Here is a 60,948-nt window from a genome sequence, read left to right as displayed (position 1 = left end):
AAACTCCTCAATCTGACATGAATAAATATAGGCATAGAAAAATACTAGAAGCATACCGACAGGATGTCCTGCTGCTCCTCCCTGGTAAAACTTTTTTTTTTTTAATAGAACTAGATACTGTACTGGTGTATTTATATATACACTCTATGAGAATTAATAGTGAGTCCTAATTTGCATATTTTTCATTTAAATGTGATAAACATCAATACACGGTTCTCTTTGTGGCTTAAAATAAATGCTTAGGTTTTACCCACTTCAGTTATGAGCTCAGAGTTGTTTTATTTAGAGCACAGGGTTTACTGGTATACATACAAAGTTAGGTATATACAATTCATGACAGTTTTTCCAATGAACTTGCCTTTGGTGGAGAGGCTTCAATCGGTTTAAACTCTGAATGAAAGGACACGGGGCAAAGAGCACGACTTAAGGGCGTTACAATTTAGGGCACCACCGACTCTCGTCTGATGGCGATTGAACATTTCACAGCTGATATCAGTACATTCTGTGGAAACTAAATTTGCACTAACAAATTACAGACAGCAGAGGGGCTGTTTGGGCTTTGGAGAGCTGCTGTTTCTGCGTTCCAAACAGCCCCCCCGTTTTTTTGTTGTGTTTTTTTTTTGTTTGTTTGTTTTTTTTTGTTGCTGCTCAGTAGGCAAAAGACGAACCCTGCTTTTGAAACGTCCCTCTCGACTCCGCCCCCGTCTTAACCCGAGCTCACGTTAAATTATTGCAACTCCCTCATCGCCTGTTCTGTGACAAGATCAGAAAAATAAAGGCAAGTTTAACAGGTGCAGTAACAGACCATTTCATGCAATGTTCCAAGTTTTGTCATGTATACAAAGGCATTTTGTCTCATAGGCTTAGTGTTACACACCTCGGGTTAATGGGTTGAAAGTTTGTTGGAATCTCTTTTCTTGACACATAAAACATTGTGGACAAATAAGTTTAATAATTGTAATATAAACCAAAATGAAACGGTAGAAATGTGTTTTCACTGACTCCACTGAAGTTAGGTGGTGACACCAGCATTCCAATATATTAACATGATCCAAAGCTAGCCATGTGAAGGGGGTAAATGTCATGTCTACTGTACAGATGTGTCAAGTGGTAAGGTGCACAACTGCCTGGAGAAGGTTTAAGAGACAAATTGTAGCTTTCATCTTTTTTTTTTTTAAATTACTTTTTGTTTCATCCCCTCTTTGTTTCTCTGGCAAAGGGGAAAAAATAAAAACAAAGTATATTGCTTAAAAAAAAAAGTTTTTTTTTTCTCCTCCATATTGACATGAAACATTTCATTCACTGCTTCTCGGATTTGTCTTGTTAGACAGAGCGTTACATTTTCAGAGATACATACAGAAAGATGCTGTGAATTCATTAGATCAAACAATCAGCAATGGAAAGTGACAGTGACTAATTCCTGGGACCATTTATTGGAGACTGTCTGTCTGTCTGGACTTGATCTCCGTTATCAACCAGCAGGTGGCACTATGCAAGCACGGATGTATTGCCCGAGTGAAGGGGAGGGGCTGAGAGATTAGTCTGGTCACAGTTACAGCAGTCAGTCCAGGAACCGTGGCCTCAGAGGGTTTTTAGCCTCTGTGACGGAGGGTCTGCAAACATGCTCTCCACTTATCCCTCCCTCCCACCCCCTGCTTCCTTTGTCTTTTGTCGGTGACATTTAACAATAACATTATAACACAAAGGGATTGATCATTTGCTCCTGCCAGATGTGCTGGAGCCCCCTGCTCCACCCTCCAGCTTGTCAGCTATTTCAGATGTGTCTAGCTTTTCAGAGCCCTCGCCTTTCTCGGACCTCTCCTCCCCCTCCACCAGCTCGGACCTCTCTGACCTGGCATCTGCGTCCCCCTCTGACTTCTCCTTCCTCTCTGAGCGGTCGGGGTCCATGGACGAGGTGCTAGGTTTGTCCCACTTGGCCAGGTCGTCATGCTCAGCAATGCTTATGGAGATACTTGAGGTCCATGCCTTCAGGTCCTCCTGCAGAAGACAATTGAAGATATTTCTGAGGTCTGGAAAGGAAAGGGAGGCTATTACGCAAGACTGATGGGTTCCCATAAACCTGGAAGGTTTAGTGAGCTTTCTTTCAAAAATGTTCTGTACCCGACTATTTTGTAACTGGGAACAACTGGCAGGTGATTGAGGCTTGGGTCCAGAAACTGAGGAAACAGTAAACATGACAAACTACAAACCTAAATCCTTTAACCATTCACCCACATTTACATCCGGATAAAGGCTACTCTAAACCACACCACAAAATGTAATTCTCTTCAATGCCTCATTTGTTTTGAAATCCCTGAGGAAAGTTATAGATTTGATGGGACAATAGCGGCGACAGTGTTGGGAGTTTGCGCCTCGCTCAACCTGTCTCTGTCATTGTGTCCTTGGGCAAGACTTGCTTTGGGGTCCTCTGGACTTGATAAAAATGCTTTCCAAGTACAGGCCATTTATCATTTGTCATGTGCAGATGTTCTAAGAGACTCCAAGACAACTGGGCAACCTATGACATAGTGCAGTACCTAGCATAAAAACTTTCCCCCCTACAGCTGGAGACCATTTTAATTTTAACAGGAAAAACTCGTACAATGAGGTAGCCTGATCACTGCCTTCCTACACAATTCCACTCAAGTGGGATTTTGCCCATTGGGCCTGATTTCTCAAGATGAATTTCATCCAGGCCAATCAGCAAACAGAAGGAGGAGTTGTGAATGACGATGTCAATTTTTTTTGCATCGTTTTAGAATTGTAGTTTATATATGGTTGTATTCAGCACCACAGAGAGAAAACTTCCGGGAAGCTTGATAACGTAGCTTCCTTCACGATCGTGCTGGTACGTCATGGCCACATGTTAGTGATTCAGTAAACTCAAATCCAATCATTTCAAACTTCAATAGCGCCCAATTGTTACTCAATAGACCCTCTGGACAAAGCAAACTGTAGCACCATGAGCTGGCTTTCACCAGCCTATCAAAGAGATGCTCAGCCATTGAAGAGAAGCTCAGGAATTGAAAACAACCTTCCTCCGCTTTCAAGTCCAAACAAGTCTATCCTCCTTCCAAAAGACTGAATCCAGAAGTTGAGCTTTTTGTGTAGTTGAAGCCAACTACCCGCCATCACTCAGCCTTCTACATGTTCTATGTAGAATAGAACATTCTACATAGAACATGAGAATGTTCTCTGTAGAGAGAATGTTTTTCTCTTTTGAGTTAGAGAGAAAAACATTCATCCAGGCCAATCATGAGGGTTCTCTTCAATAAGAGAGAAAAACAAATTATTTGTAATAAAGTCAATCATCCAGATAGATTTTATTACATCCAGTGTTTCTTATTTTACACCAAACATCTGCTCTAGGTCAGCGTACATCTAAAACATATCTAAACTATATAATATGGATGTATCAAAGGTTCTTACCTCATCTTTAGCATGGAATACAAAGTTGGTTCCATCATTTACTCTTCGATAAGAAAAGACAAAAAGAGTTCATGTCAGTTTCATATATATTTCGCTATGTATTTTTAAAGCTGCGTTTCAGATTAATGATAATATTGTGCTTTAAATAAAGTTTGAAATGTTAACTTTCAGTTTTATAGAGACAATAACTTCTGATACTATGAAATAGGTCTTACTGAAGTATGAAGACATTTTTCTTCTTCTTGTAGCCCATTGAAGGATCAAACTTGCAGTCACTCATGTCAACAGAAGGCTCCCCGTTGTATGTTGCAGTCAGATTCTTAGCATCCTTGTAGAAAGTCAACTTTCCCTCCTTCAGCACACAGTATACGTTCGCCCATGATTTGCTGCAAAAATCATGAACAATGCATGAAATTATTTTTAAAGGTTCAAACTCAATGTCTGTTTGGAGAGCATGAGCTAGCTGGAAAAAAAAGACAGTTCTCAAATTACCAGGCTTTGTTTCTGTAAAACAGATGAATCGTATTCACAGACGTGAATGTGAAGCAAAGAGTTTTCCCACCTGTACAATGTGGTTCACAGTGAAAGATCAGTGATAGACTTAAGTTATCTCCAGTTTAAAACAGTAATGAGTGGGAGTCCAGAGAACTCCTAAAACTGCTGTAATCTTGTAATTACAGTGGAGCCCCTCATTTATGCGGTTCAATATTTGCAGATTTTTCTGTGGAACCTTTCTCTACATTATTTGCAAAAAATTTACCTATTCATTTATTTTTATTTGTTTTTTTGTAGAATTTATTCTAAAATATTAAACTGAAAATGCAGTTTGGGAAGTTAAAATACCTAGGCATAATTTCTACAAGACACAATAGGGTTTTGGTGTTTGCAAAGCAGCCAACCCAGGAGCAGCATTTATTTTCCTTGGCACTGATTGGTTGTGCCCCCAAAGGAGGATATAAGGAAGACCAAGGAGGTTAGCTTCTGTGGGAGTGCTAAGGCCCTTTCTACTGTGACAAATAGATTATTAGTAATAGATAGTATTATTATTACCAATAGATTAGTACTGCGACAAATAATGCCTAGTAAGGTACAGTTGGTGTTTGAACGATTAAAATAGGCAGCTATATGCGTTTCCCGAGGGGGTCTCAACTATTTACTAACTTTAGCTATTCATGGTTGGCTGTGTTCCTTAACCCCCATGAATACTGGGGGTTCACTGTAATTATAGGAGGCAAGCTTGCTTAGAGGAAGTGTGCTGTTGATTAACAGAAGCAAAGCATCACTGCTTTGATTCGTTCAAATGCCCAAAGATTAACAGAATATAATGTTTTTTTTTGTTTTGTTTTGTCAAACAGTCATTGTTGATCTAGTAGTTTAGATGGTTGCACCTGTTAGGGCTCCTCTGCTGAGCTTCAAGGTCAGTGCTGGTGGCCTTTTTACGGTAGAGGAAGCCTTCATTTTGGGCAGTGTGTGATGGAGGCTGAGGTGTGGTTGGGGCACCAGTTGCCGGGGCCGAACGAGAACGACGAGTTGTCTCAGGCTCTTTTGGACGGGGCCGCCTCCTAGGCTTGGGACGGTCTCGGGCGCGGGGGCGTCCATCAAAACGAGTCACAGGTGCTGAGAGGCTGCTAGGAGGACGATAAGGCTCGCCACGTGCCTGAGAGAGCCAATTAAAAGAAAAATAGATACACCAAATTACGAGAAGCAATGACCCAACAAGTCGTTGCTTAAAAACGCGTGCATGCCAACATACATGTGCCGCCTCTCTTTCCTGGACTTGTTCTACAATTTCCGCCATCGTAGATCTCTTCTCCCTGTAGGAACACAATTATTGTAGAATCTCAGTTTTTTTGGATTCAGTCAAACAGTGCTGGAATTTACAGCCTGCAGTCGCACAAGTTTGCGTACCCTGAGCGTTTGTCAGAGCCGTCCTTCACAGAGCCCTCCATGTCACTGGAGTCCTGTCTCTGTATCCTCTGCTTGTTGCTTCCCTCTTGTTCACTGGACGACTGCCGCTCTACGCGCCTTCTGTAGCGTTCCTGCCGCACTATTAGCGGCAGCTCATTCAGCCTGGCCTGGATTTCCTGTTCACTAGAGGTCTGTCTTCCCAGCTTGTACTCCCTTTCCCGCCTCAGATGATCCATCTGTGGATCCGAGCGACTGCCCCGGGGATCCCTCTGGAGACGGCCATGGAGAAGCTCCAGTCCTGATTCTGGTCCCACCATGTCTGCCATTGGGATGTCTCCGAACTGTTCTCGCTGCAGTCTGCTGGCCTCTAAGAGAGGATTTATAGCTTTGTGGATGTGGTTGATCCTGGGCTGCATGAAGTCAGCTTTCAGGTGCTGCCATGCGTATGCCATTTTAGGGTCCATGATGCCTCCACTCTGGGCCAGAAAACCAGAGCTGCCCAGACTTCCGCTGCTGTAATGATTTTGTGCCAAAAGCCCCGAGCTTCCCATTCCACCACTGCCCTGGTAATTCTGCGGTAGGTATCCTGAACTCCCCAAATTAGGCTGTTGTGCCAAATACCCAGTACTACCCAGATTAGGCTGTTGTGCCAAATACCCAGAACTACCCAGATTAGGCTGTTGTGCCAAATATCCAGAACTCCCCAGATTAGGCTGCTGTGCCAAATACCCAGAACTACCCAAATTCGACTGTTGAGCCAAATACCCAGAGCTCCCCAGATTAGGCTGCTGTGCCAAATATCCGGAGCTTCCCATATTAGATTGCTGTCCAAGATATCCCGAACTTCCCAAATTCTGTGGTTGGGCCAAGTATCCAGAACTTCCCATATTTTGTTGAGGCAAAAAGCTAGGGCTTACCATACCGCCACTGCTTGGCTGCTGAGCTATGTTCCCTGAACTGCCTAACTTACCAGCACCTAGATGATTTTGCAAACTACCCAAACACCCTGTGGTCACTCCAAAGTATCCAGAACTCTCTGCACTACCAGGAGTTTGGTGGTTTATTCCATGGTAAGTACAGCTGTCTGCCCCTCCACTCTGGGATGCTGATAAGCCAGAGTCACTTCCAGCTCCAGGCACCTGTTGGTTCATCCCAAGGTATGAGTTGTGTCCTGCTTTTCCAGCAGACTGTTGCTCCAGTCCATGGTAGCCTGAACCGTTAATAACTGGATTATAGCTGGCGAGTGTTGTAGACAATCTCTGGGTTGCAGAGCTGGTACCCAGGTCAAAACTGGTCTGGAAGGGTTTGGGTTCTATTTGAGCCTGTATTGTCTGCCTCAAGTAAGAAGAGGTAGCACTGGTTGAAGGGACACTGGGAGTCAGACATGATAACGGGAACATTCGTCGACTGGAGAGTGGGGTTGTCTTTTTTTCCTCCTCTTTTTTCTTCTCGGCCTATAGAAACAAACATATATGTTGTGATGCTCCAATCAAGTGTCTGTATGACAACCGTGACGTAGAGGTGCATCTCATTAAAGTAGAAAATCATTTAAAATCCGATTTAATTCAGTAATTCAAATCAAAAGGCTGAACAGATATGTTGTAAAGGTTTACTGCTATTTCTGAATGATTAGTGCTAAAAACGAAAACCCAAAATTCTGCCCATCAGGAAATAGAAACTTTACAACAATGTCAATAATTTTCAAAGCAAAAATATTCTTGTCCATCCCTCTAAAACCCCTTTATCCTCCTTCCTGACATTTTATTGTTTTCTGTGTTTATTGGTTGTCTTCAAATTTGGGTTGTCGTTCCTTTAATTGAATTAAGTCAGCAAGGCAATACGGGGAATATTTTGCTATTCTGACAAGCAAAATATTGTGTACCAGGTGTATGCTGGTGACGGAGGTGGGAGTTTGCCCTGCCACTGGTGGGCTGCCGCTGTTGTTGTGTCCTTGGAAAAGACACTTCACCTACGTTGCCTGCTGGTGGTGGTCAGAAGGGCAAATGGCGCAGAATAGCAGCCTCATTTCTGATGTCATAGCAACATGTCAAGTGTTTTGCCCATAGCTGTAGTTTTTGATATGATTGTCTTGGGTTAAATTCCTGGTCTCTGGCCATCCTCCCTATTTCTTGTCCAATAAAGACCACGAGCCTGGCCAGGTGAAAACCAGCCCCTTCTTTGTACAGAGGGTCTGGACTCTCGGCGATTGAGAAACAATTGTTTCCTGGAGACATTGACGCTGTTAAAGGTTTCAATTTTACACAATCACTATGTAATGTCCATGACGTATGACGCAGATCCTGTATGATGAGGTTGTATTAACCAAATTTTGGGTTTTCATCAGCTGTAAGCTATAAATTTACAGAAATGAATTCTGAAATAAATATTTCTGTATGCAATGGAGGTTCACTTTTAAATTAAACCACTGAAACAAACTGTTTTGTGATTTTGTCATTCACTGAGACGCACCTGTTTGCGTTTTTAGCTTGTTGTTCTAAACACAAATCAATGTAGCATGGAAGGCCGACTGAGTGAGGGTTCATGAAATGCGTTCATCACACGATGCGTTCAATGATGCAACTGCTGGTATGTGCAAATGTCTGCTAAGCAAACACAGCATCCTGTGGTCATTGTTCTTTTTTTTTTTTAGCAGCGTTAAACTGTGGCTACAGCAGATACGATTAAACTTTCATCTACAGTAAAGCTTACTGCGGAAAGCTGGCGGAGGGAGCTGAAGCGTTCTTTCCAGGTTACAGCGGCCTTGCGGAAGGCCTCGTGGCGAAGTATGAGCTGCTCAACCTCATCTGTTTGGGCCTGGGCCTCTTCTCCCTCTTGCTGCTTGGAGCTCATCAGTGGCTCCTTGGCTTTCAGCCAGGCTTCTGCCTTTACTGTCTCCTGGGCAAACTGGAAGTGTTCTTGCTCTGGAAGTGACCGTACACAAACAGCACACTTACCTTACATAATCATGTTATGTTTTATAATTAATGCCCACTCAACTGTAAAGCTGGTATTTACATGTTTGAGTGTGTGTGCGCATTTCGATTCCAATATGGATCGTAGCTCAAATAATAGTCCTAAAGCTAAAGTAATGTTTGAACATTTGATTTATACATACTAGTGCCTCCTTGTTTATGGTCTTAGTCCATTTTCTATTGCAGCTATGCATCTGTGTACTTACTGCGTAGTAACCTTTCCTGGTGTTTGTCCCATTTTTCAACCAGATCCTTCTGCTTTGTGAGTAGACTGTCCAACTTCTCTTGTATCTGTTGCGACATGTTTAGGTAGTTTAGACAGAATCATGACTTTTTGCAATGCTGTTTTATGTGTGCCAGTAAAGGCGCGTGGTTTGCCTTCCCAACCTCCTCTGACGCTGGGTTGCCTGCAGCTATCAAAATCTTGCCGAGGTCTGCACACTGTTGGATGGTCTTGCTGCGGCCGTCTACTTTGGCTTTTAGATCCTGGTGATGTTTCATCATCACTTCCAGAGCCGTCAGATCCCTGTAAACAAACAGGTCAGATTGTTCAGAAAAGACTGACTGTATACTGGAAGTTAATAATAATAGAAGCTGTGGAAGGTAAAGGATTAAATATGTGCTAAATGGCTCATGATGAAACCTAGCGACCAGCGATTTCTATTATTTTGCAACTCCAACGAGTTAAAAAGGGGTTTAAATACGGCTAAAAAATTTAACTTCCATAAAGAATTCATGATAGGTTCATGTGAGACAACCTCTTGCCAAAAATACCAGGCAGCATTATCTTAGGCCTGTAGGTTTATCAAGTCTGATACATAGACATTATTATATTTTTGATGGCTATACGTTGTCCTTTAAGATGATTATTTTTCTGAGTGAAATATGTAGTAGAAACAGAACATGTACAACATTTCTGGTCAGAGTTCATGTCTTAGAAAAAAAATTATTCCAGTGTAAGAAACCTCTAAACCTATTTAAAAATAACTTTATTTTGCATCCTTTTTTACTTTCATATCTATTAGTCTAATCAGACGTTCTCAGTACATATTTCACACAGAAAAACCCTTGGCTGTGCACCACCTCCAACCTTCATTTCCTATGGCACATGTGAACTGGACCTGGTTTGGGAAAGAGACTGCAGCGGGAATTTCTTAGCTTTGTATTATGTCATGATAAAATGAACAGAGCACTAAACTAGGTCAAGGTTGCCTAATTTCACACAGAACGTAAAGGTGTTCCGGTCCACTGCGTCCACACAAGAACCCAGAGTTATTTGGTGCAACCCGATGCTCATGCGCTTTCAACAACTTCAACACAAACTAGCGGCAGCGAAGAAACAATGTCTCACCTTGGCTCATCCCATCTTATTTGGCCCATGATGCCTTCCATCCACATTAGGTTTTCACGCACCACCGAGAAGAACTGCACCTTGTCAGTTACGGAGGTCACCTGGATGCGACTGGCCTCGCAGGAGCTCAGCAGTTCCTTCCAAGCGTCCATTACTTCCTGCTCTTTCACCATGATGGCCTCTGCCTTTTCGCCAGCATAGATGGTCCTGAGCTGGGCAGCGTTCTCCTGGAGTTGCCTCACCTTTCGAAGACACGGGAGAGACGTGAAAAGTCGTGCCGCTGTTCAATCAAAAGACGCTTTTTTAAATCCTGCAATAACTGATCTGCAGAGAGAAGTTTTATCGCTTGCCTGTGCAACCAGCAGTTGAAGGGCATGCTCAAAGGAGTGCATGAGTCTCTGCAGGGTGGCTGGATTGGTAATGTTGGCCTGGCACGCCCTCACCTCTGGCAGCTGCTTCATCTTCCCTGTGATCTGAGCCAAGACCTACAGCACGGGAAAGCGCCGTCATCACGAGCGCTTTAAAAGTAGAGCCCTCGCCCCACGCTCAGACCGTCTACCTGACATGCAGGAGAAGGACGAGTCATGGTACATGTCATTTGTTTTGACTCTACCTCTTTGCAGTCGGTGAAGAACTTGTGCAGCTGTTGGGATGCGGCCAGCATCTGCCTGCGCGTCTCCATGAGCTCCAGGAGGTCGGCCCATGACTCATTCAGGCCGTCCTTCCACTCGGCGATGGTGGCTGCATCCGAGTGGCCGCAGTCGATCATCTCGTTCACCATTTTGTTCACCTGCTCCATGCGCTGCTCGCCGACGCTGTTGGTTTCTGAGGCAAACTTGGTGAACCTCTCTTGAAGCACCTGAAGCACACACACAAACACACACACACCCCATAAGGACCAAAAACATCTTGGTACATAATAAAATGTAAAAAGCTGCACAAAATGCTGGCAGTCACTGCTGAACCAGTTAGTGCGAAACGTTGAACTCATGGAGACCGATTGGGACAAAATGTTGATGGAAAAGAAGGAAATGAGTGAGAAAAATGTGGGTTAATAATTCCTATCATATAACACCACCTTCCTAAAATAAATTGTTGTTCTTCTTTGCCAAAAGTGGGGTTTTTTTTGCCTAAATTTTGGCAAAAATAAGGTGGTAATTTTTACTCTTTTTCTTGCTAAAATCTGTTTTGTGGAGTCTGTTCATCAAAATTAAATGTATTGGATGGAGTAGTTGTATTGATTTGTTGACATATAAAATGCATCCCTCTGTTCATAATTATGATCCAAACACAAAACTTTAGATGTGTTTGTTGTAAAAAATTTTAATTTTAAATGCTGTTCGTTGGTTTATAGTCAAGCCCAAAATTATTCAAACTACAAAAAGATTCATTTGACATATTCATGTTGGCAGATTTAGATTTAAATTATCATTTAACTTACAGGCATATCTCAAGAGAGAAAGTGATAGAAAGAGTATTTATATTCCAAATGTACCTGTTTTTATATCCGTTTTAACAACAAATACCGTGTTGAAAAATATCTATACCTTCCTCAATAATCAATATTACATTCCCTATAGCCTCACACTCTTCCTATAATTGCTGAGAAGCTTTTGCATGTCTCCACTGATATTTAGATGATTTATCTTTCACTATGAGCTCTGTCATGTGATGGACAGGCGACCTGTCCAGGGTGTGTCCTACCTCTAGCAGAATGACTGCTGGAGACATGCAGCAGCCACTGCTGTGAACACCGGATCTCCTCCATAAATATTTCAACAGGACAAAGTAAAACTGCACTTTGCACACATTCCTCTGACATGGCTGAGGAGCATGAGGGAGTTCCTACTGGAGTCCTGACCAGAAGACATAGTGAGGCATTTTTCTGAAATCATTTCAGTTTTTAATCCTTGCTGTTTCTGAATACTCATGAGTGAATGAGTGAAATTAAGAAAACAATAAACATTTTCACTGAATATTCACAAACTCAGTTAAGCACAAGTCAAAGTCAAAATGAAATGGCGGTGTTGTTTTTGTTCCTCTTTTCTATTTTTGTGCCCTCAGATCGCTGCACATATTCTATCCTCAGATATATTTCCTGGGGTAAAGCAGACACTGGAACCATGCTGATGAACTTACCGTCACTTCCTCAAGGTCGTGGCCCAGCTCAGTGGAACTCGCCACGACCTCACGCTCAGTGATCCATTTCTCTAACTCCTCAACTTCCTTGTTGAGCTGGTAGAGCCAGTACTGCTGCTCCAGTTTGGTTTTTCTGTGCTCCACCATGTCTTTCAGGGACACATACAGTCGGTCGATGTGGGACTGCTGCTTAGTAATCTGCTCACTGTGGAAAGGAAAGAAAACAACAATGACGCAGCCACAAACAAACAAATAATCGACCCGAATGTGCCATAAAGAAGCATTTGCCTCCTCCTCACACAATTCTTGCTTTTCCTTTTTTTGTGTGTGAAACACTGAAATGTTTTGGATCATCAAATACATTTTCAGACAAAATGAGACCCAAAACCAAGTGATTCATCATTCCACATTATGTGGCAAGAATTACCGTCAAGTGTTTGAGGTAACTGTCAAAGAGCCTTACGTCACTGAAAAAAAATTCTTTTGGCCCACTTGTATTGAAAGTTTGCAAAGATGAACAGCCATTTTGAGATCATGCTACAGAATCTTAATTCGATTTAAATTAGAATCTGCTTTTTCTTTTCTTTTTAAAGTTGTCTAGACTTGGGCTTGTAGTTGTGCCTGGGCGTGGTGAAGGAAATTGAAAAAACAAAACACTGTGTATAATTCAGTGATGTTATAATTTCTATTATTATATGTAAATGTTGTTGCTGTAGTTTCTTGGTTTTTGTTGTTTCCTGCAGGTTTAGAGGCAGACTTCTAGGGAGTTGAGACTTGTGTTCTCTCTGTGCTTCTTTCTCTCCTCTATTCCTATATCATGTTCATTATATTTAAAATAAACCCAAAGCAATTTCTAATTATGTGTCACATATAAATGAAGTGCAACAAAATAAAACTAAATAAACAAACAAATGGATAACTGTTTATTTTTCTATTTTAAGTGAGGTAAATAGATTTTCAGGTAGGGCCAAATTGATATGGATAGCTTTGTTTCAGCTATCATCAAAAATGATTTGGATTTCTTTTGTCTTGTTTTTGTTATTAAATGTATATGATGATCTGAAACATTTAAGTGAATCAAAAAAAAAAAAAATCACAAAAGAAATCTGTAAGGAGTTCAAATACTTGGCCACAGCCTGCATGAGTCCTAAGCAAACCTCTCTGGGTGTCCCAGTTCCAGTAAATGCTGGCATTGCTGGGAGAGCATGCCTACGGTCTCTGCATACGTTTCCACTGTTTGCTCCAGAGCCAGGTGAGCCTTCAGCAGCTGCAGGGTGCTCGCCTCATCCTGTAAAAGGTCACCGTAATGTCAAACTACAACAGACGTAGCATGATCGCTGCGATGCCCACTTGTGCGAGCGAACACTTGTTCGACCGTACCGTGCCTTTCTCTTCATTGGCGACGTGGAGCTTCTGCCCCGACAGCCAGGACTCCACCTTAGCGGCCTCGCTGTAGTACTGCTGAGACTGCAGGGCGGCGTCCAGCATCACGGAGCGCCTCTCCGTCTCCAGCTGCAGCACTTCCCACAGCTGGCGCACGTGCCCTGCTCCCTCACGCACAAAGTCCACCTCTGGAGTTCTTAGCGAGGCAATGATGGCGGCCCGATCCAAGACCTCCTCAATCCGAGCCCGCCGCCCTGTCAGCTCTCTCTGGAGCGTCTGCAGGACCAATCACAGACGAGCTCTTAGGGTGAGAATGTCTACCTGTCAGGTAGCCGTAGCCTAGGTTAGCCATGAGACGTACCTGGTGTTTTTTGACATGCTGCTGCACACTCTGGAGGTTATTCCCATAATCCTTACACGATGCTAAAGGAAGCCTTTCTTGGATCCACATCTTAAATAAAGATAAGGGCATCGTTTAGGTTTTTATTTTTTTTTAAATGAACATTTAAGAATTTCAGCCACAATATGAAATATGAATGCTACCAGTTTTTTTTTTTTTTTTACTTTTTTGTAGCATGTTTTTTTAGACTCACTATAAGAATAAATGTCACATTAATTTTGGGCTTTTGATGAAAACTTGGATACAACAAACAGTTTCAATGATTGTTCAAAACACAAACTGAGTGCTGAGGTTTGAATTTATCATAAAATTTCTCTGATTCACACACACTAAAACATCTGAAGGTTGTTATAATTTGAAAATGAAAGTTCAAGAGGAAAATTGTTTTGGTTTTAACTCAGAATTGGAATTTTAACCAGCTGATTTAAGAGACATTGTTTTTTTTTTAGATTCTGATTGCTCATCAATCTTAAATTGGGAGTTGTTTTAACTTAATATTGTGATTTAAACCAAATATTTATATCACAATATGTGAGAAAACTGTTCTCAGCTTCTTTCTTATTTTTACTCACATTATAAAGTTAAAACAAGAACTTATTTTAAGAAAGAAGAAATTAAATTCTTGGTTCAACTTGCATGTACCAAATATCTGATGATGCATTTTATTAAATGTCACAAGAAATTCTGCTCAGAAATGATTAATATGAACAAGGTTTGAACAATAAGATATGGTCCTCAAATGTTGCAGAAATAACAGTTGTTTTAAAATTATTTTTTGTCTTTAAAGACTCAAGCAGATGAAAGTAATACACTTCTCCCTCACAGTCCAACACAGGATACAAAAACCTGCTGCACAGCACCCTGGGAAATAGTTCTCATTTTTCTTCTTTCGTTGTCTTTTAAGCTCTAACGTAAAAAAACTTTATTTTCTCAACTCTTGGATACAAAACGAAATTAGTAAAAAGTTAGCACAACTCACTACTGTAAGATATTCTTGACTTACAGAGGAGAAGTTAAGAGACAACTAATGCAGTCAAAAATACACACTCAAATACATGTAAACATTAATCCCCAATTATTTGGATGTTTCAAAACCTTCATGGGCTTTTAAGGGTTATACAAGCAAACACTTTAAAAGGTTTACATTTAGCATGTTTGCTCTCATGAATATGAAGAACATATGCTGATCATCAGAAAGTGTAAAACACCGGGAGGACAATAAGCAAGTGTAGTGACTTAACACCCGCAATGCAACTTATCAAATGTGAATCAGAATGTTTCTACATCTATATTTAGCACATTTAAAAGGCAGGTGCAAACTACAGAAGCAAATCTTTCAGTGTCAAGTGATTCAATTCAACTCCAATTTTTAGGGTCACATTTCAAGTCATAAACAATTTTTGATTCAGAAACAATTGGAATGTGGAGCTCAGAGGAGGAGCGCCGCCTCGAAGGTGGCGGAGCTCCTCTGCCACCTGTAGTGCTTTAAGTACCTACTTAAAGCACTTTCTTAAATCCTCATAGGATGGTCCATATCACTTTTTCAATTCAATTCAATTCAATTCAATTCAATTCAATTCAATTCAAAATTATTTTACTAATCCCAAAGGGAAATTAAATGTTGTTATAACTCATTATTTAAGTTTTTCCAGAGATTTGCTGTAGGGGTTGATGTTATCTACAAGGAATGCCTGCACAATGCCGAGGTTCTTAAAGAAATATTCAAAATAAATAAAAAATTGTGCACCTACTTCTTGTTTAAAAAATTATTTGAAGTTTCTCATTCTCTGTAAAATTGTATCCTGAAAAAATAGTAGCTGAAATGCCTTATTAAAAGCCCAAATTAAGATGGCATTCATGTCCAGGATGAGTGGATGTAGCTTCTGACTAAAACCATAACGAGCAAAGCTGTGTCTTATTGCCAGCAGCTGAGTGATAGATTTTCATCAAGCAAGAGGAAACTCACAATTTCATCTTCCAGATCCTGGGCAACCTGGTGCATTTCCTTGGAAGCCAGCAGGATGCGGCGCCGCTCCTTCAGAGGCTCGATAAGGCGAACGATGCGGGTCTCCACCTCACCTGACTGCTCACCGCCCTCCTTGTCGCCCGCCACCAGGCCTCGCTGGGGAAGGCTAAGGCCCTGCAGGCCTCCCAGCTCCCCCATGTCCTTGTAGAAGTCCCCAATCTGAGACTCCATCGCCTGCAGAAGGGAAGAGTAAGGTCATATTGCAGCCACTGTGTGTGAAAAGTGGACAGACCGCATCAGCTTTTTTCCTGTCAGAACATATCAGGGTTACGTAATAGTTTGCTTCACTTGAAGAATAAAAAAGCACATGAGGCATTTTTTTTAATGCCACTGAACATTATGTTTGGGAACATGCCACCACGGAGCAAACTGAAATGTTTCAGACGGAGCTGTACAGTGCCTTGAGAACTACTCATACCTGTTGAACAAGCGCATAACTGTAACGTAGCACAAAATTATAGATACTGTTGCAAAATCTGATCTGCGTTTCTATTCAGACGCCCAAAAATAAATACTTTGCAGAGCCCACTGTCGCTGCTTGTGCTGCTTCAGCCTCAGCTTCTACCAGTGTTGCACATCTAAAGGCCGAAAGGTTTGTCTTTTCTTTGTGAAATACCACAGCCTTAGTCAAGTTTCACCACAGATTTTCAATTGAATTTAGATCAAAACACTGACTTGGCCGTTCTACCATATCAATATGATTCCATCCAAACCATTCCACTGTAGCCCTGGATGTATGTTAAGGGTCGTTGTCCCAACTCATTTGTCCTTCTCTGACTAATGCTCTCCTTTCAGCTTAGGTGGACGGTCATGTCTGTCCATCTGCTTCCCATTTTTAGATGATGGACTGAACAGAGCTCTGTGAGATGTTCAATTGGAAAATATTTTTAGAACCTCACTACCACAGGTGACTTCTGAATGCAGTTGGTTGCATTGGAATTTAATGAGCCACACTTTTCAAATTTAAACATTTAAAGAAAATTATTAAAATTATCATTCATCCTTTGTCTTTCATGCCACAGTAAGTACGCCTTTATGTTGGCCTATAGCTTAAAATTCAAACTAAGCACACGGACGTTTGTAGCTGCTCGTCGTAATGTGATGAAATGAGTGAAAGTTGGCAAGTACATTTTAGTAAGCCTGTGTGCACAGACAGCAGTCTGAGTGAGACACTGTCACATTCATTAAATTAGAATGTATGTCCTGATGAGGCTCGTTAGTCTGATTAAAAGTACTTTTGAAAATCACAGCCTTTAAAGTTGCAGCATGTAAATTTTATTACAATTTTTTGTTTTGTTAAAATTATCATAATGTTGTGAAACTATTAGACAGATAAAATGTGACCGCTGTTCCCAGTTCCAACTGCAGAAATGCACTCAGCCAGAAGCAACCAATCAGAGACAGGAGGACCATCTTAGTGCTGTCAATCACCCTCTTGTGCACGTTACTTAGGTTATCCTATCCACTTCCCTCGCTCTCAGCTGGTTCATCACAATGTAACCTGACAGAAATGCTAACACTAGTCAGCATGGGTACAGATGATGGCGGATAAACAGCCTGTGTGTAGTTTATCTACAGGGTGGGCCATAAGTTTCCATAAAAAGGAGAATATAAAATTTCCTTTATATTTCAGATACTCAAGAAAATGCGTTTGACAAAAGATGCTCTTATTTCAAACGCAAAGAATTGAAAAAGAATTGAAATTATACTAATGGCTGGATTGGGAAGCAGTCGCACGGTTGCATGAACCTTTAACAGAAAACATGGAACGAGCATCACACATGACACTGTGGCAAAACTTATTTGCAAGTTTCAGAAAACTGGAAAGGTTGCAGATCAGCCATAAAATGGTCCAAGATGTGCAGAGATTACACAGAGTCCCACAAAAATAAAAACAATTGTCCAATATAAAATGTTTTGGTTTTTCTATGTATGGAAACTTATGCCACCGTGTAAATATTGTGCTTCACATAGGGTTAGAGCTCCTAATATAAACTGACTTTTTAATAACACTTCAATTTATTGAATGGGACTGCATTTAATTTTAAAGTAAAATTAAATTTAAAATTAATTGAATTTAACTTAATACATGGAGGATGTCAGTTGCCTTTTTGACAAGCTGCTGCTGAGGAGAAGGCTTTGTTGCTGCTCATTAATAGACTTATAGGTGCTGCAAATGTCTCCTCGGCGCGACTCAGTAAGACGTTGGCGCTTGCCTGGAATTTCTGGAGCTGCTCATTGAAGGTGGGAAGTTGGTGTGCATGTTCCAGCTGGGGGGGCTGCTGCTCCAGGTGGGAGAGCTGGCTGTCCAGGTCCGAGTAGCTCTTCACCGCTGGCTCGGGTTTGTTGTTCTCAAAGAGCTGGCGGGCCTTGGCCTTGGTGGTGGTCTCCAGGTCCGACCAGCACTCTCTGATCTCCTCCAGTTTCTGCTGCACGACCGGACGTAGCTCCGGCTTCTCCTGGATCAGCTCCTGACCCTCCTGAATGGAGAACGTCAAAATGAACAAGCAGTTATTAAAATGCATTCCAGCCTGGACGAAAGCAGTTGCATTATTTTACTGTGAGCCATAACGTGTTGAGTTTATAAAACATTATCGGAGGGAAAGGACTGCTTTGGCTGACTGATTCCTCCTCACTCTGCACACAGACAGTCTTTAATGTCAGGCTTTGCTTCGAGGGAAGGTTCTTATGCTCTGTAGTGATTGTTGCCCCAATTTGTACCACTCCAGAAATTCATGAACAGCACAACTCGTTTACTGTCACGCATTTTATATGTCAAATCCAGCTTACAATCACGTTCAATAAATACCATAAATATCATTTTTAAAATACTGGAATTGATCATTTTTTGGCTACCAAAGGAATTCAGCCCACTTTCCCAGGATGCAACAGTGCCTACTGAGAGAAAAAGTATCCACATCCCTTGAAATTTTTCACATTTTGTCAGGTTCCAACCTCCAACTTTAATTTATTTTATTGGGACAACTGGGGAAACCCAAATGGAAATACAAAAACGCACAAAAAGTGAATTTTGCATAATAGGTGGCTTTTAATTTCGGGGTATCAGAGTGAAGGGTGTTGATTTCAAATACCACATTTGACTGATTCTTACAAAAATGATTGAAAACCACATGTTTACTTCCACTTTCATGGCGACTGTGGGTAGCGTAGTCTTCTTGTGATCGGAAGGTTGTAGGTTCAATTCCAGCTTCCTCCTGCCACATGTTGATAAGCCGCTGGGCAAGGCACTTACCCACAAATTGCCCACCGATATGTGTATTGGTGTGACTCTAGTAAACCGCTTTGATTGGTCAAAATAATTGCAAAAGCGCTACATAAGTTCAGTTCATTTACTTCATAATCATGACTTTATGTAATTTGTGGATGCATGAATATTTCTCACATAACAAAGCAAAAACCTGTGGATTTTTGTTACTGTATCACAGGATCCTACCTACCAGGAACAACCTGAGCGAATAACAGATGATGCCAGAAATGGAGTGGGTGCCTAAAATAGCTGGGCATAACAGATCTCCATCCTGAGGCGGGAGGCCCCCCTACATGCTCACAAGCAGGTGTAGAAAAATAAAGCATCATTTGGCCTTGAGCTGACCTAAAAATCATCCATGGTATTTCTAACAAACCCCTGTTATATCCTCCCATTGTTCCTCTCCGCTCCCTTTTCCTCCCCGAAACATCAGGCTCTGTGAATAATGTGATTTGGATGAGATGATAGAAGCTTGTGGAATTGACTTTTGAGGGAAGGAAGCCCTGTGTGCGCTCCAGTGTGCAGTGTAACGTCAAATAAAAAGCGCATTTTCTCTATGTTAAAAGATGGCGGGAGTTACATGCAATGAAACACGCGCCCCGACAGCCGCTTCGCTCTGTAATCTCTCGCGCACTTGAACCTGAGGTATATCCTATGGCTTTCATAATGCAGTGCTGCATTCCCTCTCTTGGCACAGGCTCTCTGCTTAACTGCTGCTAGCACTCACACTCTCAAACATCCCTCTCTTGCTCCTATCTTTCCTCAGCCTCGCTTTCCCTCCCATAATGCAGAGCCAGCAGAAAGCAAGCGTCTCCTTCGCTCTCTCCTCCGTCTCTCGGCTTTACGGACACGCGAGGTGAGGCAGAAGGAGAAGGAATAAGAGAGGGGAGGAGGAGAGGAGAGAAAGAGCGAGGGAGGGTGCGGGAAGGAAGCAGACTAGAGGAAGAAGTCGAGCAAAAGGCGAAAGAATCAAAGGTTTATAGAACAGGAATGAGACTGTTATAGTGCTGCACTCCCAGGGAACAGTGTGATCCAATGGGCATTTGTGAAACGAATCTTCAAGGCCCTTATGGCAAACATAGTGGGATATTTTAAAGGCCAGCACACATAAATCACGGTCTCATGGCAGCAGCGTGCAGCCAAATTCTGCTGGCTTTCTTGCAATGCTGACGCAGCATAGCTGAACAGTAGGTGGGATGAAAGGGCTTATTTTATACAAACAACAATGACTGCCCACCAAACATACCCGTTTGCGCTGTTATCAGCACATTTACAGCGTTTCACTTAGTAATTTTCTCTCTTGCGACGTGTTTAAACATGTCTTTCAAAATCGAATGGGACCAAAATATTCTAATATACGTTTCACTATGCACTTTTTTAATCAATGTTTGATTTTACTGCATTAGTTTTTGAGCTGGGTAGCAGTCATCCTAGGAGAAATTCAACCCCAATTCTGCTCAGACTTTGAGATCTTGAAGGTTTCCAGTGGACTTTTATTTCAGTTTTCCACAAAATATTACTTACAAATTATTTTATCAAGATTAATAAAATAAAAAACCATTTGGCTTTGTTACTTAAACCCAAGTTAAGCAGAGACTTTGACGCAGTGGCTTAACTGGAGGTGAATCCTCAACTAATACTTGGTGTGAACCATGTTGGAGGGTTGGAGTTACCTCCAATGCTCTGGACCTCAAAGCAAGAGAATGACAGATGCAAGTTTGCAGTTGGTAGGAAGTGAAATGCCCCAAATCGTGCAGTTGGCGTCACACTGCTTCCTGTACTTTACCATGTATGTTGGGATACCTAAAAACCTGAGTAAGGAAGGACCAAACTTTAAGAAATAAGGTCCTTTCACTGAAACAGCCATGACTGATTGTGATGCAACCCTGTAGCATATTGTGTGCTTATTGGGATTGAGGACAAGACATTACAATCTGCTCCCTCATTAGGAAGGATTAAATTACTTTGGCAGTGAAGTCAACGTCTCTATTCTGTTCTTTTCTGTTCCAAATGACAACCTGGAGATGAAAGTCCAGGGTGCCCAAGTTCAGCCCTAGAAAACGACTATCCACCAACGTTTAGATGGATCCCTTCAACAAAACACCTCTGAGTATCCTGCCAATGCAATATATTCCCAGATCAACATGTCTAATACTGGACTATATTGGACAACAAGTTCACATCAGAGGCAGAATACATAAGTTTTTTGTTTTTTTTCAAGTGTTGCTCTTTGTTCATTTTTGTTATGTTATGTTTATAAAGATTCCTGTTTCATTTCCTAAAAGAAATGTCTTAGTTGAATCAAATAGAAATTAAATATGACACAAGTATAATATAATGTACGGCCTTGTTTGTGAATAAATGATTTCACTGAGCAAAAACATCTGATATTAAAGGCTTATTTATTTGTGGTCTACTTAACATTTTCCTTAACAATAATAATTAAATACTGATTTCAATAGTTTTATTTACATTACTTAGCCACCTAAATCGTTTTTTTAAGATACAAAAATAGATTTATGTGGTTGTATTGTGAAACTCGGAAAATTATTCTGGGTTTAGGAACTTTACACCAGAACGATTGAGAATGACAATAAAGACACAGTTAAATACTTACATTCACTTGAAATTTGAAATGAAACTAATTTTGTTCACGTTCTATTTCTGATACATATTTGCAAAATTGTAAGGAGCCAGTCTGTTTTGTAACACTTTTGTAGTGTTTCTGTGCTCATCTGCTGCCTTTTTGTAATTTCCATCTTGTCTTCGCTGTTGACCATTTTCAGAAGAAAAACAAAACAAAACAAAATCAAAGCTCATAAAAAATGTCAAAAAATATGTGAAGCACAAACATATAATAGGTTCAAATATGATCTGTGAATCTGAGCTACGGATTTACGCCTTTCCTGGATCAGTAAGTCAGAGTTCATGCAACAGAACTAGCAATAAGTAGGAAGGTGGAAAACAACTTGCTTATTAAAAAGAAATAAATGAAATGAATTTATTGAATACAGTTATTACACCAAAGCATTTTGGAGTCACAGGATGAAGAACGGGGTCCAAACTAAACACCCAAGGAAGAAGCTACTCTCCATTTAGAGACAAACACTGACAGTAAGCAGACGTGTCTTATACCTGCTGCAGGACACAAAAGCTCTGAACTGATTTATGATTAAATGATATGTGAATGCCTTCCGGGAGACACTTCAGTTATGAATCTTAGGATGTTCTAAATTTGAACATAAATAAAAGTAACATGTAAAAGAAGGAAGGAGGCAGTTTTTTCCTGATTGGAATAAACATTTTGAAGTAGCTCAGCCAGAGTTCCTACTTTTGATTGTGATAGAGAATCTGTGGAAGAAGCTAAAGATTAGGATGATGGCAAGGAGGCGTTAAACAAGTGACTTAAAGACTCTGCATCAGATACTTCATAATTTGTAGTTAGTCTTAGAAGTTAACAACAAAATCTTTTGCCAAGAAAAAAACGGTGAGTCATTTTTGTTGTGAGCATCAATCAGCTGTCTGCAGTAGTTCAGAGAGACAATTCAACAGTCAGTTCAACTCAAAACTCTTCTGACGGAAGGTGACCTAACAATAATTCCAAGGAATGACACAAATTTTATAGAAAAGTCAGTGCAAAACTCAAACTTATCCACAGTTTGTTACATAATAACCATAAACATAGCAGAAATCCATATGTCCTGTGTTAGGCCCCAAAGGTTTGGTGGAGAACATTAGTGAACAAACAGCATCATGAAAACTAAGGAACACAGCTGACAGCTCAGGGAGGACGAAGTTACACAGCTACCTGTAAGAGGTCATCTAGAAATGGACAGAATATGGCAAAGACTAGCAGGAAGAACGCCATTTTAAAGGAAAACCTTAAAAGGACCGGTTCAAAGGTCACCACAAGCCGGGGCGTGCTGTGGTGGCGCAGGGGGTTAGCATGCCCCACGTTTGCAAGCCTTAGTCCTCGACGCGGACGTCGCGGGTTCAACTCCCGGTCCTGACGACCTTTGCTGCATGTTCTCCCCTCGCCCTCCTTCCTGTCTGCCTACTGTTGCAAACATACGAGCCACTAGCGCCGCAAAAACTCTTCGGAGAAAAAAAAAAGATCACCACAATCCATGTAGGACACAGAAAAACATGTGGATGAGGCTGCTCTGATCAAATGGCACCATTTTTCAGCTCCTCTAGGTTTCTATGGTGTCCAGCAAGCCCAAAGCAAGTCTCGAATTTGACTAAAGGATTTCAGGATCTAGATACGTATGGCAAAAGAAACCGATGTGCTGAAATATTTGTAATTCCAAACTTTACATTTACATCTACTATGTAAATCCTTCCATTCACCCTTTTTGTTCTTTTGTTTTCAACCAATTCCTTATTTAAAGCCCGACTGCAATGCAACATATCTGCAGTGAATCTCGGTGCTTACACTTCCAGAACTTCAACATGACAACTTGTAGGACTTTCGAAGATGCTGTGTGTGTGATGGAAAACAAAAGCTATCATAAGGAAGTACTGCTGGCTCACATAAATCTGAATGTACCATTCCCACAGCAAAACATAGAAGCTGCAAACGATTTAAGACTAGAGTGGAAGCTCACCGTCCAGCAGAACCAAAACCATATAGCATAAAGTCATAGCTACAACTGAATGACCCCACAATGATGTATTAGAATGACCCAGTCAAAGTCCAGACTTAAATCCATTTAAGACTTGATAAATGAATCACAATGAAAGGTGGTTCTACAAATAACTAACTCAGAGAGGTAAATACAAATGCATGCCACAATTTTCAGATACTCTGGCTTTCCTCCTGTTCTCTTTTTGACCATTTTCTATTTGCAGCAAAAATAAAGACCACTAGGTCAGAAATCTTTTAAAAGAAGAACGTAAAATCAAGGAATAGAAGACGTATTGTATTCTTCAATTTCTTTTTAAGATATTGAAGTATCTGAAGAAGCTTCTTCTATAAATGTATTTATTTACTCAGTTGCCAAATTTTGAGATTTCATGTGTGAGTGTGTGATTTCATAATTACAGTACATACACAGAAGGCACAGAAATGTGGTTTTTAGTAGCACATGAATAATATCGATGCGCTTAAAGAGAAATGGGACTTCCTGTTGAAAGTTATATTTTATTCACATGACATTTTATTAGTTAATCTATAGCTAATAAACAGAATTTGCTCAAGCTCCATCCTTGTTTATGTGTTAAAGTGCTGAGCTTGGAGCTCGTGCCGAGGCTTGGCACAAGGTCAACTGTGAGTCTTCTCACTGTAACAGAGAAGCACCCACAGATCCTCCACATGCACGAGTCGGCCTGGAGCTGCGCGGCTGGCTTCATGTGCTGAGTAAGTGCTGCGAGAGAACAGAGGCGCAGGCCGCAACGGGAACGCTCCAAGAGGACGATGAGTTCTCTGAACACAACAGGAAGCGGCGTCCTCCTCTCGCCGTCTCTTGGGTAGCGACAGAGACGGATGGCTGGATTAGGTAAGGCTAGCAGGGCCTGAGTGACATGATGGGCTCCGTAGCTATCTGTTTGGACACGACACAGGGAAACTCACGGCAGCCGGCACAGGAGAGACAGACTATGAGGCAGCCATCTTCTGCACTCAGTGTAAGGCCTCACTTTAGGTTCCTGGTTTATTTATTTTTTTCTATTTTGCATCAAAAAGTTTATCCAAATGTGCTAATGAATAAGCAATAAAATTGCATCATTTTTCACTTTGTTTATATCTGCAACTGAAACAGGATGAAATATGTAATATGATCAAATGAAATCAAATAGGTAAAAAAAAAAAAAAAAACAAAGTACAAAAGTGGAATAACAGTAGCTGCGTTTCTATTACAAATGTGCACAAATCTCTGTCAATATTTTGCTAATATCGAAAAACCCCCCACAATTTTGCAATTACGCTGTTCCGTTGAATAAGAAATGAAATGAAAATCACACTTGAATAATCTAGTTTATGTGATAAGCTGTTAAAAATCATGGCAGCGATGGATGTATAACAACTACATGAGATATAATCAGGATTCAGTCCTGTAACTAGCATTCCTCATCTATCAGCCATCAGTGGAGCGTCGGCATCTTGGCCAGGCATTGGAACGACCCCTTACAATTGGGAGCGGCTACGTATGCTGCGTTTTGAGGAAATTAGAATTTACAATTTTACAGAAGACTCATGGATTCAACATGTTCAAATGGCACAGAACTTTCAATGAACTGTGCAACGCTTTGAGAGCCGGCTGCTCATCGTCCGAAAAGCATCCTCCAAACCATCATCCTCCTACTACCTCCTGTCATCTTCTTCTTCGTTTTCACCAGTAGTAACATCCAGCTTCTGATCACATGATTTGTATGATGTGAATAAAATATTTCCATTGCAGTTTTGCGAATTACATCTATTTTGATTTGACTGAAAAACCACCTCATCCTAGCGCAAGATATGAGTTTTTTTTTGTTTTTTTTTTCCAATAAAGACAATTTATTTTTGTAATTTCATTTCGTGCTATTTTATGGCTAATGGTAACACAGTTATTATAAATTATGACAACCTTGATTCTTAAAACACAAGTTTCACGATGGACTGTTTTGAAAGAAAAGTCCATCATGTTGGACATCCAAATTATTGGACATCAACAATTTGTAAACACCAATTCCTTTAATTATTTAGTCTTCACTTGGTTCGAAAATGATTTAAGTACTGGCTCAAGTTTGCAAAAATATGCAGCAGATTCCATAGTTTCATGATCTATTAAACAAAGCTGAACCCATAAAAGGGAAAATCTACTTTTGTGGAAAAGCTATGTATACACCACAAAGAATTTTAAAGTAGCAGCTAGATGCTGTTAGTAAAATTCAGCTGGTTGTTTGATCATCAGCAGGTGTAACTCCCTCAATAGAGGCAGGAGAATTTGGTACTTTGCTTGACTAGAGGTTACAGGTGGGTGTTAACACAACGCCGTCAGCAATGGTCTAAGCAAATGAATTGATGCTGTACTTTCATGTTGGAACGCTAATGAGGTTACACCCAAAATACTGAATTCCATCATTTTACTGTGAAAAGGATTTTTTTCACAACTGTAAATGAAAATGTTTTCCCCCAGTAGTTGGCGTCCCGCAAGATTGACCCCAAGGTTAAACTGTGCAATGCTCAAATAAATTTCATTAAACCCAAAAGTAGGCTTTCAGACTCCACGAGTCAGTTAACATGTAAAATGTTAAAGTCTTGACGGTACAATTAGAAAAAATTAAATATTAAAACTCATTTAAAGGGATGAAAGAAGAAAGAAGCTTCAGTCTAGAAAAGAATATGTTGAAGTTGCTTCTGGTTGAATCACAATATCCATTGGGAAGATGGGCCTAAAGCAGCAGTATCACTCAGCCACAACGGTTAAAACTAAACAGAGTATAGCAGTAACAACGCTACAAACCAGCTGTCGAGAATGGTGGGTATCAGGATAATATGCGAGTACAACCAAGGGTTTGATCCCAAACACAGCAACAAACACACACAATGGCTGAATAAGAAAAGCATCAGGGTTTTGTAATGGCCCAGTTAAAGCACAGCCCTGTGCTGGGTCTTAGACATGAAGCTATTTGGACTTATGGACCATGGCTAAAGCAGTGCTGAAATAAGAATCTGGTAAATAAATGTAGTTTGTGTTTTCCTGGATAAATCAACAATTTCCAGTCACAGTAAGATGAGTGTGGTATAAATCCTACCATGTCGATTCAAGTGCAGAAGATCTCAATTTTCCCCAAATGTTCAGAAAAATATCACAAGGAGATGATTTTTTTCTTCTTTGTTAAAAAAAGACCAGAATTGCAGATGCTATGGCAAATTAACTTTTATCGAAATAAACGTCTAATTAGTGTGCATTTGTTTTGTTCAGGTTTGGGCCACCCCAATGGGGATTTTTACCCCATGAAAGACAAAGAATTTGTTTTGTCAAACCAATAAACGAGGAATATGTGTAAAACAGTCCAATTGTTCCTGTGTTCCCCTGAACATTTCAAACGGTAACAGTTGAAGAGAGATTGTATCCCCTGCTCTGAACTGCAGCTCACAAAACTCTGAAAATACAAATGAGTAGGCCTGCCTGTATTCCAACACTTACTGAAGAACTGAAGACACAAAGCAAATTTAAGCCTTTTTTTGTCCCAAAACTAAGAAGAACACATTACACATATGGACAACCAAAGCTTTTCCACATTAGATAATAAACTTTAGTAGTGTTGACTCCAAGGCTGTGGTTATAATTAGTTTCCCTGGTATCTAATGAATATTTTATTACACAGCTTACTACCACAATGGTGTGCAAAAATCTATAAAGTCTAATCAATTTTTTAATGTATTCAAAGGAAATAAATAAGTAAGACAAGAGGAAATATCAACAAACACTCTTATGATATTATAATGGATGTAAATACATTGCATGTTGGTCAAAGTCTACAAACATTTTCTGCGTTTTCAAGAAGGAAAAGGTTTCTGTGTGACATTTTACAAATACTCGTGTGTTGCTAGGGCTTTGGAAAGCAGAACATCACTTCTTGATTTATCCAGATTTCAGTCATTTTTAAAGATCAGTCAAAGATTGTACTATGTATATTGTTGATTTACAACAATAAGTCTTTAATACAAGAGTCTTGATTACCAGCATCAAGTTCTACTAAGGTTTAAAATGGATGTGGTTTAAATCTAACAGTTTCCACCCTACTGCTCTCTGGTTGTGCAGGAGTGACTGACGTTTTCTCCAGCTGTAGAGAGCAAAGAGCAACACAGATTTTGCTGCACACTGACGCTAAGCTGGCTGAAAGATGGCTTCCAAGATGGACAAATAGAATAAATTTGAAATATTTATGAAAAGAAATCCAGACATTCATGGTGTGAGCAGAGACAACCACACAACCAGCAAATATCAATTTGTTAAGCTTGAAATTTCTCTACAACGAGCAGAACGGCAAAAAACATTCAGCTGGAAAAGTGACTGAAACAACCACTTAGCATGTGTTGAGTCTATACTTTTGTACCATTATAGCTCCAATGACCAGTATGACCAGTATGTGCTTTTATTTCAGCTGCAGCTGGAAGATTGCTGTCTTGTTCTGCTTTAAATAAAAATCTGTACTGGTCCTGAGCTGCAGATGTCATACCATGTTCAGAAACTCTGATATATTTTTAAACAACAAGCTCAACTTGTAATCTAAGGAAACTGAAATGATGACAACAGATCTCATTTGAGGCCCATGTGGACTTCAATTCATTGGTGCTGGACAGCATGGAGGGTATCCTGCAAGGTGGGTTGTAGCAAAGCATGATGGCAATGCAGGATCAAAAACCAAACAAGACAGAGCAATAAATGCTTCACACCGAGTTACACCAGATGCTGTAGCACACGTTGTGTTTCTGCTGTAAAGTTAGAGCTTTCTCATTTTGATTCTCTCCAGCCTGCCAGTCCAAGTCTGATTAGTGCAAAAAGGCCTAAAAGAAGCACAAAGATCTGACTAAACGTGAAAGCAAAAATGACACCACTGTTCTTTCTATGTAACCTTGAGAGTGTAACAGGACGTTCCTGAGCATGGTGAACATAGAACAGCTGAGTGATGACACCTCACTCAGCTTCACCTTTTCACTTCCAACTTTCACCACACCCACCGCAAACTCGTGTGCTCCCCTTTAGCGTGTGCAGCCTTTCTGCTCCCCCCCTCTTGGTCACCTCCACTCACCTGTTCTATCTTGGCCAGCCATTCCTTATTGCGGGCCAGCTCTGCCATAAAGGCCTGGTGCTTCAGCCACTTCCTGTGTAGCTTTTGAGCCTCATCACGGGCCGTGTCTCGGGCCATAAGCATCTTCTTTTCCACCTGCTGTCCCAAACGCTCAGCTAGGGGAGACAAAAATAGCCACCATCAGGAGTCCAACGTTCCAGTCAGCCCTTCTTCCCCTTTCCCACAGGACGTCCTGCCTGGCTCCTCTACGCAAGAGCCACCCGCTCTGCTCTGTACGGGCCTAGTTACCTGTGCTGTCACCACCCACACCAACCCCCCACCAGACACCCCTTTCTGGAAAAAAAAAAGAAAAAAAAGAAAAATCAAGATGAGCACCTCAGCAGTGGTACCAATGGAAGTACTCAAGCCCTTCCTTAGGGTTGCCCCTGGGTCCTCATGCCCTACCCCTTCATGGATCTTGCGGTCCTGATGCTGCAGTGCCTGCTAGCCAGTCTCTGAGAAGGCAAAAACAACCAGCAGGAAAAAAAAAAAAAAAAAGGAAATGCACCAGCGACAACACTGGTACAGAATGCCACACACACATCCGAGATTCCTCGTACGCTTCGGTGCTATTTTCAAGCTCCGGAAGTCAGTTACAATCCAGCCAGCAGCCAGGGTGCAGATGTAGCATAGCCACAGAAGAAATCCTTCAGCTGGGGTAAAAAAAAAAAAAAAACCCTGACCATCCACCACTTGCCAGTCCCGGTCAATCTGTAGTCCTGTCTAATGATGCTGTAGAGAGGAGGAGGAGGAAGAGTTGGAGTGGGAGGAGCAGGGTGAGTGGGATGCAGAGGCAGTGCAGAAGAGACAGGATAGCATAAGCCATCCGCTCTTGAAATGCATTATCCTCACCTCTGCTAAGGTGCACAAGCAGGCTGGTCTGTGGCAGCAAACTATTTCCCCTCCTGCGATCTGCTTCCTTCATTCCCTGAATGGCTGAGCCGCAGATGCTGCATGCTGCTGCAGTACTTGCTACTCAGCTACGCTCCTGTGTGCGTGTGTTCGGGTGTGCTAGCCTATGTGTGTGTGTGCGTGCGTGTGTGTTCAATCACAATCAGCACTGCAGTGCCGGAGCAGAGTGAGAAGGAGGGGAAAGAGGGGGAGGCAGAGAGAGGAGAGGGGGACGGGGAGACTGGGCGAGGAAATGGAGAAAAGGGTAGTACCAAAGCAGGAAAAAAGAAGGGGAGAGCAAGTCAGAAGAGGGAAAACATGGAAGAGCTACAAGGAGATGGAGGGTGGGACGGTGAGGGTTAGTGAAACAGAGAGAGGAAGAGAGAGCCTGCGTCATCCCTTACTGTCACTGGGGACATTTCTCTGCACTAGAAATGACTGCACTCGGAGCTGGATGAGAATTGGGAAAGAAAGAGGGGGAGGTGTCGCTTCTGAAACAGCTGAATGAAAGGGAAGGAGCACAAGTGCGTCCGTGGTCCAAGATGTAGCTGGCTTTATTCGGATCACTAATCACTCGCCTGCTTTAAGAAACCCTGCATGCGTTTCTTCTGCTGTCAGCATGTTGCTTGGAACAGAAGGGGTACGCGTTATACTCTGCTCTGAGGCTAATACAGCTTCCTATGAAATCAATTCTATTCAATAGGACACTCACATGTTGTTAACAAAAATAAGAATTCAAACGTGACTTTCGTTTAGGCCTGCATTGATGTTGCAGTATTTTTATATACTTTGTTTTTTTTAATACCAGTTATAGAACAAAGACAAATCATTATAGCAAACTAGGGATTAAAGTTTTATGAGGTTAAAGTGGAGCACCGTCCTGAAGCACCAAGTTTTGCTGTTAAGTCTGGCTTTATCTGTGTTCTTTTCTGTTGGAGATTAATAGATTTTCTGTTACTTATCAACCTCGCTAATCTCACCTTGCAATTCACAACACAGTGTTTCAAGCAAGATGAACATCAATGTTTTTGATGTGGAATACGAACAATACATACAAAAGAACCCTGACAAATTATATGACTTCCCCAATGAAATGCCTATTAAACATAAAAAGTGCTGCAGGTGTCTTGAAAGATTTGGTCAGTTTAAATTTAGCACATAATTATGGAATTACTATCGGATAATTCCAAGTTTGTCATGTACTGCGGTTTTAAGGTTGGGCCACAATGCAGAGAATTTATTAATAATAACTGAAAAACTTATAAAAACTGAAGCAGGCAACAGCAGGGTAAATCATCAAGAATAACGGAGATACTGCAGGATCAAAGAGATTAATAAGGAGTCTGTTATGTATGAAATTAACCAAAAAGCTAAACTACTGGCAGAGAAGTGGAAGTATCAAAGAAATCAGACTAGCTAATCAGTGTGTTTAGCTAGTCTAAGCTTCTACGCTGACTAGCTTCTTCTATTCAGCGTAGAAGAAGCTGAGATGTATATGTGTGCGAGATTGTGCTTGTGTCTCTAAGGCAGGGGTCACCAAACTCCGTCCACGAGGGCCGGCATCCTGCACGTTTTAGTTCTCTCCTTGGTGGCACCAACAACCTTTTCAGCATGTCAATGTTCTTCTTAGGCCTTCTAACGAGCCATCGTCTCACTCAGGTGCGTTAAACCAAGGAGTGAACTAAAACATGCAGGAGGCCGGCCCTCGAGGACCGAGTTTGGGGACCCCTGCTCTAAGGTTTCTCCATGAGAATGCTCTATAGTGGGCGTGGGAACCCACAGACTCACCCTCCAGGACATGAGGATGACACGAGAAAGACCGGAGGCACAGGCACACACTCTGCACTCCCAGTTCCAGGTATCATCGCCCCAGAGGGGCAACTAGTTCCTGGTCCGAAGAGATGGCTTCCTTCTTTCTGGGGTGGAGAAGGGCAGGCAGCTCCTTTTCCCTCTCCCACACAAAAACTCAGACACTGGGTCATATCCAACAAGCACCAAAACATTGAACACATGCCCCCAGGCACAGATACCATAAACTTCCCACCCCTAGGAGAGCTTTAACCTTAAAAAGCCAATGAGGCTACATCCGCAAGCGCCGCACACAACACAGCCCACACTCCAAGCACCCCCTGCCGCATCCCACTACCCATCACACAGCATGCTGCAACGGCAAGGCAATGGCCCTGCAATGACCAAACATCCTGTGGTCTTGGCCTTTACGATCTTCCCACTATGAACCTTGATTGCCTACAGAGGTTCAAGTGCCACAACAGCAGCTACGATCAACATGCAGGGGCTCATCTTCACAGACAGAGTGTCACTGGAGAGACTACACAGTGTACAAGTACCTTTCCCTGGGTAAATCTGAGTTCATTATGCCTCCTAAATGTACACCAGATGGTCCCTCAACACTTGGTATGTTTCCATGTACACTAAGACACACTGAAGTACACAATAAATACCTTCTATCGATTCTCACTCATATGGAAATGGACTCTGTTGAGAGTAGACCACCTGTCCATAAACCCTTTGCTGGGTGAGCTAGTTTACAAGATATCATCCTGGTGTACACCACCCAGCACCTTATTAAGGGTGTGTGAGTGTCTGTTTCCAGCAAGCAATCATTTCTTAATAGTTGAGGGTCCAGAGCCTTTGTGCGAAGCAAAGGGTATAATAAGAGTTGGTTTTTACCAGTATAACTCATTCTCCATTTTTCTTTACATTTACACCAGAATAGAACAACTTGAATTATTCTCCTAAGATTCAATTCCTGCTACCTTTCCACCTGGTCTCCTGGACACCTAGTATGTCCACCTTCCTTCTCTGGTCTCCCTTTACATTCAGCCTTGCTACAGTCTCGTGGCATTGTTAGAAATGCCCAACCAGGATCTTGCTATGGTCTGCTTCCAACTATGAAAGTTGGTTGATGCCAGCTGCAGAAACTTTCTCTGGTATTGGTGACCTTATACTCCTCTGCAATGCTGTTCAAAATGTTGCTGGTTGTTGTTCTCATTGTACAGATCTGCACTGCTGAGTCTATTAGGAAAACCCAATAGGAATACCCAGCCATTTTGAAAGGCATCAACTAATTCTCCATGGTCCCCACTGTTATTCTGGGAACATCATAGACAAGCAGTGTTCCAAGGATATTGTTGGATTAAGCTTTTTCCGGGGAAACACATTTTATCAACTTTATGAAATACTAAAGAAACTTCAGCAACCTCAAATTTAGTGTCTTACTCACATGCAAGCAAGAACCTAGGCAAAAAAAAAAAGGTAAATCCTTTGCAAGTCCTAGAAAGTTTCAAATTTGTAATCGCTCCAAAACTTTTAAGCTAGTTTTTAGTTCACTGACTTGTAATGTACAAGGGCAGGTGCAGAATATTTTTGTGCTATCACTGCATTTGACCCACAAGAGCACAATCACATCACCAATGCGTATCATGCGCAGAAAGCCAGCGCAAACCTGAACCACACAAATACAGGCCACGTACGTAATGTGCGGATTAGATCTGCTTTTTTAAATACACAAATTATACTAAATAATAAAACAGGAAAGAAAAGCCTACCCATGTGATCCTCGGGAGGTGGATGACGGAGATCCCAAGGTTCATGTGATGTGTCTGAGACTTCCAGACAAAAAGGAGGTGAAGCCACAATGTTTGGTTGATTTCTACTCTTTTGGCAAAGTTTCAGCTAGAATTAACCGTTAACCCTCCAGCCGATCCTCAAGAAGAGCTGGCAGATGTCATGTTCGACCAACCGGGTGACCCGTTAGCTCTTCAGTTAGCGAAACCACAAAAAAAAAAAAAAAAAGCTGTTAAACTTGGCGACCCTGCCAGAACCGCGCACACGATAAAAAGCTCAGGCGGGTTCACCCGACCCATTTTACAACTTCGGAAGGGTTCAAACTCCGGTTTTTCATTTTTAGCTTACAGAAAACGCACCAAGCCGTCAAATACACAAAAGTAACCTGACTAATAGCATTTAGGTTTAGGACTGACACGCGCCCGCCACGTGCCCGCCCCACAGACTCACATAGTTACAAGATGTTTTGACAGGAAATACTTTTGTTTTCTACACAATTTTGTTAATAGTAAAGAGGGTTAGATAATACAAAAAATGTAATATATATATATATATTTTTTTTCTAAAAAGAACATCTCCAGGGACAGTCGTACAGCTCTACCGGGTAACGTATAACGTAACATGTCGTACATTAGCAAACACATGCATTCATTTCACAAATTTGACCTGCGAAAAACTGAAACATTACTTTTTTTCCATCTTAAAAAATAAATCTTATCTGGTTCTTGTTGGCATTGTTCTCATGAGAACTTCTTGTGATGGTGTGCATGCGTGTGTGAGTGTGTGTGAATGAAATGTAGTCTGATAATATATATATATATATATATATATATATATATATATATATATATATATATATATATATATATATATATATATATATATATAAACATTTTTTTTTTTGAAATCCTTTTAAACAAGTGTAAAAAGCCTTCAAATAAGTTATTTTATTGCAGCAACATCACACAAGAACTTTTTGACAAAATCCAATACGTAACTTGAATACATTTATTTTGTTGGCGGAATAAAATGTCTTTAAATAACTGTGTTTATTAAATAGAATCATATTAGTATTGGTTTGAATGTAGTTTTTTTTGTCAACTTTAATTTTGTGCAAACAAAATGACAAAAATAAAAAATAAAAAAACCCATCCCAAACATCATTTAGAGCAGGTCCATCTTTTCTACATAGCATGTATTCCATCATCAGTTTGGTGTCAGAGGTTCATCCACCCATTTTGCTTGACCAAAGGTTTTTACAGTTTTGTATGATTAGCACTATATTCCCTTCATGTTACAGCTGATTGCTGTCAAAACCCAACACAACCTGCTTACACCATCTACAGGGGGAAGTGAGTATTTTCTCTGTCACTTATGTATTCACTTTAAATCCCTCAGTATATCAGGTATCATAAATGATATTTAAATTTTATGAGCTTCAAAAAGTTTTAATATGGTTTGCATGCATTTTTATGTAGCAATTTTTTTTTTTACCTTTGACTAAATTATGTTGGATCTGACCTACCTTTTACCACTTAACTACAGGGAAAAAAATAAAAAAATAATTCATTAGTTTAGACTTTTGATATTAATTGACGTCTTTCAAAATTATTTAAATGTATCCACCCATATTTATAGCAAATTATGGAAAATAACAGCAAATCCTTGCCCTGTTCAGATCAGAAACATTCTTGTCAAATTATACTTATGTCTGATTAAATTCTTTAAGAACATATCGTGGTCCAAGCAAGCCTGAGGTTCATTCTTATCTCCCCTTTACCATTTTTGTATGTTGATGAGACAAAACATAAACAAAATTAAAATACTCATAAGAATGACTAAGAGAGGGCCCATTACGTCAGAGCCTAACCTGGAACGATTCTGATGTTTGTGAGGTGTGGACCTTACAGAGTAAGCCAATATAATAACTGTAAGCACTAAGTGGACAGCCAAGGCAGCAAAAATTATGTCAGACATATTTTCATTTCTTATGTTAAGAGTCACTGAATTCATGTTTAGAGATGTTTACATAAGAAAAATCCTTTAAGGAACAACATTTAACATGAAAAACAATCCAAAAAGTTTTAAAGAGGATGTTAAATAAGAATGTTTCGCTGTTATTGTGATTTTTAATTAGTGTCTTGCCGTTTTATATGTCAAGCGTGGTGTGCTATCTGTTTTCCACTAGAGGGCAGCATTTCTAGAAATAAAATGAAAATAAAGAGAAGCTCAGATACAAACAGGCAAACGAAAAAAAACATTTCTCTTGAAAGGACACAGAAGCTGGTGAGAGTAGATGAAACATTCAGGAGAATCCTGTATGTTAGAGACTTGATATTGGAGTGGAGATTCACCTTCTAGGATACCGACCTAAAAGATAGTCAGAGTCACAATGGGGCGGTTTAGCAAGGTCATCCCCCAGTGAAAGTGCAGTTCTCGATCAAAGGGACCGAGGACTTAGAATCTTGAGACGACTTAAAAATGTATGTTGTACATCCTATTTGACTAAACTTGAGATATTTTGCAAAGAGAAACATATAGAAATGTGTATTGGCTAAATGCCACAAGAACACATCAAAGCAAGAAAAATAGTTAACTGTAGTGTTAAAATTTCCACACAAATATTAGAGTTATGATAAACTCAATTTTTCAGTCTCATTCATGTTTCATGCATCACATATTTTCAATGATTTAAAGCACTTGTGGATGTTAGATGTTGACCAACCTGTTCCTTGCTACTACTACTCACCGAATGTCCCTTTGGATAGTTTTAATCTTACTGATTCTATCTGTGTTTGAGTTATTACCTTATAATGTTACCCATTTTAATTATTTGGATGAATTTTAGGTCACATCATGAGCTTTCAATCGTGGTCATCCTAGCCATACAACTTTAAAGTAATAACATGTAGCAAAATCAGAAACAGAGGACTTTGAGTCCCATGCCAATCTTCATCTAGAAAATAAAGATGTGTAAAGCTGATTTTGTATGACAAATTGATTTTGCTGTCATCTTAACAGTTAGAATTGTCTTTCACTCATTTTTATATGTGTTTAGAGGGTTAGAGTTAGCATTCGTCAATTTTTATTTGTCTAGTAAAGGTCAAAGGTAAAGGTAATTTTATTTATATAGCACATTTTCAGCAACATGGCAATACAAAGTGCTTTACAGGAATTAAAAGGAAATACAAACAAAACAACAAACCAAAGAAAAGAGCAAAAGCAGAAAAAGCTAGTAAAGTTAATCCAAAGTAAATAATCTAGATACTCCTATTCAGGGTTGGTAGATATGTATAAGTAAGTATCCTCTGGTCTAATTAATTTTCTTGGTTGGGAGAATAGAAGTCTAAAAAGTGGTTGTGAAGGTAGTTTTTCTGGGTTCCAAGTTCTAATCCTTGTTCTGGGTTGGTAGATAAGTATAAGTAAGTAAGTAAGTGTCCTCTGGTCTAATTAATTTTCTGAGTTGGGAGAATAGGAGTCTAGTGCTAGCTTGTGCTAGTTTTGTAAAAGTGTTTTGTAATTTAACATTAGCTTCCACAAATTTTAATATGTTTAGTTGTTCAACGTTTGCGGAGCTAAACGTTAGAAAATTAGTGGTTAGTGAACCTAACTTTTTGGTTAGCTACACCTACCACTGGCAAATGTTTCAGTTTTTTAGTCGTAGAAAATGTCCCCTTCAGCTGCTACTGGCCTGAGGGAAAACAGGGTTATGACCTGCTGACCTGAAGAACAAAGCTGCAATTATCGGCAGCCATGTAATAACAAAAAGAACTTTCCTCACTCTCAAACAGACGGCTCATTGTAGTGGACATTTGTCTCAATCTGTGCACGATTTCTTTTGCTGACTTTAGCTACATTGTGACCCCTCGCTTCATCAATACTTTTAAAACATGTCAAACATCTCCTGTTTGCTTGACTTAACACTTCGCACACAGATTCTTTAAATAGACTGTTGTAAACCTTCGCGACCCATTTAACCATGAGGTTGCTGCGATGCTTTGTAACATCTTAAGTGGTCAGAAGGCATTATTTTAACTGCCTGTGGTTGTGTGGGAACTGGCCCACTGACAGTTAACCTTGACCACATGTTCCAGCACACCAAACGGGCCCTTTAATGATAACCTGGTGTAATGACTGTCTTCTTCAGAAGGAATGCTCCATGAAAACACAGCACTCGCCTTTTTTGCGCATTTTTCTTCAATGCGAAAAGCTGCATGTCCCAATGCTGAACCAACTCAAATTGGAATGAAATGAACAGCTGAGTCTCTGCACTTTTCCTTTCTTCAATAAATGTTCTTTATTTACTGCAATGCATGACTTTTCTGCTGTGATCTCTTTGCACATAGCAGCCAAATAAAAATGAGTGATTCATATCATGATTCAAGTATTTAAGACAGGGGAGGAAATGTACTGACATTCCTCTGGGGAGGAAACTGTTAGACATGTCATGACATCAGTGCTGACAGATTTGCATGGTTTTGCTACACAATATAAATCACTGAGAGCATAGGTTATAGTAATGTTCTGCTTATGGCTAAATTAGAGACTGCAGAATTTTTAGTGGCCCAAAACAAAAGTGTGCTGTTTTTGTCTGCCAGGCAACTGGCCTGCCTTCATGACCTGACCTTGTAAAAATTCCCCATTAATCAGGTGTCCACTCTTTGAACTTGAACTTATGTCAGCTTCTGTCACCAGCATAAACACAGTTAAATAACAAAAGCTATAACAAGGTTATCAGATATTTAGCCTGGAAACATGGCAAGCAAATCCTATCTGAATGATCAGATTGTTTTTCTCACAAAAAAGCTGAAGAGTTTATAGTCTAGAGAAACAAAACAGATTCCACATAATTATTTCTTCAGCAAAAATGAAGCCAACAAGAAGAAAAAAAAAGTTGTGTCAGAAAACTAAGTTTGGCATTGCCTATGGACCTAAAGTAGAAATAAATTCAACAAATGGATTAAGTGATCTTTCAACAGCATGCAAGTGTCTGCTCTGGATCCAATAAGGAAAGAAATCAGCAATGATCTAATATAAGCCAATATTGCTGCACATCAATTGTGAAAGGGTTATAAAGCCATTTTCTACAAAAGTGAAACATAATTTAAATATTTGCAAATTGAAAACATTTATGGTTTCTGCCAATCTGCCCAAGAGAGATGGAAATCTACCCTTAGGTCAGAGAGTGATATGCTCAGAGAAAATGCAACAAAACCAAAGAGCTCCATCTTAGACTCCGCAGAGCTCAGTTAGCATGCTGAATGTTAAAGTTCATGACAGGATACTTAGAAAAAGACTGATCATATCTGACAGGAAATGTTGCCAGCAGAAGGCCTTTCTTCTCCACATATGACATTATCATGAATGCAAAACTGCATCTGAATAAACTACAAGACTTCTGGAATAATGTCCTTTAAATTAATTAGATCAAACCATGAACAGTATGTTAGGTGTAGACATTGATATTATACATTTATTTATTTATTTATTTTTTTACCCAAGACCAGCTTTGACTCATTGTGTAGGCCTTACAAATTGGGCTTGTTTTGGACCCAAAGCACCTAGGCACCTTACAGCCACTGAGTTCATAATGAAGTCATGAGTACAGGAAAGCTTGGCCAAAACTATTTGATAAGAAGAACAGAATCAAGCTGTTGCAATGGTTCAGTCAAAGTTCAGAACGGAAGCTGATTGAGATGCTGTGTTGTGTTAAGAGAGTTGCACAAAGTCAAAGACTTGTGAGGTTTAATGGATTTAAGTAATGTTGTAAATAATATTGGCTCACAATGTTTCCAGAACTATGAAAAAGATTTATACAGTCTGAGAGAAAGTGACTACTTCAAGCTACTGTGGTTTGACGGTGCTGAGTCATAGGCTGTACTTTTGTGCCAAACTGTTCACACTGGAGGTCTGATGAAAATAGATATTTGACAATGAAACTGAAGAGACAACTTACAAAGATGATTGGTAAAAAATACACAAAGTGGTGAAAAATGACAGGAGACCAGACGAGGCAAAACAAAGAAAGAATCCAGCAAGTGTAGAAGGAGAGAGAGAAAATTAAATACCGAGGGAAAGGTGGAAATGACAAAAGGGACGGGGAAAAGCTAATTATAGGAGAGTGGATGCAGATGGGCAAGGGAGCAGGTACAGGCAAACGAGGAAATAATTAACAGCTGGGATGGGAAGCAGACTGGTGGGTGAGGTAAAAAAACAAAGAAAGAACAAAAGGAGAAAAGAAACTTGAACAATAGGTAGAAATAAATATTAATCCAACGAAACAAATCAAAAGACAAAAACCGAGAATAATTACACAGACACCAGGAATAATCCAAAATGGCAGAATAAAATTAACAACTATTAGAAAAACTATCGAGAAAGAAAATAACTGAATCTAAAAGTCCAAATCTCAACAGATCTTAATAGCAACTTTTCTTCAAAGCTACAAACTTCTGTATTCAAGTTTTCTCGTTCTTTAACAATTAGAATCACAACACTTTTGATCTCACGGACAAAAACAACTGGAAACCTCTGTAATTTAGAATAATCTTTAACACACCTCTATGATTAATAGCCGACTGATGCATGACAGTCTATGTTGTGAATAAGACTGCTGAAATATGCAGGGCATTGTTTCAACCAGACAGCAGGGATTTTATAGCTGCCATGCGCCGTCAAAAGAGAGTTCAGCAGCCAAGTGCACCCAACTGCCGGTAAATCTCAGACAGAGTGATTCATAACCGTTCACTCGTTGTCGTCACAGTTTGTTTGTTGTGTCCTTGGAAAACTCGGCAAACCAGACACAGACGTGTATTTTTTAAGTGCGACTTCGCCGTATATCCTGAGTATTCAATAGCATGTAGGAAAAGTGATGCAGCAAGAAAGTCTGGGGTTCAAATCCTGACCTGACTGGACTTGAACTGGATACTTTCAGTGTGCCGCTCAGTGTGTTTTCTTTTGGATTGATCAGTTCTCCCCTTCTATAAAAAAAGTTAACAGCAAATTGGTGGAGACATGGGATTGAACTAAATGTGCCTGTTTCAGTTTGTGTCAGAGCCCTTTGCACATTTTTGCATTAATAATTTATCTATTATCCTAAATGGGAGGGAGATAATTAGTAGCCAGAGTGTATTTAACTTCCCACTTGAGGATTATTGCAGTACTCATACACTGAATCTATCATTAATTCATACATTCAAAATATAAAGTCATTGCAGTTTTACTCCAGGTTTTTGTTGGCAGATGAATACATTGAAGTATTGGCAAGAACACGATGTAAATATGAAAAACTAAGACACTGATTCAGCCAATTAAATATATGTATACATTCTCAGCAAGAGAAATAGAAGTAGTGGTGTCTGTGTCCTTTTGTTTGGTGTCTTCTGGCAAGGAGAAAAGTCTCTAGGAATCCAGGTAAAAACTACAACTGTCAAGGTTCTGGTCAATAGGTTTTAACAAGAACTATTCACTATAAGAATTTTACTTATACTTCAATTCAATTCAGTTTATTTATATTCACCATTTCTCACCAAATGTTATCTCAAGACACTTTGCTGAAAAATAGTAATTTCGATTAAATTACCTGTACATTTCAACCGATCCTGGTTATGAAACGATGGATTTAGCTCAGTTTATTATTGTAATTAGTTTAAAAGGTTTTCCACCTAAGGAAAGCCAGCACCAAGTCACTCAACATTCACCTTATAGACTTTACCTGGTCTGGGATATCTGACTAGTTTGCAGGGTATGATACATGAGAACACCCACCAAAATTGATATTTCAAAGTAAAGGCACATTAATGTTTTTTTTTTTGGCTGAGAACGACTTTGAACTTTAAGAACTGCTCAGCCTGACAGTCGACTATTTGGCTCCACCATTTGACCCCTCTGACCTTTGAATGCATGCCTTTTTCCTGTATCACTTCAAATCTATACTTCTTCATATAATATTGTTTTCTGCACGATAACCTTATGTGCATAATAACTCTGTGTGTCATATTATTCCCAAAGACAAAAAACACATAAGATATAGATTTGATTGGCGTGTAGAAAGTGACTTTCAAGCAATTCAAATTGAAACTCAAGGACAATGGGTCAATAAGATGATGAAGATGAGACAGTCTAGTTATGTGAATAAGAAGCTTTCTTCAAAAAAGAGAAAGCACTTTGGTAACAAAAGTCAGAGTGTGCTTTAGGTAAGCTCACAACTATGGATTGTTCAATTAATGCAACTTTTTAAAACTATTTGTATTTATCAGAGAGGATTTTATTGAGGTGAGAAAATTCCATAGCAGGCAGCAATAACATGCATTAACATACCTCTCCAAAGGCTAGGTTAGCAAACCCGGACTTACTCACTTATTACCTGTAAGTACCCCTTTGGAAATACACATCTATAACTTTTGGCACACAGACCTCTAATAACAAACGGCTAACAACCAGTCATTATGGGGGCTTGAGCAGGAGATTTACAAATCCTAGGTTCGGTGGCATCGGACTGGTTCCCCCTTGCTTGAAAATGGTTATTCCATCAAGGGCACTGCGAGCAGCATGATAAAATCTGCCTGATTTATTCCCGGCGGCTGATAATTACTGGTGTCTTGTCACCTGTCAAAAATAAATGGACAGGGAGAGTCCGAGGCAGTATTCTCTCCATGCTCTGTTCTAGCAGAGCAGTAAATCTGACATGTTTGTAAAGCCATAAATCACTCGCTGTGATAAAGCTTTTGCTCCACTTGCGGCTGAGTGACATGTGCAGAACATTTTAAACTGTTTTGGCTATGAAGATATTTGGGATATCAGAAAGAGAAAGGTGTGGTGCAGAGGGGTTTTACAACCTTCCAGGTGTGGAACATCATAAATAAGAAAAATACTGAAATACTTAGACTGAATGTTGTTCAGGTGACTTCTTGCACAATTTTAGGATAATCTTTGGTGAAATGTCAACTCTCTTCACAATTGTATTGCGTATAAATGGATGTTTGACTTTAACTTACACACAATGCAGGGGTAACATAATTATGTAATGATAAACTTAATAAGAATGGATTAATAGCAGTAACTCACTGGGGAAGCACCTTGCACCAAGGAGGTCTTGGGTTCGGGGATTATCTGGATGGTGTTTGCATGTTGGGTTCTCTCTGGGTGTTCAGCAGTTTAAAGATCTGCAGGTCAGAATAACATTCAGAAGGTGGCCTGTATGCTTGTAGAGGTGTATGACTACCCTTCTAAGTGTCAGTTTAAAATCAGCTACACTCAGTGGTTTAGATAAATACAACCAGCTGGGTCAGATTGGAGGGGGCTTCAGCAGATGACTGGCTGAATTATCCATACTAGTGAAAAGACTGGAGAAATATTTGTTGTTCAGTAGTTGGACTAGGTCTGGACTGAAACTGGGCTGGTGTCTCAAAGAGTTGGATACATAATAAAAGGAGAGTGCAGGAAGGAAGCAATGTTTCTCAATGACCCCCCAGTTCAGTGCCTTAGAGGCTGCTTTTAATCTTTCCATCGTTGACCATACACTCTGGTAAAAGTCAAAGGACTCACTTAAAGACACAGTAACAATCTAAGACGTGACAGTCAGTCTTTTCCCTCTTCATTTATTTAAAACTACAATATGTGAAACTGTGCAAATGTTCCACTTCCACTGAAGTGGCACCCTTTCCTCACAAGCAAAAGATGATGAAAGATCAATTGTTGAGGCCAGCAGCAATCACAGGTTCTAATTGTGAAATATTTACCCTTGCTTTTCCCTCTCTTTGAAGTGGAGGCCTCACTTTGGTCTTGTCCTCAGGTGCTGCCCAGGCCTGATTTATGGGAATGGGTTTCAGGGCAGTCACTTTAAATTACACGGCCCTTAAAGCTGAGCAAACAGAAAGACAGGGAGAGCGAGAATCGCCACTGTAGAGACAGCTAATTGGCAGGATGAAGCCTACCTGCTGGAGATAAGAAGGTTCCGCTTCACCTAGACTCGATAGGAGAGGAAACATACACCAGATTAGGTCACTTTGATAAATGTTCAAGTCCTTTAGGACAGTGATGTCCGAAGCCAGTCCTCAAGAGCTAGGATCCGTTAACTTCTAGTTCTTTTCATGGCTCATCACACTTGAATCAAATGATGGCTCAGTAGTGAGATTTGCTGATCTTTGGCATCTTGAAGAGGTAGCTGAAAGATTTGAATAAGGTGTGTTGAAGCACAAACGCATCTAAACCCCAACTCTTAAGTTAGACAGGGGTCTTCAAATCCAGACCTCGAGGGCCAGTGTTATAGAACTTTTAGATGTGTCCCTGGTCCAACACAGCTAAATCAAATGGTTGAATTACCTCCTCAGCATGCAGTTAAGTCCTCCAGAGTCCTGCTAATGGCCTCATTATTTAACTCGTTGGAGCAGAGACACATCTGAATGTTTCAGAACACCGACCCCCGAGGCTTAGAGTTGAGGACCTCCCATCTAGGATATATGTATGGTAAGCAATGCAGTGCAGGAATCAAAGTATATAATTTACTGTGATTGTTTCATTGCAAACTGAAAGAGTTGAAAAAAGCAAATCCCAATATTTGGGAACCATAAAAACTGCTCAGCTACACTGAAAGTCTTTAGGGAAAGAGTATGAATATAGTTAATGATGTAATGAGAGTATGTAAGAAAAACTAGGCTAAATAACCCATTCAATAAGTTGCTAAATTTAAGAATATTTGAAATAGTTTTGGTAATTCTAACTGACCTCAAACGGGGAAAGATCCGTCTGATTTAATGTCAGTTAAGGAAGGCTATATTTCTTTTCATGCAGTGTGTGTAAATATCTAGTAGTTGCAGCTCTTCTGAATGATACGATGAGAGATGTGAGGGAGAGTCAGTGGAGGAGGAGGAGGTGACAGTGCCATTTGCCTGCAGGGCGCCCATAAACTTGGAAGGAGAGAGAGAGTGCATCATTCCTCTCAAATGATTGTACCATGTGACTCCAAGATCTTTTAAAAAGCCAACCAACCTGTCTTTTTGAGGTAAAGGTAACCACGGTGCACCAGAGGAGTAAGACAGAGAGAATACCCGGGCAGCAGCAAACACTGACAGCCCCACTCATTGAACACACCAAGGAAGCGCGTTGATGAGGCAGACACCTTCCAACCAACAAATTCCGCTCTCACACTTTGCTCGGACTTGTCTGGTGTCCCGCATTATTGACACAATGAGCTGCAGCAGTGTCACCAGTTCCGAGTTTTCTGAGGAAGAGCTCGAGATCGGCGTGCTGGGACAAGGCGATGACGATGGAGGTGTCAAGCCGTCTTTCCAAAGCAGAGCCAGCGACCCTGAGGATGGCCAGAACAAAAAGCGTAACAGACCGGTCCGTTCAAAGGCTCGGAGAATGGCTGCTAATGTGCGAGAGCGAAAGCGCATCATGGACTACAACCAAGCGTTCAATGCTCTCCGAGTTGCCCTGAATCATGACCTGAGTGGCAAACGGTTGTCTAAGATCGCCACCCTGCAGAGGGCCATCAACCGCATCTCTGCCCTCTCAGTATTCCTGAGTTCAAATCCTCCCAACAAGCCGTGCAGCCACCGAGAATGCCACAAGTCACCTGCAGGACCAGCTGTGGTGGGAAGTTCTCGACTGGAGCAGACCAGAGTTGCAGTTCCTCGCCTGGACCATCAAAGCTGTGTCCCCTGGCACGCATCCATCTCTCAGCAGCTGCAGCCGCAACAGGGGCCTCACCTCCACAGGCTGCCTGCGGATCCACACGCATACGTGGATAACACGGTGACATCATGTCCACCTTCACCACACTACCCTTGTTATCCAACTGAGGGACATTTTTACGCCTCTCGTGGACTCTGCAACAGCCCTGACGATCACCCTCCCAGTCCGCTGCGATACCCTCAAATGGGTGATGGGTTGGGGTATCAGACGGGAATGTGGACCCCGTGTCCTCAAGGATACATGGACAGTTTTGTAGAGCCACCTCCTTCTCTGGGGCTTCCATGGCAGGTGAGCTACATGCAGGAGCCAGAGCACAGCTTGCCTCTGTGCTCAGATATACTGTAACAGGCTCAGATTCTATTGTGAGCCCAGAGAACCGGACAGCAGCAACAGACTTTCAGAAATGATACTACTGGGTGCAGAACCAGCTTACTGAACTCTGTGGACTGCAGGCGGGAACCTATTATGAGCCAACATTTCTAAAGGTTTAATCTAAACCATTAGAAAGCATGCTTGTTGAGAAGGATGACATAGTGTCAGATAAATGTCATTCCTTGTGGTTGTTAAAGTTTGTGTTACATTCCTTGATGTAAAACCTTGAAAAATGAAGAGAACTGTGAAGAGAATTGCTTTGTGAGCGTTTTATTTTGTAGAAACCTCATCTTCAAAACTGCAGCACCTGTCAGTGTATTTATTCTTTTATTTTGTGTTGAAGATACATTAAAGTGTATTTTGCTTTTGCAAAATAACTAATGCATCCCTTTTTGAACTCTGAAATTAAACGCTTAATCTAAATGACTTTTGCCTCCATTTTTCTTTTTTTTTGCATTTTCACGATTGGACCAACACAAATCCTGCAAAGTGTGCAAGGATATGTGGAGCTGTGCGTGTACATGTGTGTGTTTGATTATAGCCTCAGGATGGTAGTTTCTCATATTCTGTGAGATGACAGAGGTCCTTCGCTCAGTGGAAATGTCCTTGCAAGTCCATTCTTGTCATTTTTCTGAGAAGAGAAGTCAAGGTGGAATTTACACACATTTCAGCAGAGGCAAGAGTACAACTGTGGCAGCGGTTCAAACTATAAATCAGCGAGCACTAGAATAGTGTGAACTGTGCTTTGGAAGAAGATCGAATGCATCGTGAGTGGGTAGATTATTACCAATGATCCTCCTCAATGGCAGTGATGGGCCTTGTCATGATGGAGGCCCTTTACAAACAAGGGGTGAGTCCCAGCCGTGGCCAGTGCTCGCAGCTACACCAGACCATGCTAATTAACAATAGCTTTCCCTTCCTTGCAGTTCGGCATGATGGAAAACAGCTTTAATATTAGACTCCAGGACAGAAGCCAACGACAGATTTATGTGGGTTCAGGAAGGAAGAGTGCGCCCCATCATCAGCGCAGTGAAATCCCCTGCTGGGCTGCACCGGCCCGCAGGTGTAATTGGGTGTGCTGGGAGTTTTTTTATTTTTTTTTGAACATCCTGGAGGTCTAACAACAAGGACCTTGAGACAGAGAGAGCTGGTGCGCGCTCGGTGGAAAAATTAACAGGTATGGGCACAACAGCAATTAGCAACCAGGAAGCAGTGGGGAGACGAACACAGAGATGAATGGAGAGGAGGGGGGAAATGATATGAGAAGGAGGATGTTGGTGGTGAGAAAAAAAAAGAGTGACAACACTCTGGGCCTGTTGTTTAGTCTCTGTGCAGACGTGAATCACTGGGAAAGCTTGAATCACCAGTGAGATACAGCGATGGCTGACAGAGCTCAGTGACGGCATGTCTCTTTCTCCTCCCTCTTTGGCTCAAAGGTCGATCTGCATTCACTCCTGTGCCAGTTTATTCACTTGAGCACTGCAGAGTGACAGTGAGCTGATGAAACGCTGTGTGAATCATTTTTCTTTTCCGAAGTCTTTTAAATTGTTTGTCTTGGTTTTAGTTTATTCAACAGTCTGGCTGAAGAGTTGTGAGTTTGTGATGAAAATGAAACCTATTTTGTTGTTTCACACTTCATGTTGCAACAAAACACACTACAAACCATCTTTACAGTGAAACACTTTTGTGTAACTGTTTTTTTGTTGTTGTTTTTTTTACATTCATCCATACTTCACCCCCCCTGCAATGGGGGGCGCAGCCCACACTTTGGGAACCACTGCAATAATGCATCTTCCTACATTCAATGTTTTTAAACAATGAAGAGTTCATCATCAATTGGTTCAACAAATTGTGTGGTAAAAAAAACAACAACAAAAAAAAACTCTGCACCCCACCATTGACACACGATCCTCAAAATAAAAGACAGTGGTGGCAGGATAATGATGTGGGGGTGGTTTTCTTTAGCATGGACATGTAAGATGCAGGAATGCAGGAAAATCCTGGAAAATACTTGCCTGGGTCGGAGTTTCCACCTCTAGCAGGATGATGTCACTATACGGCCAGAACTGCAATGGAGGGGTTTAGATCAAAGTATGCTTATGTGTCAGGGTCCAAACTAGTAAATCCATCTGCAAGTCAGGGTCAGGACTTAAATATTGGTATTTATAGTTCATCCAGTTTGACTGAATTTAAACTAATTTGCAAAAAAAAAAAAAAAAAAAAAAAAAATATGAATACAAAAGCACACTGTACTGTGAAGAGTTTTACTTTCAAAATCCTTTGAAAAGCAGATATATAGTTTTCCTTCCGCTTTGTCATTCTACACTACGTGTTGGTTTATCACATAAAATACAAACCAAACAAGTTACTGTTTGTAGTGTAGCACAATATGAAAGAAATTAATGAAAAAAATCAAGGGTGAATAAAATAAATGTGAGCTAGAAAGCATTCTAAGAAGTGAAAATCAGTTGCTAGATCTCAACTTTCAGGTGATTGTGTTGAGTCGGATTCATCAAAATCTGTGCATTTGGCGCCTGGCCTTAATTGTAATCCTGCTGGTTTGCAGAGAAGTTCTTTAACAGGTCAGCTTTTTTACGATGACTTGTGACTCATCTGAGGCCTTACCTCACTTCTCCAGCTTGTAAGCCTGTCAGTGATGCATCGTTTTCTCAGCCCGCCCCGCCTCCCTAACACTCAGGCTGCCATGCTGATGGAAAAGAAAACAAGCAGAAATACGAGAAATGATGTGACATGCAGCATGTGTTTGCATGATATACGGCGATGAGTCAGTCTTCAGAGTGATGTTTTTTTATATATACATAGCCGAGGCCCCACTGCTTAATGTTCTTCTCGCAGACAGCTGCACACGCAATAAACACACACGGGGCGGCTATGACGAGATTTCTCCAAACTTTGAGATTCCTTTGCGGATGCCGGTGCTTTTTATATATATTATGCTCTTTGTCATTTTTAGCTATAACCTTTAGGGAAATGTTATTTTGTGAAAACATATCTACTGTTGGTGAATTGACATTGTCAGTTTATGTCATGTGCTAAACCACTTCAGACAGATAACTGAACAGATAAGTACATTGCATTTAGAAGACAAGTACAAAAAAAAATAGAAGTTCACGTGTCTTTAATAACAAAGTGATTTATTTCACTTTTACCGTGTTTACTTGTTAACGATGCAAGCACAGAGTAATTGGTTTCAGTTTCACCTTCCTTGCAACATCAATGAACCTGTAAAGGAGTTATATCTGATGTTAAGAAGGTTTTTAACTGATGGTCAAACCAACGTAGAGCAAATACTATGAGGACAGCACAGTTTTTATGTGACACAATTTGTTATGAAAGAGATAAGCCAACTGCTTGGTAAGTGAGTTGTGGTCAGGTGACACGGTGATCCTTGGGATGCCATCAAACACATCAGGGGCCTGATTATCCCACTTTGTCTAAGACAGGCATGTGCAGGAAGAGAAGCACCTAAAACATACAAAACAGTGGATGCTGAGGGGCAGGATTCAGAAACACTATTGCATAGACAGCAGATCCATGGATTTTGTTTCTCTCTTTCTTTTTGTATCTGCAGAGTTTCACCACTAGATGGAAGCCGGGCCACAGCGAGCGAAGAATCTACCTTCTGCGGATATTCAGGAGTCAACAGATTGCTGCAGTGAATATTAATCTGATAATAACCTATTTATTTTGCATTCAAATGCAAAGGTTTCTATGCAAGTATAAACGTCTGCTTGTTGAAACATTGCACATAAAATGAGGCCACAAGAGATTCCCTGTCTTTAAAAAGGAGGGCTGATAGATGAAAACTTTATTAGATGAGAAACTGAAGAGTAATTTGTTTCTCAAGTCCAGTGTTTTTAAAAGGCAGGACTTTTTTAAATACATATATATGTATCATAATAATGATAAAAATGTCTCATCAAGTCTACTTTTAATAACATATTAAAAGGTCTAGCTTATCAGAACTGAAATATAAACGTATAATTTAAAACAGGAACCTTTTTTAAAGGTTCCTGTTTCATGCTTGAACGAGCAATGTAGGGGCTGTTGACATTTTCATCTCTCCATTAGGACCGAACCTTTTGAAAATGCTGAGTTACACCGCATCATTTTACTCATCTCCTCTATTAAAAGCAGACTAGCTTTTACTGCAACCAATACAACCTGAAAGGTCTGCGTTAAATATGCAGGAGGTGAAGTAGGCCTTCAGCCACACGCACAGGCTAACAGGACGCAGCTGGCTTTTAATTTCTAAAACAATTCACAAAACAACTGCCAAATAACAGTTGTTTTGCTGTGAAACAAAAGGCATTAAAAAAAGAAAAGCATAAGTAGGCTATGAAGCTTGTTGTCCCAAATTGACTTTAGTCCTTCACTCATGGTCACATTTTCAGCTGTCTAAGTGGAGTGCCTCCCGAGTGCCATGGATGAGGATTCGCCACCCAATGTAGGAATCCTCGCTATCACAAGCCTCTTTTCACAGTTTGTTAACAGTAATGTTGGACTCTCAAAAGTAAGAGTGGAAAAGTGTGAGCTTCTACTGAGCAAAATGGGAACAGGGTCAGAGAAAAATATATATTTATTAACTTTGTTTTTGATATTTTCTCCAGCGGCTTCAAGGGCTTGTGATCTTGAGGCAAAACAGATTTAAAAAAACAAAAAACTAATATGCAAGCGTCCAAATTCAGTTCATAGAGTCTATTGTAGAAAAAAAAGGAAAAATGGCAAAACAATAGCAAAAAAACTGAAGATCAGCAAAGCATGTTCTTGGTTCTTATTTCTTCTCAGCTTTCACCTCCTCCACCACTGAGACATTACATAATGCGTAATACACCATTTCAAACATGAAACAGACAATGGTGTCTTTGCAAATAATGGTGGTTCAGCTGAAAACAGAACATACTGAGACAGTGTTTCTCACTAGGAGTTTTGCACAGTTTGAATTATGCGAGAGGCTCAGTGGAAAAAAAGAAAAAAGCTCGTATTCGTGTGCTTCTGTTATTCATTTTTAAAGATCTTCTCTCACCTGTTTCTTCCCCAAAGCACAAATACAAATGAACAGGATCAAATAAAAGATACACTATGAAATTTTAATGCTATTCAGCAAAGCCATGCATTCGTATTCAATAAATTAGAATATGCGCTCTGATGAGACGTGTTTGCCAGATTCAAAGCGTCTTTTGAAAACAGCATCTTAAAAGCATTCTTTCATCAAGCCCACGTTTGTGTACTGAAAATTCAGTTTTTTTATTGGTCTAATTTTATATAAAATTAGACCAATAAAAATTCACTAAAAATTTATTGAATGGGTCTGTACAGTTTATTCGAAAAAAAAATAAATAAAAATAAGGCGAGGTGGGATGAGATGTGTAATCCGACTCTTGTTCAATGTGAGACTAAGACAAAGAGAGATGTTCTTAATAAAGAAGACAAAACCAGATAGTCTGGTGAGCGTCACGTCTTTTTGTGTTGTTTTCTTTTCCTCTGTTAAATATATTCTACAAACTAGCAGCAGAGCTTCTTTCTAGTCGACCATTATTGTGTACTCTGAACTACTGTTTGGTCTCAACAGTTTTTGCAAGATTTCCCATCTGACCTCTGAATGTTGGTGAGTGAAATTGGTTTGTGTGTAGTGTGTTGCTCCACACCACACTCTGTACTACCAAACCTGCTATACCTAAACAAAAAAAAGTATTTCATCATCATCAGTATGGCATCTTGGGTTTTGAAAACCGGCCGACAATTTTACGAGCTTTCTGTGCGAACCAGGCATTAGCGACTCCAAGAACAGGACAAACAGGCTTTCTTTGGACTGGTGAAATCAAAATGTAACATTTCATAATTTTTTCTGCTCAAGATGACCTGATCGACACTATCCCTACTGGCAGACATGATCGTCTTCAACACCAAGATGCCTTCAAGTACAAAGGTAGGATAACAAATAAGAGGCTTCAGGGACAGTTTTAAATGTACCAGCCTCCTGGACATAAATCTGATTAAGTATCTCTGCATAGATCTAAAAATGGCCGTCCATCCAATCTGACTGTTAGAGTAGATCTGCCAAGAATACTGGGAGGGAAACAAAGTAAATGTATGTAGACAACATCTTTACAAAATTGCTATTGATGATATCGATTCATAGATCACACACTTCCAAATTGCCTACTACTTTTAATATCTTACATTACAATTTGGAACTTAACCAAAAACTTGAACGGAAAACTTTGAAACTTCCTAAGTTGCAAAATCTATCAGTCTCAGTTTGGGTAGAATACCTCAAGATCTTGAACGCCTACATCAGCTACCATTAGGTGACGGATTCATTAAAAAATTATGGCTGGATGGCAGAAAAGGAAATTCAGATGCTCCTGACAAAGGAACTGCATTTCAGTTCCAACAATATGAGTCAAAGGAGGAAAATCTGCAGTCAGTGGAAGGTTGGGTCTGAATAGCTCTCTCTGAGCTTAGAGCAGAACTTCAGAGGATGAGAACAACTGACGGTTTTGAGTGAGATAAACTTCTTAGGACAGGAAAGAAAAAAAAAAGGACGAAAATATTATTGGTATGTATTGAAAGTGAAACTGGTGCGTGATGTAACAAAGAACACGCCAAGAAATCACAGAAGCAAACAATTGTTTGATCTCAGAACCATGAATAGGGAGAATATTGTGAAAAGAGAAAAATAAAAGCACTTGAAATGCATGAAAGAGAATTGTGGGGAGTGTGAAGTCGAGCTTCGGAGACTGAGCCATGAGAGCAAAAAAAAAAAAAAGAGAAAAAGGTGACATTCTGACAAGACACATCTCCCAATCCTCCATGGATAAATTGGTTGGCTGGCGCCCGGGTTACAGAGACACTGGGATAATCTGAGAACAGAGGCTCAGTAGGAGGGCAGCCGGTATTCAGCATCCAGCTTTAAAAGCTCCAGGTTTATGAATATGAAATATGAAGCCACCTTTTTATTGGAGTTCATGGCCCATGACCCTCGTCTTTGGCTTTTCATTAAAATCAGTCTGCCTTCGCATGAGCTGTCTGAGTTCCTTATCTTCTTTGAGGAAGAAGGAACCTGTTCAGTTTTCAGTTGATGTAGAGCAGGAAATGGCTACATGTATTTTATTCGTTCTGAATATAACATACACGCTCACACTTACACAGAGGTGCTGTGGCGTATATACTCTTTTTATCCATTGCGTGCTATTTTATTTATTTATTTTTTCACAAAATAAAAAAGACTTTTTGCATCGTCATCCACTCCACCTGTTTCGCTGTTTGCCTACTTCAGTAACTCTGCTTCACATTCAGCTTTGACAGCTTGTTTTTATTAAATCTGCATCAAAAATGCATAGAGAAAATCTGACGAAAAGAAAGAAAAACAACTGGGTCATCTTTCAAAGGCTCTACTGCTTAGATCTGACTGCTGAGCCCTGTCAGCAAAAAGCAACCTCTGCATATGGAGCACAATAAAGGAACTGTGTTAGTCTGAATCAACAGGATTAATAAGAAAAGAGAGTGTGACAGTAAACTGAAACCATAATATACTGACCATGGAAGCTTAATGAAAAAACTGATTTTTCATGTCTGAATAAATAAAAGAAAATATTTGGGTTTCTATCTGCTCTGATAGACTGGTGATCTGTCTGGGTTAAAATTGGGCCTCTGTCTCTTTAAGAAAGTCCTGCTCTTTCCAGCATTTCGCAGTCAACACCACGAGTAATAAACTCAGCAGATGCGCAGTACCAACCGAAAAAGTAACTGCACAGAAACGAGGTGTTTGCTAATTGCTGCTGGCTAGTCTGAAGGAGCTGATTGGGGGAGTCATGAGGGAAGACTACAGTACTCTATGAGGCAGAAACTCAGAAACTGCAGGGGGGTAAGGGGGGTCTGCGTCTCATAGACGATGCTCTGTCCATATAGGCGTTTAGCACAGCTGAATGGTTGCCAAGGGAGATCTAAGAATTTCTCAAACACACATGAAAGAATCAAAGCAACGTTCCAGGTATGTTTTGATGATGGAATAAGATAACATCATATAAAGTTTAAAAAATTCTATTTTACAAAATACTGCCTCCTTAAACATTCATGTCTGAGGTTTATAAACATTTTGGATTAAACAAGAGCACTACACCTGGTGATTAATAACAATAATCCTCTGAAATAAGGCTTGCATAATAGCTGTACATGCGGTGTGAATGAGTATCAGATGTAATAGAGAACTGGGTAAAAGAATCACCTCCCAGACTGGACCACAGCTTAAGTGGATCTGAGATGATTACATGATGCAACAGCTGCATGTTCTGATGAGTAAATCCTCTGACAATGTCTGTTTCAAATGTGAGGATTAGGAAGAAGAAGGGTTTAAAAACACAGTTAATGTTCTTGGATTATGTTTCTTGGAGAAACACATTTTCTGAGCTGGAGGTCAGAGGGTGCGTTAGAACCTGAATCTTTTAAAAGAGTAATATAAAGCACAGGACTTAGCTAATTAAAATCAACAGTGCTTAAAAAATTCAAAGAAGTGCCACAGTGCTATTATACCCATTCAGCCTTTCAGCCTTTTAGTCTGATCACTCATGCAACTTCTTTGAAAACAAGACTTCTTTAGAAATGTGACATCAGAGCTGCAGTCGTCTGCGCTGTTGCAGCATTTTTAGCATTGAGATGCTATTCTAGGCTTGAACAGCTTTGGTGATAGGCTAACTCCTTTTAGCACAACTCGAACACAACAATAGTCTTTTCTAGCGTTTAATTAACACATTAAACTCCCGGCTCTAGTATTGATCCGAATCAGAGATGATGATTTCTCCCAGTGATTCTTTCCCTGATACATTGGGTTACTCCTGGCAATTCTAAAAATGACATATCTATGAAAGGAACACATCTACAAGATTAAAATCCCTTCAGAAAAATTTCTACCGAGCTTCTTCTGTTGCTAGGACTCCAATGTGATCAGCAGCTGTGTCGGTACAGGCAGCAAGGAGCCGCCTCCTCTTCTTGTTCTATCTGATTTCAGACATGTACGGTACACATCTGCATTTTTCATCATGTGTTTTCTGGTGAGAGCCGTGTGTGTTCGCACATTCATCATTTCTAGTACACTAAGTGTTGAGGTTAGCATGGGACTCAGTTAATCTCTAAGGTCAGACCATTGTGGATGCATTTGAACTAACAAAAACAAACAAACAAAAAAAACACCAGCTTTTTGTGCACACTTTTTACACAAGGCCCCTGATATTCTTCCAAAGTTTCACCTACTTCTTAGTGGGATCATTGACACGCTGAGCCAGAGAAACTAGGTGACGTAAAGTTGGTAATTCAGCTAATTGAGTGTGTCTAAGTAATTGGGAAAAGAAAATTGGTATTTGAAAAGGTTATCTGCACCCTGACACACAGCCACCTCACCGGAATATAAAACGACACCTTGTTAAGCGATTGGACAGGCTCATTCCCTCAGCTCCCACATAAATTATTTAATTTTCTTATCCTCTAGGAATCCAACTCTGACTGATTGATTTCTCTTAAAAGGGAATTGGTTTAAAAACTTTTGTAGGAGCAGAAGTTCGAAAATAATTGTGCAGACGGAGAGGGAGTAAAGATTTGTTGGCAGCAGGAGAAATGTTGAGGGTAGAAAATGTGCTGAAGTCCACGTTGGGGAAATTTCTCCTGGCATTCAATTAAAGCCAATACCTAGAGAGGAAAATTAGTATTAGATATTAAAGCCTGGCATCTTCGGATCATGCGAGAAACACATCAGCTGATTTGAGGCTGCATTGATTTACTTTTTGTGCTTAGCAACACCTAGCAACAGGGCTGAGCTCCAATGTGAGTACTACAGACATGGTGTTATTAGTCATGGATAAAGATACATTATATGCCAGACTTACTTGGCCCCTGGGGCTTTACGCTAGTTTTCCTTGACTGAGGTTCAGCCCTTTTTTTTTCCTGCCGGGCCACCGAGACTCACAATTTAATCAATTCCCTTTACAAAGCCTGAGAAATAGGAAGAAAAGGCAATTACTGGAAGAGAAAATATGATAAGGGTAAAGACTTTAACCCCGACTGCCAAAAGAAGATAGATTGGTTTGCTTTGCTTTGGTAAGTTTGACAAGTTTGTTTTATTTACTCTGTGCTTCAAGAAAACGATCCTCAGGAATCACAGGTTCAACTTTCAGAAACAAGCTATAGGACTGTGTTTGGGAAATTAGTGCCTACAAAAACAACGAAGTGACTTGAAAACATAAAATGTTTTATAATGGTGCACTATTAACAGCTTTCATTTCAATTAAATGAACAATAAACTATATCCTATTTTATTCCACAGTTTATTTTTTGTCATTTTCCTTCATCTTTTTTTTTGTACTCATTTGTAAAGTTAGCTAGAGATTCTCTGGAAGATCTGCTTTCTTCATTTGAGGAGTGAGCATTTCAGCCAAACATGGGATATGAAAACCACTTGCAGTCAGATTCAATTATTTTCCCTCTTGTTGCATTCCTTTATGCGCACAACACTCACACTGATAGGGGGGGAGGGGGGGGAATAGACATGAGACTTTTGGAAATAGAAAAGAAATGACAAACAACACTGCAGTGGACAAGAGCATCATTTTCAAAAATATTTACTCACAAATAAACATGTGGTTTCAATTTACGTTTGCGAAATTCTCATTCATGCAAACGTCTACGGCATGATTTAACTTTTTTTTTTTAAACTTGCCCATGCTCAGCTAGTGATAGTTGTGAAAAAGCTATACATTTTCAACTGCTTTATTTATTTTGGCAATTTATTTTTGCTCCAATTCAGCAGATGCTCAGTCCAAGACTTTCTGGTAACATTGGTCAATATCTTCCGATCCAGAATATTGTTACCTTAGGATTTTGTCTTGTTGTTGCAAAAAAAAAAAGTTAAAAAAATTTTGACAGTAGCTACATATCTGCAATATGCCTGCATATCTTTAGCTGTATTTCTATTCGCAAGATGAATAGTTACATACATTATAAGCCTCTGGGATATTTGCATTCATATGAAGGACGGAGTTGCTAACATTTGTAGACAACAAAATGCTAAATAGTTTTATTAAAAGCTCTCCTGTCAACTTTGTTGATTCACTAGAGAGTAAATAAGGTGGTATGAAGCTGTATGTTTTAATGAACATTACAATGGGGTTTCCAAATATTTCAGGCTCTGTTCCGCTGTCTGTGAACTACTGGGAAAAATTAATGGTGTTGCACTTTGGACAAAAAAAAAAAAAAAAAAAAAAAAGAGAGAAAAAAAGCTGATAATGTGTTGTCTCTGACCCAGATTAAGTTAATTATTTCTCAGAGCTGCATCATGAAAGTCTGCTCAAGCACTTCCTACCCAGCAAACATCTTGCCTAATTAAATAAAGCTGCATCCTAATGTAGATAATGGCTGGTTTCCTTTCAGATGTGCTGTTCACGGTTCACTGGAAAAAAAATTAAAAGATAAATAAATACAACAGAGCTGACGATAAAGTTATAAATTACAACTTATTCCGGAGAGATTTAGTTTTGTTTTCGATTGCTCATTTTTAGAACATAGAGCAGCTAATTGACATGAATTCCCATTGTTGAAAACTCAATAGGAGCTTTTCATCAATGCTCTTCAGACAGGCTTCAGCTACACTGTACATGGTATATTTAACCTTTCAAATGAATGATTTCCTGCACTGTCAATTTACTTTCCGCCCCTGTTGTTCTGTAATTGCATCTGAAAGCAGGAATGCTGCAGAACTAATGTGCTTTGCTCGGCTGAATCTATTGAAACGTCAAACATTTTTATTGGACGGAGCGTGCCGGTCAATGATCCTGAAAGACAATTCTAAAGAATTGCTGATTAAAAAAGTAGCCGCAGGCTTTGTGCGCTGAAGCAGAATTCTTTGTGAGGAAAAGAAAAACCCTTGTCAGAAACTATTACCCAGCAAGCACCCCTTCTAGGATATTAAATGTTTTGATATGTTTTCAGCTTCATTAAGAAACAATTGAAAAACAATTGAAAACTCTTGAACCCTGCATAAACGAAAAATAAGTAGTGGAAAATGTGGATGGACTTTATATTTTAAAGACGTTTTAAAACAAAACATCCATCTATCCACCTATCCTCACTCCGATCCAACATGCAGGTTTTGGAACATGGACGACTGGCTATAATCCCTCATGAATGAGGCTTTTTGATTAGTAATCTCACCATCTGTCTATAAATATCAACTTCACCAACAACTTCTGTTGTCTGCCATTGTTTTTTGTTTTTTTTTATCAGCCCTTTGAGATCTGCAGCTGCAATTTGCATATCCAATACTTAAAAAGAAAAAAAAATTATTGCACAGCATGCCATGAACACATGCACTCTGTCGATCTAACTTTTGCTTAGCAATCTGAGCTTTTTCTTTTGTGTTTCACATTTACTCAGATTGTGAAAGAGAGTCTGTTGTGAATGCAGCTCTGCTCTTCAATTGTATCATATTTGGGTTGATGACATCACAAATCCACAAGAGTCAGTCCTGAAACTAGCTTTAGTAAATGTTATGGTGCATCAAAGAAAAAGAAAAAAAAAAGAAAAAAAAACTTTTGGCAAATTTTGAAACAGATTCTAAAGTATTTTTAGTTTGTCTCTGACGACAACAAAGCTTTGACTGGGAATGATGAAGAAAATAACTGTTCTTGGAACAAATCTGTTTACATTCTGACTTCTTTCACCTAATTAACTTTCTTGGATATTTTCAACTTGTAAAATGCGTTTCCTTCTTTTATCTCATTAATGCTCATTTATTACGCTACAGTGGCACCGCATCCATTCTGAACTTGTTCTACTTCAGCTTACCTGTACAACTTCTACCCAGTAACGTGATTATTTTTTCTACTTTCTCCCCTCTTGTGTTAACCGGAATGACGGTGATGCAAATGGCTGTATTTCAGGTGAATACCTGAAGAGGCTAAACGACAGACATTAGCTCATTATAACTAAACGTACATCCTTTTCAGCTCTAGTATTAGTTGCTGCAGCACTTTTCCAGGAAACATCAGTGAGAATTTAAATGCATCCCACTGGAACACATCAAGGTACCATGGGTACAAAAAAATCCAATCAATTATATTATTCTGCTCAATGGATACAAGCACCATATATATAAAGCACTAAAATTTAAGTTCCTAATGTTAATGGCAGATTAACATTTCTAACCCTGACTGACAGCAGGAAATATGAGTCTTATGATGCAGTCATGCAAGAATTGTTATTTTTGAATACTGAGTTCGAACCTCAGTGAAGTTTCTTATCTTGTTGGATCTGTGCTGATTAATGTTCCCCATTTGTCCACCGCTAGATTTATAGTCACTGGAATGCTGCTCTTCCAGACATGAGCAGTAGATAACTGTGCGTGTTTGCATGTCTTTGGCACGCAGCTGTGCCCAAGACAGGTCTGCTAATTACAGGTCTGAGCTGAATGCTGCGCAACATTTTCCACTGCATTTGATCAGATCTGTGCTGAGTGACAATAACACATCAGTACTACAACGCTGATGCTGATTCTGTCCAGTTTGCCTTTCCTGTCCGGGAATCACAGAGAACAGGTTAAGATACAATACAATACAAAATAATACTTTATTATGTCTTTCATTTCAGTAACAGTGCAATTGAAGCGCCCTCTCTGCAGTATAAAACAAAACCTAATAAAAATACAGACAAGTTATGGAAATATAATTTCCAGTAAAACAAAAATCTAATTACAATAAAAGAAAAAGGTTTAAAAACACAATTATTTACTTATTGCACAATTTCTGCAGACAGTCATTTGTACTACTTACTCAGAGCACAAACTGCCTTTGGGTATAAACTGTATTTAAACCTGTTTGTTCTTGTTTTTATTGCCCTGCAGCTGAAGCTGAGACAGACCATATCAGTCTTTCATTAAGTTATTTTGTTGCTTTACTAAGACAGCAGGAGTTATAGAGTTCAAGCAAGTTGGGAAGGGGGCAGCCAATAATTTTCCGGGCAGTGGCAATAACCCTCTCGAGTGCCTTTTTTTTCTGCAACAGTGCAGCTAGTGCTCAAATTAAACACACTTGCAGTGTGTGAAAACACTCTCCACACAGCGGTTGCTAACGGCCAGGAGCAGCTTCTAGGATAGATGCTTTTTCCTGAAGAGTGATGGAAAGTAAAGATTTCTCTGGAGCTTTTCTGTCATGTCTGTGGTTTCGACAGGCCAAATCTGATCATCCTTGACTTGAGCACCCAGTAACTGCTTGATGTACGTTAATCTGTTTTGTTTTCCCTCGTTGTTGTTTGGGTTGGCGAGGACACAGTTGTAAGTGTAGAAGGAAAAAGGTAAGGGGCTAAACACACAGTCTGGGAAAATCAATGCTGAGTCTTAGAGCTGCACCCACCACCCTTTTTTGTGTGAAGGAGGTTAATAATAATTAGAAGTTATTTCTAACGTTGATTTTTTTGCTAGTTAAAAAATTTATCACGTCAACATAAACAAATACACCCATAAAAATGGAAAACATTAGATAAACACAAGTCAGAACTCAAAAGGACGCTAAACAGTTGTTTTATTTCTCACGTAACTCAGAGTCAGAAAGAATATATTCATAAAACAACATCCAGAAAAAAGCTTGTGGTGACAAGCAAAGTATACAATTCTGCAGTGCTTCGATGTCAGAGACGGTGGAGTTTACATCAAACTTTTATTATCAGTTAGAAAATAAACTGATAATCTTTCCAATTACCGCCAATCACCCAACCCACATGTGGCCCCACCCTCTTTTAAATCTAATATACTGGAGACATAAATTGATGTCTGTGCTGGATGGACTTTACATCTGTTTTTGAACTTGTGCAGAGATGTTGGAGATAAAGCTTTTTTGAAACGTTTCCACAGTGACATCTTTTTCATGGGGCTCTCTTCTTGCTCAGATATCGTTCTGCTCAGCTGACTCTTCAGCTGCTTGAGTTTCTGATTCCCGAGGTGCTGTTTGGATTATATCTTTGTTTAATGTAACGTTTATCTGTGGTGGGGATGTTCTCTGTTTTTCCACTAGACCACTCTCCCCTTCTGTGGAAACTACAGGAACCTTACCAGTTACATCTTCTGAAACTTTGCAGAGTTTTGTCTCTTTGTGCTCAAAAGTTGTCTGGGGAATCTCTGGTATCATTTCTAAATCAGTTTTTGGTGTCTTAGTGTTTTGGTCTGTCTCTATTGGGTTTACAACAGTTTCCAGTTCAGCTTTTATGGCCATCTAGCTCTTTTTCTTACATTTAGATTTAGTTAATGGCCTTTTCTTGTCTGGCTGATCCCCACTTTCCGCTTCTTGTCAGCTGTTTGCTACCTAGGTTCAGGGCTCTGCATCACCTAATTTTTGGTCTCAACGTGGTTTCAGCCCCTAAAAGTCTTGGTCTCAATACACTCTGATCTTGACTTGGGCTCAGGTTAGGTGGTCTTTACTGCAAAACTAACCAGAAGTATGTGAATGTTTCAGCTTGTTTAGTCAGTAGATTTTGTATTAACTGTTTCAGTTTACAAGAAATTAGTGAAACACTTCAGTAAACAGTGAAAGACATGTTGCTTTGTCTGAAGCAAACCTTCTCTAACATGATTTCAGAGAAATAGCAAATTTGAAAAAAAGTGGGATCAACTCAATCTCTCACTCCTCAAATGCTGTTCTGGTCCCTGACTGCAAGAACTGACATCCATAATTAGAACAATAATTC

General features: G+C 40.1%; 2 protein-coding genes across 4 annotated transcripts; one reads left to right on the top strand and one right to left on the bottom strand.

The window, feature by feature from the left end:
* Nucleotides 1-259: 259 nt before the first annotated feature.
* Nucleotides 260-33,308, bottom strand: sptbn4a (spectrin, beta, non-erythrocytic 4a). 3 transcript variants are annotated; one of them, XM_044141653.1, is made up of 20 exons: nucleotides 29,509-29,693; nucleotides 28,618-28,772; nucleotides 17,825-18,088; nucleotides 15,549-15,782; nucleotides 13,544-13,633; nucleotides 13,180-13,458; nucleotides 12,957-13,087; nucleotides 11,800-12,004; nucleotides 10,274-10,519; nucleotides 10,011-10,145; nucleotides 9,661-9,902; nucleotides 8,697-8,835; nucleotides 8,516-8,600; nucleotides 8,047-8,258; nucleotides 5,338-6,791; nucleotides 5,183-5,243; nucleotides 4,818-5,086; nucleotides 3,645-3,815; nucleotides 3,430-3,472; nucleotides 260-1,998 (listed from the first exon to the last, which is right to left on the bottom strand). In XM_044141653.1, exons 1-20 carry the CDS (start codon nucleotides 29,579-29,581, stop codon nucleotides 1,714-1,716), a joined length of 4,773 nt encoding a protein of 1,590 aa, XP_043997588.1. In that variant the 5' UTR covers nucleotides 29,582-29,693; the 3' UTR covers nucleotides 260-1,713. The 3 variants fall into 3 exon arrangements, with proteins under 3 accessions (XP_043997588.1, XP_043997589.1, XP_043997590.1); XM_044141654.1 differs by lacking the exon at nucleotides 29,509-29,693 and adding an exon at nucleotides 28,993-29,472; XM_044141655.1 differs by lacking the exons at nucleotides 28,618-28,772; nucleotides 29,509-29,693 and adding an exon at nucleotides 33,117-33,308.
* A 10,893-nt stretch (nucleotides 33,309-44,201) lies between these two features.
* Nucleotides 44,202-45,450, top strand: bhlha9 (basic helix-loop-helix family, member a9). Its single transcript, XM_044140768.1, has one exon. It carries the CDS (start codon nucleotides 44,242-44,244, stop codon nucleotides 45,175-45,177), a length of 936 nt encoding a protein of 311 aa, XP_043996703.1. The 5' UTR covers nucleotides 44,202-44,241; the 3' UTR covers nucleotides 45,178-45,450.
* The last annotated feature ends 15,498 nt before the right edge of the window (nucleotides 45,451-60,948 follow it).

The sequence above is a fragment of the Gambusia affinis genome, linkage group LG15, assembly GCF_019740435.1.
Source record: "Gambusia affinis linkage group LG15, SWU_Gaff_1.0, whole genome shotgun sequence".
Classification (NCBI taxonomy): Eukaryota; Metazoa; Chordata; class Actinopteri; order Cyprinodontiformes; family Poeciliidae; genus Gambusia; species Gambusia affinis.
This window is presented reverse-complemented; position numbering and strand designations above follow the sequence as displayed.

Bases quoted from the DNA above. Each gene is read 5' to 3' on its own strand.
- sptbn4a (XM_044141653.1), bottom strand. From the start codon at position 29,581: ATGAAGGAAGCAGATCGCAGGAGGGGAAATAGTTTGCTGCCACAGACC. The intron at 5,244-5,337 runs GTACGCAAACTT...GTGTTCCTACAG, and splicing joins GGCTCTGACAAACGCTCAGG to GGAGAAGAGATCTACGATGG. The intron at 1,999-3,429 runs GTAAGAACCTTT...TGTCTTCTGCAG, and splicing joins TATTCCATGCTAAAGATGAG to GAGGACCTGAAGGCATGGAC.
- bhlha9 (XM_044140768.1), top strand. From the start codon at position 44,242: ATGAGGCAGACACCTTCCAACCAACAAATTCCGCTCTCACACTTTGCT.